The sequence below is a fragment of the Monodelphis domestica genome, chromosome 3, assembly GCF_027887165.1.
Source record: "Monodelphis domestica isolate mMonDom1 chromosome 3, mMonDom1.pri, whole genome shotgun sequence".
NCBI lineage: Eukaryota > Metazoa > Chordata > Mammalia > Didelphimorphia > Didelphidae > Monodelphis > Monodelphis domestica.
Window position 1 is genome coordinate 80,103,650 of NC_077229.1, and position 71,663 is coordinate 80,175,312.

Genomic DNA, 71,663 nt, shown 5'->3' on the forward strand with positions numbered 1-71,663 from the left:
AGAACCAGGCTACGGGGAGCCCCGGGAAAGAGGAGCGAGGATGCATTCTGTCAAGGCAAAGGGCGTCTAGACCCTGCCAGAAACGGCAAGACCTAAAGCCTAAACGTGTGCCTCCATGCCATCACAGTCTAGATCTGTATGCCCTCCGTCCCTCCCTTCCTTCCTTCCTTCTCGCCCTATTTTCCTTTTTCTCCTTTCCTTCTCGTCTTCCTTTTCTTCCTTCCTTTTTCTTTTTTTCTCTCCTTTCCTTTCCTTTTTCTTTCTCTTTCTTTCCTTCCTTCCTTTCCTTCTTTCTTCCTTTCTTTTTTCTCCTTCTTTCCTTTCCGTCTTCCTTTCTTTCTCCCTTCCTTTTCTTCCCTCCTTCCTTTTCTTGCTCTTTCCTTTTTCTTTTTCTTTCTCTTCTTCCTTTCCTTCTAGCCGTTCCATTCCTTTCCTTTTCTTTCCCTTTCTCCCCTCCCTCCCTTCCTTCCTTCCTCCTTCCTTCCTCCCTCTCTCCTCCATTCCTTCCCTTCTTTCTTCCTTTTTTCCTCTCCTTCCTTCCCTTTCCTTTCCTTCTTTCCCTTTTTTCTTTTTCTCCTTCCTTCCTTCCTTCCTTTCTTTTTTCTTCTTCCTTTCTTCCTTCCTTCTTTCTTTCCTTCTTTCTTTCTTTCCTTCCTTCTTTCTTTCCTTCTTTCCTTCTTTCTTTCTTTCTTTCTTTCTTTCTTTCTTTCTTTCTTTCTTTCTTTCTTTCTTTCTTTCTTTCTTTCTTTCTTTCTTTCTTTCTTTCTTTCTTTCTTTCTTTCTTTCTTTCTTTCTTTCTTTCTTTCTTTCTTTCTTTCTTTCTTTCTTTCTTTCTTTCTTTCTTTCTTTCTTTCTTTCTTTCTTTCTTTCTCCCTCTCTCTCTGTCCATCTTAAAAAACAAAAACAACACTCTTCTGCCTTGGAGCCAATACACAGTACTGACTCCAAGACAGAAGGTAAGGGTTAAAAAAAAAAAAGCCTTACAGAGGTCAGCTTGATGGCTCTGTGGATTGACAGGCTTAGAGATGGAAGGTCCTGGGTTCAAAATAGGTCTCAGACAAGCCCTTCTGTTTTAGAATCAATACTGCATATTGGTCCAAGGCAGAAGAGCAGCAAAGGCTAGGTAGTGGAGGTTAAATGACTTGCCCAGGGTCACACAGCTATGCTTATTCTTTTTTAAAATTTAATTTGTGGTTATTCTTTCCATGAATATTGTGTTTGCATATATTTATGGGACAATAAGGCTTTGATTTGCACAGAAAATGTTTTTTGCTCTACCCTCTGAGAATATGTCTCTGCCAAGAGCCAATTGTTAAAGGCTGACAATTAACAGGAAGTACACCATCAGAGACTTTTAAGTTATAAGTGCTAGAAATACAGTCTCACAGGATTACCCCTAAAACCCCAAATAGCATTAATCTCCTTCTGGAATCCTAATTCATAAGTGAAAGTTATGGGAAGTGTCCTACAGGGAGCCTTAAGTAAGTAATTATAAAGTGCCACAATGTAATTTCAAGAGGAGAAGAGTGTGATAGCAAAGAAATGAAAACCAAATAGATTGGGAAATGGCCAGCCATATTGTGTCATAGAGTGACCCTGTAAGAAACAGAAGGTGAAGACACCAGAGAAGTCTGGAAGTAAGCAGTAGAAAGAAAATGCTATCTTCGGGAGTGTAGCAAGGAAAATGGAAACAACAACCCAAACTCCAACAAGCTCAAATAGTGGGTGATGACCATGGCTCAGCTAGGTCTCCTCTCTCTGGTAGTGAGGGACTTTGGGTGGAGAACATGGCATTTCCTGAAAGACTTGGTGATGTGCTGCTTAGCTGTTAACTGCTTTTCTCTTTCCAGGGTCTTGTCCTCAAGGAAGGACATAGATAACCTGAAGGGAGTGAAGACAAGGGCAAACACTACCGTATTATATGAGTAATTATATGAGTTAAAAGAAATGGGCATATTTTGCCTGGGGACAGGGGAAAGAAGACTTAGGGTGGCACATGCCCATCATCTATTTGTTTTTTTAACACTTGCCTTCTGTCTTAGTACATTTATAATAAGTAGGGAATAGATTAGGAATAAGTTAAGTTAAGCATAACATAGACAGTTAATTATACTTAGAAACAGACTTAAGCTGCATTTGCAGATAGTAAAGTTTTAATTGTTTATTGTAAAGCTGATGCTGAAATTGTGTTTAATGGAAATAGGTATATAGATAAAATAGTTTGCAAATAATTATAGATAGATAAAATAGGAAAAATGTTTGCATTAGTTTAACTTAGCAAGAGTAAGTAGTATTAGCACTAAGATTCAAATTTCTTTGAAATGGTTTTGTTCAAACATTTATTGTACTGAATTTATTGTAAAAACCTAAAACTACCCTTATCCAAACTTTCCTGCATAGAATTCCTCAGAGTAGATAAAGTTAGCATAGAATAGTGATAGAGTGATTGAGGGAAGTTTATTATTTTGGGGAGAGTAGTTAGAAATTAGATTTAGTAGCTTGGTAAGTATAATAAATATAAGTGACATTGGGAAGGTCAAAACAAAAAAGGGACAATTGTGGAAAGGGAAACTGAAACAAGTTTTGGACTTTCTGCCACTCAGGTGGAACAAACAGCAGTTGGAATGTTAGAGCAAAGATATTGACAAGAATGATAGTTGGTGGGGGGGAGGGGACTGGGAGAGTGACAGTTGGTCTCATGAAGCTCTCTTTCCTGGCCCCTGGCCTGGAAGTAGCCTCTCTCCCTGTTGTGACAAGGAAATCACTTTAAAAGACTGATATATATTAATTTAAGGTCGCCAAGGAATTCAGCTATGTAATTCCTAAATGAAAAAGTCAGCAGTCAACCTTTTATGGAGTTTAATTACAAACAGGAGGAAGAAAGGTATTAGAGATAGAGAGAGAGAGGGAGAGAGAAAGGGGAGAGAAGGGAATAGGGCTTAAATACCCCTTCTGTTTAGGCTGGGCCAAAAGGCCCAAGCCCTTAGATAGCTGAGGCAAAGAAAGGAGATCAGTCCCTATTACTCACGTGACCAAAATGGAGAAACAGTCTCAGGGGCCTCCACCTCCAGCTTCCTTCAGAGCAAGCTTCTCAGAGCACCTCTCCAACCACTCAGAGCCAAAACTCTCCAACCACCCACCCCTCAGTCCTCAGACCCCTCTCCCTTTAAGCAAACCATACAAGTTGCCTCCCCTCAGTTCTCACATCTACCAATCACTGTCCATGTCTTCCCTGTGCCAATGGTGGCTCTAGCTTAACCCAGGATCGCCCAGAGGTCTGTGGCTTTGCACATGTCTGTTGAAGGTCATATTCTCAAATAATTAAATCTTGATCCTTTGCTACAGCCCTTCCTAAATCCTGTTACCCTGAGTATGGTAGAGATTGGAATAATTAAATTTTGATCTATGCTGCAGCCCTTCCTAAATCCTGTTAGGACTGAGTAGGGTGTAGATTGTAATTTCCAAGACCTGGTTCTGTCATTCCAAGTATCTCTATTGTATCAATTCTAAAATCAATCATGACTCAAAGAACTTCCTGTTCTATGCTTAAGCATAGGTCAAAGCCCTTTCCATTGTTCAGCAAAAGGTTTCTGTCCTAAAGTAATCTTAAGAAGGGAGGAGAAGGAACCTCCCATGCCAATGGGATTCACATTTCAATAGAGTTCCCACTATCAATAGGAAATTTTTCAAGTATGAAATTTCCCAATGGTGAAATTTCCAACATTTATAAGTCTAAGAAATTTTAAGATTTACACTGTCTCAGGATAGAAGTACCTCTATTTCTGATTTTCCCAACTGTGTGCTCTACCTGGATTCCTGTGATCATGTCATCGAACAAAAGGATTTTAGGGGAGCGGTTTGAACTGTAAGGCCCGTCTCGAAGAGACAGGCCCAACCAGCTCTGAACATCAGAACTTTTTCTTCCTCTTGCTGTCTACTGCTAAAGACTGTGAACTTAAGAAAACTAGCACAGATCTGTATAGACAGGAATAAAAGAAACTCTCCACCAGCCTGCAAGGCCTGGCCTCAGCTCAAAAGCTGAGAGAGACTCAAACCCCATCTAGGGAAATCCTGATTCCCTCTTCCCTGATACCTCCCCAATCCAAACTTGTTATTAAAATTCATCTTTATTTAAATAACTGCAGTCAGATAAGAGGAACTATCATTTCAGGGGACGTAGAGGGAGCTGAACCTAAGGGCAGCCATTCAACCATAAATGGTCCTTATCAGACCCCTGCCATTCGACCTTATTCTGGGGGGAGGTTTGTCCCTGGGGGGGAGGGTCCATACTTACCTGCTCTGGGGTATCTTCAACAGCAATCAATAGAGAAGACATCCCCTCAGGCTATCACAGTTGGCCCATTTCTTGGGAATCCCATTTTTCAAAGGCAGCCTCTCAGCAGGGGTATCTCTCTCCTTTTACCTCACCAGCATCCATCCATATTCCCTCTATCCCTTCAACTCCTCCATTCCCTGTTACAAAACCTTCCTTATCCCCTGTAACTCTTCAATCCCTACAATCCCTTTAACTATTACAGTACCAATTCTAAGACAGAAGAGCAGCTAGGGCTGGGCAATTGGGGTTAAGTGACTTGCTCAGGGTCACACAAATAGGAAATATCAGAGGATAGATTTGATTTCAAGTCTGGCTCTCTATCCACTGGGCTACCATCATTATCCAGAATCAGAAGGACCAGTAGCATATGGAAAAGGGTGAAATTGTGTTTTATGAAGGCCCAGAGGGCAGACTAAGCCATGAAGAGAAGTTGAAAGGCAGGCTCTGGTTCAATACAAATTAAAGACTAACAGTCAGTGAAGTTTCCCATTAATAGAAGTATTCAAGGCATAAATAGGAGCACAGTGGAATCAGGAAGACCCAAGTCAAATCCTTCTTCAGACACTCACTAGCACTGTAATTCTGGGAAATCCAGTTGGCTTCTTTGCCTCAGTTTTCTCCTCTCTAAATTGGGGATAATGGGGGCAGCTGGGTGGCTCAGTGGATTGAGAGTCAGACCCAGAGATGGGAGGTCCTGGGTTTAAATTTGGCCTCAGACACTTCCTACCTGTGTGACCCTGGTCAAGTCACTTAACCTCCATTGCCTAGCTCTTCTGCCTTAGAACCAATATATAGTAAATAAATAAATTGGCGATAATAATAGTGCATCTACTCTGAAGGGTTGTTGTATCAAATGAGATATCTGTAAAGAAAGTTTAAGTTGTATAAAGTGCTAGCTCTTATTCTTTTTACTGAACAAAACAATGAAATGAAGAATCCTTCCTTTCTATGTTTGGCCTTTCTCTTCCCCTCTCCATCTAGCAGCTAAAAGAGAGGAAGAATCATCGCAGCAAAATGAACAAATGCATCTCGTGAGCACATGCAATGGTCCATACTGCTTGTGACCTGTCTTAGTAATGGTAGTAATAGTACTAGCCCGCATTTCCATGGCACTTTAGAGTTTGCAAAGTACCTTACAGGCATCATCTATCGCATTCAAACTTCAAAAAGACCCTATAAATAGGGGTAACTGATAGCATTATCATCAACAGTGAGGAAAGTCAGGAACGGAGAGGCAGAGCACCTGCTCAGGGTCACACAGCTAACTGGGAGGCAGAGGCAGATTTCCTAGCATGGGCCTGGCTCAGATTCTCATTTGCATTTTGATTAGCCAGATAAGTACCTTTTATATCTCTCTCCTATTTTTTTACCTCTTTTTCCTCCTCCTACTTTTTTTTCTTTTTTAAACTCTTACCTTCCATCTTGGAATCAATACTGTATATTGGTTCTAGGCAGAAAAGTGGTAAGGGCTAGGCAATGGGAGTCAAGTGACTTGCCCAGGGTCACATAGCTGGGAAGTATCTGAGGCTGGATTTGAACCCAGGACCTTCCGTCTCTGGGCCTGGCTCTCAATCCACTGAGCTACCCAATTGCCCCCCTCCTCCTTCTTTTGATTTAATAAAATTACTAATGCTGAGGACCAGTCTCTTAAATTTAATTTGTACACTGCTCCGTTTCCAACCTATCCTGCTCCCAGGCCAAATTCATTTTCCTTTTGATGTATCTGCACACGTTGAATTATGTCGCTTCTCTGCTCCTTGTCCCCCACTTGCACTAGGTTGTGAGTCCCACGAGGGCAGGCATCATGCCAGGCCTTTTGGGGATTTCTCTTAGCAATCAGATCAATCCTGATGTGAAAGTGGGACAGACTAGAAGGAACTCGAGACTTTGAATCAGAATGTCTGAACTTATCCTGACTTTTATGACTTTGAACAAGTCACCTGACCTATGTGAGCCCCCTTTTCCTATGTGCAAAGTAAGGGCAGTTGGTCCTGCCTCCCCAGGTTCTTGTGGCTTCTTTGTATAATAGAAAAATTTCAAAATATTTTTTTAAAAGTTTGTGCATCTAGGACCCTAGATCTAGGCCAAAAGGGCCCTTTTGATCGCATCTGGGCTAAGCGCTCTCCATTTTACAGATGAGGAAACTGAGGCCCCAAAAGATCAAGATCAAACAAGCAGGGGCACATCCAAGATTCAAACTCCTCAGGCAGGCCCCGTGACTGCAGAGTTCCTGCTTTTTAGTCATTATTACAACAACAACAACAACAATCAACACTGTGTATCAGTTCCCGAGTTTCCTCCTCTATAACATACTGTGTCTCAATAAGGGCTGGGCAAAGGGGGTTAGATGACTTGCCAAGATCACCCAGCGAGGACCTAGAATTGTGGAATTCTCATTTCTCCCGAGTCTGGGTCTCCAGTTTGTCTGTTGCCTCCAACATCTCAGGCCTTAGTCACAAGCTGTTGTTGTCGAGTCGTTTTTCAGTCGTGACCCCATTTGGGGTTTTCTTGGCAAAGATACTGGAACGCTTTACCATTTCCTTTTCTAACACATTTTACAGGGGAGTTTCCTCTCTGCCCTGGAATGGCCACTTTTGAGGTCAAATTTGAACCCAGGACCTCCCGTCTCTAGGCCTGGCTCTCCACCCACTGAACCACCGGGCTTCTCTCTAGTCATTGACAGAATCTCAGGGCTAGAAAGGAGCGCAGAGGCCATCTAGGCCAATTCCTGAATGAATGAGAAGCCTGGCCCTGTCATTTAGAGGGTCCCCCATCTCTCTTTGGGACAGCTCTGACTGTTGGGAAGTTTTTATTTGCCTCAAGCGGCCTCTTGGCAACTTCTGTCCCCCTCTTCGCCCTCCCCGACCATGACTGGTAGCTGTGCCCCATGGGGCCCAGCAGAACAAGGCTAGTTCTTCTTCCCGGTGACAGCCTTTCAAATACTTGAAGACAGCTCTCCTGCTTCCCTGGAGCCTCCTCTTCTCTGAGCTAATGGAGAGATGCTCGGGGAGGGGGGGGAACAGAAGGGGGCTGCGGCGGATTCCCAAACATGACTAGGACAAGAGAAGCAGAGAAAAGAGACCTTCCAGAGAACATTAGTCTAATGGGCGAATGTTTGCTGAGCTCAAGGAGAGCCTGGAGAGGTCAGGGAGGGGCACTTTACTGGCTTAGATCTAGGAAGCACCCCCAGTGATGAGGGACCCGAATGTCTGGCTCTGATTTCTACCCACGTTCTCAGCCCTCCTCCTGGGGCATCACAGCCTCAGGCAGCTCAGCATGAGGCAGGGAAAAAAGAGCTGGAAGCCACGTCAGGATCACCCTGAAGCTCACGGTTCCAGAGAGCCTGTTACTAGGTGTCTTTGGAAATGAGGGAAGCTTTCATCCTCCTTTTCTGTCCCAGGCTAGGTGGAGGCAGGGAGCTTCTCTCTCCACTGTCCAAGGTGTACCCTTCACAGTGACATTCATTGCCACCACTTGGAGTGAATCCTGTCCCAGGCCCCATCCTCCTCCATCTAAGATTCCCAAGCTTTTCCCCCTTTGTAGGGGATGGTTATGGGGGACGTGAAGATTAGTGGATTTGGAAACCAGAAAGCTGGATCTGGGCTTTGAACCCTGCCTAAGGATCATCCCCCAACAAAATCAAATGTGATGGACTTCTCTACTAGCAGCAATGCAATGACCTAGAACTATTCGGAGGGACTTATGAGAAAGCACACTATCCACATTCAGAGGAAGAACTGTGGGAGCGGAAACACAGAAGAAAAACATCTGCTTGATCACATGGTCCAATGGGGATATGATTGAGGATGTAGACTCATCCTAGTGTAATTATCAATAATATGGAAATAGGTCTTGATCAATGACGCATGTAAAACCCAGTGGAATTGCATGTTGGCTATAGGGGGGGTGGGGGAGGGAAAGAACATAAATCTTGTAACCATGGAAAAATATTCTAAATCATCTAATTAAATAAAACTTAAAAAAAAAAGAATAATCCCCACAAGATAGAGTCTGTTATTCCCATTTTGCAACATCTAGAGGGTTCTCTAGAGATCCTGCCATGCTCCAGATGCTCCTATTTAAGGATGACATTGGGCTGATGGCACCAAGTTCCATACAAATTTCCGGGCTCCTAAATATATCCCACAAATGCTCAGGAGTTGGCTGGCTTTATTATCCACACGAGGAAAACTAAGTGGATGGATAAAGTCTATTGTCCAGAGTATGATGAACAGTTGGTTGGTACACCCAGAGCTGGTCTACCAGCCCTTTACGTGTGTGTGTGTGTGTGTGTGTGTGTGTGTGTGTGTGTGAACCCTTAGCACTGAGCCCTGTATCTTGAAGGTTACTTTTTGGGGATAAATTTTATTTAATTATTTAATTTAGAATATTTTTCCATGGTTACATGAATCATGTTCTTTTCCTCCCCTTCTCCCACTCCCCTCCCATAGCCAATGAGCATTTCCACTGGGTTTTACATGTGTCATTGATCAAGACCTATTTCCATATTATTGATATTTGTACTGGGGTTATTGCTTAGTCTACATCCCCAGTCATATCCCCATCAAACCATGTGATCAAGCAGTTGTTTTTCTTCTTTTGCCTTGCTGCTAGTAGAGAAGTCCATTACATTCAGTTGTGCCACAGTGTATCAGTCTCTGTGTACAATGTTCTCCTGGTTCTGCTCCTTTTACTCTGCATCACTTCCAGGAGGTCCTTCCAGTTCACATGGAATCCCTCCAGTTTATTAACTCCCTCAACATTCCCCTCCAAACAACTTTGAAATAAAACCTTAAACCAAATTTTGTAACAGCAGAGCCAGTAAAAAAAGTGAGCATGACTGCTGGGTCTGTACCCCAAAGAGATAATGGACACAAAGACTTGTACAAAAATATTCATAGCTGCGCTCTTTGTGGTGGCCCAAAACTGGAAAACGAGGGGATGCCCATCAATTGGGGAATGGCTGAACAAACTGTGGTATATGTTGGTGATGGAGTACTATTGTGCTAAAAGGAATAATAAAGTGGAGGAGTTCCATGGAGACTGGAAAGACCTCCAGGAAGTGATGCAGAGCGAGAGGAGCAGAACCAGGAGAACATTGTACACAGAGACTAATACACTGTGGTATAATCGAACGTAATGGACTTCTCCATTAGGGGCGGTGTAATGTCCCTGAACAACTTGCAGGGATCCAGGAGAAAAAAACACCATTCATAAGCAAAGGATAAACTATGGGAGTGGAAACACTGAGAAAAAGCAACTGCCTGAATACAGAGGTTGAGGGGACATGACAGAGGATAGACTCTAAATGAACACTCTAATGCAAATACTATCAACAAAGCAATGGGTTCAAATCAAGAAAACATCTAATGCCAAGTGGACTTACGCGTCGGCTATGGGGGGTGGGGGGGAGGAAAAGAAAATGATCTATGTCTTTAACGAATAATGCTTGGAAATGATCAAATAAAATATATTTTTAAAAAAAATAAAAAAATAAAAAAAAGTGAGCATGAGCCATTTCTATGGCCCGAGAAAACTTAGGAGGTGGGCAGGAGAGGTCTGTGACATCAGGGTTAGTCCAGAGCACAGTGTGAGTAGGAGCAAGTCCAGCAGCAGAGGGTCTTGGAAGCGGTTATGACAGTGGAGTCAGCAGCTTCAGGAGCTCTCAGCCCAGAGATAATAAGGGGGGAGGACAACTGCTCAGAAAGAGATTAGAGGGGACCATGTGCTGGCCCTGGTGACAGTTCTGAGTTGCCATTCCAGGGCAGAGAGGAAACTCCCCTGTAAAAGGGGTTGGAAAAGGAAATGGTAAAGCATTCTAGTATCTTTGCCAAGAAAACCCCAACAACAGCGTGTGGCTAAGGGCTGAGATGGGTTGGTTGTTGTAGGAAACAAACGTACTGGAGACCCAGACTCACTAGAAATGAGAATTCATAATCCCACTAGAAGGAGTTTATATCAGACCTTAGGAACAGAGAGACAAAAATGATAGTGTCTGATCTCAAATAACTTGTATTATGTTAGGGGAAGACAACACATACACACATTTAAGTAGAAGCAAAATGTATACCAAAAGGGGCAGTTAGGATAAAATAGAAAAGGAAAGAATCCACCAATCACTTCCTTAAAGAGATCCCCAAAGGAAAACCCTCAGGAATATCATAATTGAATTCCAGAGCTCCAAGGTCAAGGTGAAAAAATTGAAGTCTCCAAAAAGAAACAATTCAAATATCACAGAACCACAGCTGGGATCCTATAAGATTTAGCAACTTCCACATTAAAGGAGTGGAAGGCTTTGCCAACTCAAGAATAGCCCACCCAACAAACTGAGTATAATCCTTTAGGAGAGAAAATGGATATTTAATGAAATAGAGGACTTTCAAACATTCCTAATGAAAAGACTGAGTTAAATAGGAAATATGACATTTAAACACAAGACTCAAGAGAAACTTAAAAAGATAAACATGAAAGAATAGTCATAAGGAACACAATATAAACTGTTTATATTTTTATTTGGGGAGATAAAATATGCAACTCCTAAGAATTTTAATCATTATTGGGGCAGTTAAAAAGTTTACATAGACAAAGGGCATGGGGGTGGTTGAGTCAATTATGTTAGAATGATGTCCAAAAAATCAAGGGAGGAGAAAGTGAGATGCACTGGGAGAAGGTGAAGGGAAAAGGGGGAAAGAAGTTGAGTGGGGAAAATTTTCTCACATAAAAGAAGTATGCAAGGAAGAGCTTTAATAGTGGAAGGAAAAAGGGGGTGAGGAGGCAGACAATACTTGAACCGCTCATCAGAACTGGTTCAAAGAAGAAAAGGTATATATACAACTTCAGTCAGGTATAGAAATCTCTTTTACCCAATGGGGAAATAGGAGGGGAAGGAGATAAGAGATATGGAATTAAGGAGATAAAAGGGGAGGATAGACTAAGGGAGGACATGGTTAGAAACTGTTAGATTTATATTAGTTTTGAGCGTTAAATAGTTGTAGATAAGAGAGTGGGAGCCATAAACTGTGATAATTAAAATGTTTGGGAGCAAGGGAAATACATATATATCAATTTTGACCGCTGAAATATGTTTTCTACTGTGTCTTGGGTTTATATAAATATAAGATGGTCACCAGGGAATATATTCCCAATTTATGAATATGCCCAAGCCAACTGGGTTTTATAGAGAAATTTAATTTATAATACACTGATTAATCAATAGAAAAAGAGAGAAAGTAAGAAAGGAATAAGAATGAAGGGCCTCAAGCCAATAAGGCCTAGACCTCAGTCCTAAGAGATAAATCAGTCAGTTGGTTTTATCACTCACCCAAGATCTCTCTAGGTAAGGCTTCTCATGCCAACCTCAGGCTCCACCTTCAAGAGAGCCTCCTTTCAAGAAATATTTCCAGAGAATTCTCCTCCTGACTCCTCCTGGGTTCTCCTTCCACTGCCTCCTTCAAGACCTCTCCAGCAGCTCTTTCTCCAGGACCTCTCCTCTCAGACCTCCTCCAGAGCATCCTCCTCCTCTTCTCCTCAGACCCCGCTATCTTTAAGCAAACAATCTAAGTTCCCTCCCCTCAGTTCTCACATCTACCAATCACTGTCGATGTCTTCCCTGTGCCAATGGTGGCTCTAGTTTAACCCAGGACCGCCTAGAGGTCTGCCCCCCTTTGCACATGTCTGTTGAAGGTCATATTCTCAAATAATTAAATTTTGATTTTTGCTGCAGCCCTTCCTAAATCCTGTTACTCTGAGTAGGGTGGAGATTGTAGTTTCCAAGACCTGGTTCTGTCATTCCAAGTATCTCTATTGTATCAATTCTAAAATCAATCATGACTCAAAGAACTTCCTGTTCTATGCTTAAACATAGGTCAAAGCCCTTTCCATTGTTTAGCAAAAGGTTTCTGTCCTAAAGTAGTCTTAAGTAGGGAGGAGAAGGATCCTCCCATGCCAAGGAGTTTCATATTCCAATAGAGTTCTTACTATCAGTAGGAAATTTTTTTCAAGTATGAAATTTCCCAATGGTGAAATTTCCAACATTCATAAGTCTAAGAAATTTTAAGGTTTACAAAACAAAACAGACTTTTGAGGAAAGATAGGATAAAAAGAGAGAAAAGAAAATGGAGAGGAAACTATACAATTAGTGATCATAACTGTGAATGTGAAAGAAAAAGTCCAGAGATGTGAGATGAAGGGTTGCTTGTGGAATAGAAAGGAGACTACTATTAATGGATCCCAAAAGATGTAGGGGAGAATAAAAGGTAAGAACATTGGAACAGGAAAAGGGGGTCAGTTTGTAAAGGGTCTTGTTAGATTTAAAATGGTTGAAGGCCTTAAACTGTAACAAAATGGGAGTTCAAAACACTGTACCAAATGGAGTCTATAGATTGATGTTTTCTAAATCTCAATTGGGCTTTCACTGCTGCAAGGCAATCCTTCCATTGCCCCCAAATGACTTCCTTTTACATTCTCCTCTATAGTTTATTCAGAATCATCTCTTCCCTGTGGGATTTAAAATTGGAAGCCCATAAACTGTAGTGAGTTAAAATGGTGGAAGATATAAATTGTGATAGATATAAGAGAGGGTGAGTAAATTTGACCGCAGAAAATATGTTTCACTACAGTGTCTTGGTTTTTAAATCAAATATAAGGTGGTCGCCAGGGAAATATTCCCAATTATTCAAATGGTTTTATAGAGATTTTAATACAAATGTGGAATTAAAGAAAAGAGAGAAAGAGAGAAAAAGGAAATAAGTATGAAGGGCCTTAAGCCAACATGGCCTAGACCTGAGTCTTAAGAGAGAGAGATCAGTCAGTCAGTCTTTTAACACTCACCACAAGGTCTGTCTAAGCAAGGATTCTAGTGACACCAGGCCAGCTCCATCTCAGCTGACTTCACCAGAGAGAGTTCCAGTCAGAGTCCTCCTTAAAGAGCCTTCCAGCCAGAGACTGTTCCAAAGGGCCTCTCTCCAGAGCCTCCAGAGGGACAGAGTCCCCTCAGAGGAGCTCCAGTGAGACCTCCTTAGAGATTGTCCTCCAAGAGCTTCCCTTCTCCAGAGCCTCTCTCAAGAAATTCTTCCCAAACGATCCTCATCAGAAATCCTCCAAAAGGATTTTTTTCTCAAGAGATTCTGCTTTTTCTTATATAGGGGTTTTTCTCCTATGTCACCTCCCCTAAGTCCTTACATCTACCAATCACTGTAGACATTTTCCAAAGGACTGCCCATCTGAATTCCTGCTAAGTCGACAAATCTCCTCAGTAAGTCTGAACCAGAAAAAATGCTGCTGTGTCAACTAATCTCCTCAGTAAGTCTAAACCAGTGAAAACACAGCTGAGTCAATTAATCTCATTAAGAGAAAACTTGCCCGACCCTTTTAGGTACCTAGCATCTCATTGTATCAATTCTAAAAAACAGGCATGGCTCAAAGAACTCCTTGCCTTATTATAAGCATGGGTCCAAGTACTTTCATTGTTTAGCAAGGAGTTTTCTCCCCTAAAGCAGTCTTAAGTATGGGTGGAGTAGAGGTCCTCCCATAGCAAGGATTTTTCTCCCCTAAAGCAGTCTTATGTACGGGTAGAGTAGAGGTACTCCTATTTCTGATCCTGGTGAGTTCTCACATCAAAATGGGGAATGTTTCCCAGTAGGGAATTTGTTCCAATGGAGGATTCCTCAATGTGGAAATTTTTAACATTCACAAGTCTGATAAATTTCAAGATTTACAGTCTTGAATATCAAATAGAGGATTTTTTTATTGGAGCCTAGAAGTAATAGGGAGTCACTGGAATTTATTGAACAGGGGCTGACCTGGTCAGATTTGTGATCTAGGCAAATTAATTTGCAGCAGTAGAAGATGGGTTGCAGAGAGAAGAGATTTGTGACAGGGAGTCCCACCAGAAGAAATCTCAGAATAGTCCAAATGTAAATCCATTAGACTGTGAGCTCTATGGTGACAGGAACTGTCTTTTGCCTCTTCTTGCTTCCCCAGTGCTTAGCATAGTGCCTGGCACATATTAGATGCTTTATATTTATTGATTGATTGAATGATGAGGGCCTGTACCAAGGCAGTGGCAGAAGAGGGCATGTTAGAAAGATATAATTGACAGGACTTACTTGGCAAGAGATTGGCTAAGGGGGTGGTGGGGAGGCAGTAAGCAGTGAGGAGCTGAGCTGATGACGTTTAAAATGCCAGCCCGAGTGCCTGGGAGATTGGTCGTGCCCTCAACAGTATAAAGGAGGTTTAGAAGGGAAAAGGGGTTGGAGAAAAGATAAAGAGCTCACTTTTGGATACACAGAGTTTAAGACATCTACCAGAAATTGAATTTGAGATATCTGAGAGGAAGTTTGAGATTTGAGCCTGGAGATGAGGAAGACAAAGTTCCCAGAAAATCATCCTTCTCTTATGGACAAGAATCCCAGGGGATGAGATGTGATCTGCCCCAACTAGAGGCACATCTCTTTGGATAAGCTCATAGTTTCACTGAAGGATCAATATTTGCAGGTCAGGAAGTGGAGTCCGAGAAGGGATTTATTTCAAAGCTATGACCATAAATGTTAGAGGGAGGATTCTTATCAAGGTCTCCCATTTCCAAGCCCAGTACTCTAGGCATCTTGAAGACTTGAAATTGGGAAGCTCAAATCTGGTTTCAGATACTTTAACCATGTGCCCTTGGACAAGTCACTTAACCCTGTTTGCCTCAGTTTTCTCATTTGTAAAATGGGAAAACATTACTCAGGATTGTTGTGAAGATAAAATATTTGTAACACATTTTGCAAACCTCAAATTGCTATATAAATGCTGTTACTATTGTTGTGATTAACTGCTACACTATGCTTGCATCTTAATCTGAAAGAGAATTTCAGGAAAATGGGCATTCCTGAACGAATTGGCATCACATGTGCTCAGTCAGCAGGCATTTAAGTGCCTACTGTGTGACTTAAGTTGTGAGGTAGCACAGTGGATAGTGCTGGGCCTGGAGTCATGGAGGACTCAGCTACAAGAGTTCAAATCTGGCTTCATATTTACTTACTAGCTGTGTGACCTGGGCGAGTCATTAAATCCTCTTTGCCTCCATTTCCTCATTTGTAAAATGAGCCAGAGAAGGAAATGGCAAACTACTCCAGTATCTTTGCCAGGAAAAATCCAAATGGGGTCATGACTGAAAAAAAATGCCTCAACAACTGTGTGACATGGGGCTGAGACAGGTTGATTGCAGGATGAGAAATATACTGGAGACCCAGACTCACTAGAAATGAGAATTCCATAATCCCACTAGAAGGATGTAAGAAGTTTATATCAGGAGTGGGAAACAGGCAAGAAAATACAGTGCCTGACCTCAAATACCTTTAATTATGTCTAGGGAAGACAACCAGGTATACACATTTAAGTAGATACAAGATTTATACCAAAGGGGGCAGCTGGGTAGCTCAGTGCATTGAGCCAGGCCTAGAGATGGGGATGTCCTGGGTTCAAATCTGACCTCAGACACATCCTAGCTGTGTGACCCTGGGCAAGTCACTTGACCCCCATTGCCTAGCTCTTGCCACTCTTCTACCTTGGAACCAATACACAGTATGGATTCTAAGTTGGAAGATAAGGGTTTAAAAACAATTAAATTAAATTAAAACCTAGTGGAATTATGTGTAGGGCTATGGGAGGAGGCTTGGGGGAGAGGAGGGAAAGAACATGAATCTTGTAACTATGGAAAAATATTCTAAATTAACTAATTAAATAAAAATGTCAAAAAATAAAATAAAAACAATTATACAATGATACATGTAAAAGCCAGTGGAATTGTGCATCAGCTATCGGAAGGGGGTAAAGGGAAGGGAGAGAAAGAACATGAATCTTGTAATCATGGATTACAATTAACTTATTAAATAAAAATTTCCAAATAAATTAAAAAAAAAACAATTATACCCAAAACAATAATTTTGTAAAGAATTTTAGAGATGAGGCCAGGCTGGCTTGGCCATATTGTAGTGTGTGAAGGGGGTGACAGGTACTAAGCCTGAGAAGGGAGGCTGGAGCCTGCTCATGAAAGGCTTTGACTGTCAAACAGATGAGTTTGGATTTGACTCTGGGGCTGAGGCACAGAACTTTATTCAACAGGGGCTGGAATGGTGTGATCTGTGCGTTAGGAATAGTACTTCGGCGGTTGGGGGAGAGGTGATAGATCGGAGCTATTACAGGCAAATCATCTAGCGGAGAGGAAGGGTAGTCATGTGAGAGAAGGGGAGAGATGAGAGCCAGAATTAACAAGACGTGGCAATTGATTGGAGATAGGAGTGAGGGAGAGTGACGGGTGTGAGGCTGCCAACTTAGGAGCCCAGAAAGATGGCAGCGGGCTTGACATGCAAATTGGGAAGAGATGGGTCTGGGGGGAGGAGGAGGACTCCTGTTTTGAACACGCTGAGTTTGAGATGCCTAGAGATTATTCAGTTTGAAATGTTCAGCAGGCAGGCAGTGATGTGGGACTGAAGCTCCGGAGATTGGGGATAGACATATCAATCTAGGAGTTATTTGAGTAAGGATAATTGAAACTTATTGAAGCTGACGAAATCACCGAGAGTAGAGAGGAAGCCTGGAGATAGAGCCTTGGAATACTCTGGATGGTTATGGGGCAGCATAAACATGAGGCTCCAGCAAGAGGCTGAAAAGTTGGAGGCTATAGATAAGGGGAATGAGGCAAGGATAAGGAACAGGGAAAAAGTAGAGCTACTCAAACTTATATTGCTCATTTTTCTAATAATCAGAAATTTGCCCCTGACCAGTCTTTGAACTGAAGAGGAAAGGCTGATAGGGGGAATAAGGGGGCAGTTAGGTGGTACAGAGGATAGAATACCTGCCTGGAGTCAGGAAGCTCAGATACCCTCAAGACACTTTGGGTTATGTTACCCTGGGCAAATCACTTACCCCCTATTTGCCTCAGTTCTTCATCTGTAAAATGAGGGCACACTGGAGGAAATGACTCTGGTATTCTTGATAAGAAAACTCCAGGTAAAGCGGGACATGACTGAAATATTATCCCAATTTTTAAAATTGAGGGGTGGGGTAGAGAATGGAGCCTAGAAACTATGGACCAGTGAGCTTGACTTCAATTCCTGGCAAAAATCTTATGTGAAATATTAAAAGGGTGGTTAGTGGAAAAAAGCCAGAATTTTATATAGGTCAAATAGGTTGTGCCAGCCTAACCTTAATTCTTTTTCTGGGATAGGGTTATGGGGCTTAATAGATCATGGGAGTGCAGCAAAAGACAAAAGAATACCTGGATTTTAGTAAAGCACTTAACATAATCTCTCTTGCTATGCTGGAGGAAAAGATGGAGGAGCAGGTTAGGAACTTAGCTTAGTTGGATCTGGAACAGGCTAGATGGCCAGACCTGAAGGGTTAATGATTTAATGTCAACTTCAATGATCTGTAGTAGAAAGGTGCAAGGATTTTTTTTTTTTAAATCAATGACTTGGGAAGTCATAGAAGACAAACATGGCATGTCCAATTTAAGGATGATTTCAATAGACTAGAACATTTGGCTAGATATAATAGTATGTACGAAATTTGATAGGATAAAGGATTCACCGTACTTGTATTAAATAAAAATAAAATCTTCACAAGTATAAAATGAGAGTAGCATGACCAGAATGTTGCTCACATGAAAAACCTGGTCTTTCATGGATTTTTGGTTCAATATGTCACAATGTAAAGATGGCAGACAAAAAGCTAATGCTACCTTGGGCTTTATGGAAAACCAAAAAAGCAGGAACTAGGTCAGGATGACTAGAGCTTTGTTTTAGGGTATAAAAACCTAGAGATGTCCCAAATGAGGAAGGATATTGATTAAGGTGGAGGAGACATCTAAGATGGTGAAGGACCTGAAGCTCAGACCACATGAAGAGTTGGAAGGAATTGCGAATTTCTATTTAGGTTGGAGAAGATTCAAAGAGAAATGAGAACAGTCTTCAAGATTAATCAGGTGTAAGAAGAATTTCAATTTGATCTGCTTGGTCTTAGAGGGATGACCAAGGCACAATAGGGGAAAAGTAGCAAATTTAGGATCAATAAAAGCAGTAATGAATTACCTAACAAGCAGAGATCACTCAAGAAATATTGGATTCCTCCCTACTACTGGGTGCTTCCATGCAAAAGCAAGGATGACTGCTTGTTGTCATGGGGGATTCCCATTCAATTAGGGACTGGCTTAGATGGAATGAGAATCTGGGAGAACTAGGGTCAGTCTCTTGCTCTAGGTTTCATTTCTTTAACAAATTGGAACTTATTCAGATGGGTATGATCAAGATTGGAAGGTTTGAAATTGTGTTTTGGGAAGTTTATTTGAAAGGACTTGGGAATTTAAGGTTAAAGAGATATCTCCACAGTATTCAAACTCATTTGAACAGATTTAGGAGGAAGAAAATAAGCATGTATTAAGTGCCTACTAGGTGCCAGGCACTGTATTAAGTGTTTTATAAATTTTGTCTAATTGGGTTACTTGGTGTGGGACTGGAAGGGACCTCAGAGGCCATCTAGTTCAACTCCCTTATTTTACATGTAAGAAAAACAAATCACAAAACGATTAACATGGGAAAATATTTATATCATCATACCTATAAAACCTATGAGGTTGCTTATTATCTCCATGGGGCAGTGAGAGAATTGAAAACTCAAAATTCTTTTTAAAATGTTGGAAATGGTTTTTACATATAACTGGAAGAAAATTAAATTGTTAAAAAAACCTAAGTCTTAGTTAGGGTAAATAAGTGTATATGGTACAGTGGACTGAGCACTGGACTTGGGGAAGGAAGATTCAAGTTTAAATCCTGCCTCAGAGACTTTGGGCAAGTCACCCACTGTCTCTACCCAAGTTCCAGTTGCAGAATGGGAATAACAACAATGTACTTCATAGAATCATTGAGATTATTTACGAATGCTACCTTCAGAGCTTTGTAAGCCATAAAGTGCTACAGGAAATGGTGTTATTAAATATTGATTTAAGAGGATATTCCTGCTGAAATTTCTAGGCTTAGAAGACCGCCTTTGCAAACTGCTGTGGTTAAAAAGAAAATCACTTCATGGGCCATTCATTCCCTCATTTATCATTCTAGTGATGAGCCTAAGGACTCAGATGGAGTCTGACTGATGGATGAGATACACAGACCAGAGACCCAACATCCACTGGGATTAAGAATCCCCTCCAGTAAGAAGGGATCTCAGGGGTCCCCACTTGAACCAAATGTCCTCTATAATGTTGGATAAATGGTTATCCAAGCTCTGCTAAAGACTCCAGTGAAGGGGAAGTCACTGGCTCTCAGGATAGCCCAACCCACCTTAGGGCAGTCTGAATGACATGTGAAGAAGTGTTTACCCAGCACTCTTCACCTGGGGCTCTCAGGGACTTCCACATCTCTCTTCTAGTTCTGCCCTCAGGGAGAGGTAGAGAAGGTCTAAGCCCTGTTCCATGTGGCTGCTCTTGTAGCATCCCAGACTGTCAGTGACCTTAGGACACTTCTGAATGCTTCTTGATGTAGCCTAAACAGGACTGAGGACAGTGGGCTCATTTCCCGTAGAATGGCCATTTAACCCTCTCCTCAGTGCTATGAAAAATGAACACATTGAAGGCTGATCCATTCAACATGTTTGCCAACTAAAATCCTAGCTTGTCTTTGTCTTTCGAGGCTATTATATATAAAGGAAGCACTTTATAAACTTTGGAGAGCTACAGAAATGACTAAATATTGAGATAGCAAAATTATGTGAATTTTTGATCCTCTTTAACTCTGGCACAGCAATTCTAGGCAGTGAGCTGGAGCCAGGGAGGAGAGAGATGGGGACGACAGGATGAGGGAAGGGCAGAATGCAAGGAAGAAAAATTCCTTGAATCTGTCCAAATTTGCCAAGGATTACCAATGGTTTATAAAGGAGGGGGGTGGAAAACTTTGTATTTAGTTAGGTGAAATCAACTCATGAAATGGCTATATGTTCATTTAGACCAACTGTGAAGGTTTAGGAAATTGGGAGAGAAAATGTCTACACACAGAGACTAGAAAGGAAAAAACACACCAGTTTTTGACCTTTTTTTTTTGTTTTAAAAAACAAACAGAACAATAAAAAACCCAACTCTCTCTATATATGTATAGAAAGATGTTTCCTGAGACAAAGAACAAGAAGTCTCCAGGGTAAACAAAACAAAACAAGCTGGGCCTGGCAGAGACCTAGATAAACTACATCAGTATCAGCCAGGGCTCCAAAAGGTCCACGATACAGAACCTCTGACTTGGTCAAGCTGGGGATCCTGGAGCCAACTAGTGAGCATGGAGCCTCCAACCGTGCTTATAGTCTATTGCTTTTCCCCAGTATTTAAGAAGGGGGAGAACTTGTGGAGAACAAATGTAGGGAGAGGCTAATAGTTACTTCATATGGAATGTTCCCTCTCCACTACAGGGTAACAAGTATAGTGACTTGGGGAATGGGGGTGTTAGTGATGAGAGCTTGGGCCTTCACCTGAGAGAAGGAAAGAGAGAAAAGGAAGGAGAAAAAAAGCTCTTTGATCAAAATCCAGGATCTTGTGGACTAAAACGTGTAAATTGCCCCTCGGCCAGGTGGTAACGTGTGCTAGCTGTGCCAGACGTGGCCCCAGGAGCCCCTGCTTGGGGCACTGGGCCCCTCTCTCAGCCCTCCCCCCACCGGCAGTCCCGACACCGACAGGGTCAGTGTCTGAGCAGACAGAGCCTGTGCCTCAGCTCTCACCACGAGTGCAGATTCTATGGCTATTGACCACTGTGCGCTCGCCTGCCTGGCCCAGCCATTGCATGAAGGCCATGCGTTCAGTCTTGCCCCCCGAGGGGGAGGGTCCCAGCACGTGCGGGGTGAACCGTGTCCTGCCGCCAGAGCTCACAGACGTCAGCAGGCCCAGGGGCTGGCGGCAGTGGCAGTCACTTGGGTAGCTTGGTGATGATATGGCTGGAGAAATCAAAAAGGTCTTTGTTGATTTTCCGCAGGGTGTTCACTTCTTCCTCCAGCTCTGTTACTCGGATTTTCAGCTGTTCCTGGTCCCCTAGGGAGTTCTGGAGGGAGAAGAGGAAAAAAGGTGAGAAAAGGACCTCTAGGACAGTGACTCTAACCCTGATGCTGCACACGAGCACTTGCCCCAGAAAGGGGAGAGAGGAAGCATTCCCACTGGGCGACTGGGCAGAGGGGCAGGTGATGCGACAAATGCCCTCAGGTGCGATGGAGTGGGGGAGGGAAGCAGCCCCCCAGCAAAGGTGCCAGGGGTTTGCCAAACGGCTCGAGGCTGTCTTGCTTAGGAAAGCTCAAACCCTGACAGAGCTTCCTGGGTTTTCTAGGGGTTAAGGTTGCCAAGCCCAACGTCCTCTCTGGTTTGTGAGGCTATGATGGCAGAGCACTCCCTACGAGAGGCATTTCCAAGTTGGGAAGGTTCTGAAGATGACCCCACAACAAACTCTGGGTCTGCTGCACAAGGACTTGCTCTGCTAAGCAAGGCTGCCCCGGGGCCTGAATCCCCAGAAGAAGCGGCTGCTGAGGTGTCACTCTGCCTCAGGGGGAGGCGTGCTCACAAGGATGACCCCACAGTCACTGAAGGATACTAAATGGCTTTAGAGAACACGCCCACAGATGGTGCCACCTAACTTTGGTGCCAGACAGACCTGGCATGGACAAGAAATGGCCCGGACAAAGAGCAGAAGTTCTAGAGAGGGCAATGTTGAGAGGACACAAGGAAAAACGTGAGTTGTTCAATGATGAGCTAATAGGCTGGTGTTCACGATCCCTCACTGGGTTCAAGTGGAGGGAGAAGGGATTCCTCCTTTGGGTGGGGCTTAGAGCTCTGAAGCACCCCAACACTGAACATGTAGGAGGCCAGGAGCTCCCTGGGGATTTCTGAAGTGACCTGCACAGCTTTCCCCAGCAGAGAATCGTGGCTCTGGGACAGGGAGAGCCAGTGATGTCAGCTCCCTGGGAATAGGGTTCAAGCTCCATCACACAGAAGGCTGGGGAGGCTCAGGCCCTCCAGGTGGACACTCACCTTATCCAATGTTGTACACATCACCGAATGCAGCTTCTCAGCTCTCTCCAAATAGCTCTTCTCAGATCCCTAGGAAAGGTAAAAAGTTGGCGTTTTCTCTCCAATTCATTTATCCCACCCTTAATTATTGCCATTTCACTATAATCCGGGGTCAACATCAACCCCACACCTAACCGCCTAATAAGGGACAGTAAAAACTTACTGAAAAAGTTTCCAAAATTTTCAGCCATAGCTTTTCCTCTTCTCAGAGGTCAAGCTCTTTCTTCCACACGGGGAAGTTTTAGGAAAGAGGGAGGGTTGGGAAGCAGGTCTCCTGGGACCTACCCCTAGGCCTAGTCTGAGGCACCTGGATTCCTATGTCTTTGATCCTGTGTCTTCAGTTATAAACTTGATTTATGCAGGCTACACAAAAGAACACAGGACTGAGCCAAGGCTCTGGGACCATGATCTGACTTTACAAGTCACAAGATGGCCAAGTTCAGTTCTTTTCAGGCTATTTCCTCATCCAAAAGATGAGAATTGTTCCTTCCAACTCACACAGTCTCTCGAGGTCCTCTCAGCTCTGATATCCCATTGTTCCAGGGCCCTCCCAGCTCTGATATGGGTGTTCTAAGGGTATTCCCAGTTTTGATAACCTGTCATTCTATGTAAAAAGGGGTTGGAGGAGGATTAGACACTGGCTCTGGTTCAAGAGACTTCAATAAGCTGCAGCTAAATCTTGAGATTCTTTAGCATTATCCAGCTAGACAGAATGTGGCCTAGTGAGAAGTGAGCTGTGTTCTACAATAGGGAAGGGGATCCCTAGGGTAGGAGATGCTGTGTGGAGGATGAGGGAGCACAAATCCCTCCAGGGAAGGCCTCTGCCACCATCTAGGCAGCCATTCTAGACAGTAGGTAATCCCAGGAAGAGATAGATGGGCTAGGCTCTTTGATGCCTGCAGGAAAAGATTTGTTTCTTGGCTCAGGGCTGTCTGAAAGTTCTGCCTTTCATTAAGCTTGGGAAGGCCACTCTCTGCAGAGGCGTCCTCTAGGCAGAGTTAATCCATCAGTCCTGACAGCTCTGACTGCTCTCTGGAAAGCCAGGGAGCACCTGACAAGAATGGCAAACTGGGCACCCAGTGTCAGGGCAACCCCTGTCGAGTTTGGCACTAGAGGGGATCTACAAAGGGACCCTGGGAGGAACTGAGGCCCAGAAAGAAGGGACTTACCCAAAGTATTAGCAGGTTTCCTGTGCTCTTTTTACTAGATCACACTGAATGACAGACACAATAGGGTCCAAGGGCTTCTAGTCCCTACAAGGCTTCGGCTCCCTTAACATGCTACGTGTTATCATTAAAGGCAGCCAGTCAGACAAGGGCTATTTCATTACTGCTCACTGCATGTCAGGCACTTTGCCAAGCACTGGGCAGATACAAAGAAAGGCACAAAACAGGGCTTTTCACCTCAAGGAGCTCACAATATTCAAAGAGCTACGTGCACACACACAATACGTATGGGGCAAACAGGGGGTCATCTCAGGAGGTCAGTGGCACTAAGAGAGGCGCACATGGTGGAATCTGAGGGAAGGCTCTGCCAGAGCAGTCTGGAGGAAGAGCATTCCAGTAAGGGAGGAATTGGGGGAGGGGGAAGGAGAATATCAAAAGGCCCAGAGTGGGAAGATGGGGGATAGGCAAGGGAGTAAAAGAAGGGAGCACAAGTGATGGCCTGTCACTCCCATGATGGTTAAATCCCCTTCCCTTCTAAGCAACAATGGGCTGTCGATTAAAGAACACACGATGGCCTGGTTAATAAGGAGCCCAAAGGCTAAAATCCACCTGTGTGTCACTGGGCTAGTCGATTCCTCACTTTTAGCCTCACAGAACCATAAATTTAGAAGGAGCCCTAGAGACCATTAAGTTCAACCCTGTCATTTTAAAGATAAGGAAACTAGAGGCAACTAGGTGGATCTGTGGATAGAGTGCCAGGCCTAGTAATGGGAGGTCCTGGGTTCAAATCCACTGCCTGGGCATTATTGCTCTTTTGCTTTGGAACAGATACCTAGTACCAATTCTAAGACAGAAGGATAAGGGATTAAAGAAAAAAGATTTGCCCATGGTTGTATAAGCACAGACTAGGACAGACTCCAGCATTGCCTAAGCAAGGCTTGTCCTTCTCTAGGATGCCACACTTCTTTCCAACTGACATTTATTTAGCACTTTAAAGTCTATAAATTTGCAAAGCACTTTCATTCTATTCTCACCTGAGCCAACCACCCCTGTACCTTGTGCTTGGTCCCATGGCCACAAGTGTCAGAGGTGCAGTCTGGTCCCAGGTCTTCCTGACTCTAGGTCCAACCTCCCTAACTTTTCCCCACAGCTTCTCTCAGGACAGGAAGGGAGGAGGAAGAAGAGCCCAGAGTTTTAAGTCTGGGAGATGGATAAAACAACCCTGACGAGGATGCCTTCACAATCAGAGCCAGAGATGTCTGCGGGGAGAGTGTGTCTGGGGTAGACTAGGTGACAGTTGTTCACTCGCTGACTCCCCTCCCCCTGGGCAGCAGGCCCCTCATAGGCCAAGTTGAGGAGTGGTCTCTGGCCTGCCCCAGGTCTATAGCAGCACCAACTGGCAATGACTCCACTTTCTAAGTCCCCTGGACAAGCTGGGCAAGGTCACTGAGCCAGGAGCAGAAGAATCACCAGAGTGGCGACTCAATGATCCCAAAGACCCCTCCTCCCCACTGGTCAGCAGGGACCACAGGGTCAGTGCCTGCTCTCCTCTGCAGCCAGAACACCCAATTACATGTAAAATACATCTCCCTTAGAAACAACCAGTTAATTTAGAAACTTTTTTAAAATTCTGTGAAAAGCTTTGAAGCTGTCCCTAGATAGCTGGGAGAGCATATGGAAGAGCTACACAGAAGAGAAAGTGACTCGGGGTACAGGGCGGTCTAAAGAGCCTTATCAGATGAATTCAGCTACCCTGTGGGCCCAGGTTGGGGGCTGAGTATGGGTGAGGCCTCTGGAGCTGGGCACCCTTCTACCACCAATTCCCTCAGGAATCTGTGTGACACGGTAGAGACGAGAGGCAGAAGACCTAGATGCTAGTCTCAGCTGTGCCACTGGCTGGTTATGTGACCTGGGGGAGGCTTTCCTCTGAGCCTTGGTCTGCTCATCTCTAAAATGGAGACAATATCATTTGCCCCATTGACCTTACAAGATGATGTGTAGACGTCCTGCTAACTATGAAAGGTAAAGTATTCCAAAGAGGGTCTCTGGGGCCAGATGCTAAATCACAAGTCTTCCCTAGGATTAAGGGAAAATGGAGAGGAACAACTTTAGTCTCTGAGCTCCAGATACAAGATTACCCTAACTTTGGCTCTATCTACAAAGAAGTCCTGCCTCCCGAGAAAGAAACATTTCCTCTCCAACAGGGGACAGGGCTAGCATGGGAAAAGACTTCAGGAAGAAATGTCTTTTATCACTGGAGGGGTGAACTCCATGTGGCTGCCACCGCACACCCTACACCAACTCCTCCTCCAGGGCTTGCCTGCCGCATGGAGGGGATCCTGGGTTCTCTAAGGCAATGCCTAAGTTTGGGCAGGCTGTAGGGTCCGAGGCAAGGCTGGGGCTGGGTAGCATGTCTGCTGCCTGTCTGAAGCCTGGCTTGGTCAAGTATGTGGAGGCCAGCCTGCCACACAGAGGGAGGGGTTTCCTTCCCTGACCATACAGCAATTCACAAAACCAGCCAGAATCTTAAAAGGAGCGTGCCCTCTCTGAAGGGAAAGAAGGGAAGCGGGGATCCGGCCTTCTTACCAGACTGGTGACCCTGGCCAATCACTCCCCTCTCGGCGCCTCAGTGACCAGATGACCCGAGGGCCCCATCAACTCTAAAACTATGATCCTATGACCAGGGAGATCACAGGCCCCGATCGGTGTCCTGGGTTTCTGCTTCCCCACCTAAACAACAAAAGGGCTGGATGAGGTCCTCCCTAAGGTCCCTTCTAAAGCCATCTGAGATCCACATAAATCTGTGAAGGGAGCTCCTAGTGTGGGCATTTCCTTCATGAGGGCGGGCGGTGACTGGTCAATTACTATTGGTCATTACTAGGGAACTACAGGAGACACAAAGGCGTTAGGGGACTCACTCCAGGTCTTCCTGACCCCCAGCCTAGTACTCTATGCGCTGTTCCAGTGTCTACACATCACCCCCACAGGGTATTCTAAATCTGCTCCGAGCCTTGCTGAATTCTGCCAGGGGCCCAGGAAGGAGGGTGGGATAAATATGAAACATCACCAGAACTGACTGCTATCAGCCAGGCTTTGCTCTGGAAATTGGCAATGGCCAACACAAAATTTTCAAATACAAAGAACAAGGGGGCCAGGTGGAGGCCAGGGAGAATATGGAAGGGGCATTTTTGGGGGGCAATTTAGTGACTGGCCCCAGGATAATAAGGGAGCAGCGGTGCTTAGCCCTGAAAGAAGAAAGGAAGGTCTTTGTGGATTCCCAAGAGATGCTCATAGCCCTGTGCAGCTAGTCATTTTTGGTAATGACTTGGAGCAAGGCATAGGTGGCACACTTATTAAATTCACAAATGTCACAAATGTGCTACATTTAGCTAACAGAGTCAAGATTCAAAAAGACCTTGACAAGGATAGGCTGAATCTCTAAGACTATAAATGTAAAGTCCTCCTCCTACATTGAATAAAGCAACCACAGTTACCAAAAGGGGAGAGGCCAGATAAAAGCTATTATGAAAAAGAGCAGGGGGTCTTAGTGGAATACAAGCTCAGTATGTCAGAGTGTAGCATGATAGTAAAAAAAAAAAAGCTAAACAAGATCTTAGACATCTTTAATATCCTATCTGGAGTAATGGGCTTTGGGTTTTAGGAAGGCCAGTGACAAGCTAGAATTCCTCCAGTTATAAAGGGGATCAGACTATACAAGAAGTGGTTGAAGGAAGGAAGGATATTTACCCTGAATCGAAGAATGAGGAAGGACACTAGCATGGTCTTCAAATAGTTGAAGACCCATCAAATGGAACAGAGATTAGGTCTGGGGGCCACAGGGTCCAACCAAGAATCCCAGGTAGAAGTTAGAGGAAAACAGACTGTTGCTCAGTCTAGAAGCTGGAGGTCACTTGCTGGGGAGCAATTAATCAATGAGCATTTACTAAGCAACTACTATGTGCCAAGGCATGGGAGAGGGGATTCCTATTCTGACAGGGGTCAGCCTAGACGCTCTCTGAGATCCTCTTAGGGTTTAAGCTTTTGGTAATGGGAGGCCAGACAAATAAATCTTGGGAGGAGATTCCAGTGATCTGTAACAGAATACCTGTGCCCTCTGCAAACTTGTCAGACCTCTCCCACCCTACCCCACCACCCCCAATTCCTTGCTTTGAGGCACTAAGGAGAACAAGAACAAGTTTTCAGGTCAAATAGAGACTGAGGTAGCAGCACTGGTAGGAAGCACCCAAGGGGACACCATATCCTGGAAGGCCCAGGCTACTGGCTGACAGAGAATTTGACTCTCCTTGATGTAGCCCTTCAAGGCTTCTAAGGCACTTTTTTACTACCACCACCATCACCACCACCATTTTGCCCACTTCACAGATGAGGACAGGCAATGCGACTCCTTGGTCACAGAAAACCTCAGGCAGGCTAGCTTCCCTCCTCAGGCCCCATCCTGTCAGACACACACATACCTGCCGGTGCACCCCTAGACGTAGCATCACGGCCTCAGTCCCTGATCCTTCACTGCTCTCAGTTCCAAGAAGGTTCTTGCTGAACTTGGGCAGGGGCAGGGCTGGCTTGCAGTCTGGGTTGAACATGCTGGCTGGGGCTAACACGATGAAGGCATTGGTGACAGGACCTACAGAAGGAAATGGGGACACCTTCTCAGATACATCCTCCCAAACACTAAGTTTAGACTCAGCAACCAAGGCGGAAAACTCCAGCTGTTTTAAGCACTCTGTGTGTGTGTGTGTGCGCGTGTGCAGAGAAGCAGTTAACTTCTTAATTTCACCCACTGCCACCTGTGCCATACCATGACCTAGAACAGCATTGATAAAGATTTTCAAGTTTATGTGCTCAGAGGGCAACTTCAAGCTGTCTGTGAGCCCTCTAGAATTATCCAAGAGAGCAAGGGGAGGAAGTACTCCCTTTGGGTGACTGGATGGAGGAGTGGGTATGCAAAAAATGTCCTCAGGAACTGAGAAGAGGGGGAACAGAGCGGCACGCCTGTGCCAGGGCTGGCATGCATGCCAATACTTTGCCAATGTTGAACTGGGGCTACTCCATCCTCTCCCCTGTCCAAATCTGAACATACTCCTGAACAAAGATAGAAATGAGGGATCCCTGGGGAACAGTATCCCACAGCACCCACCTATCAAACTTTTTTTTTTTGGAAGTGGAGGGTGGAGGAGGGGGAAGAAAAGAGACAGTGAAGAGAATGGGTCTCCCTTCCTTGCCCAGGCTGGAAATGCAGTGACCACTCATGGGCCTGGCTCCTCTGGCCAGAAGCTGTGACCTGCTCAATTTCCCCAAACTTGACTAGTTCACTGCATCCCTAGGCTGCCATCTTAGCAATCTCAAAGGAAGTCACAGACTCAGAAAATGTCAGAACTCAAAGAGGCCTTAGAAATCACCTAGCTTGGTCTCCTTGTTAGTTAAAAATGAGAATACTAACTAGGTCCTCGAGAAATCAAATGTACATTGTCATACGGTGAATTCAAAGCTAGATTCAGAGGAAGCTTTGCTGTGAAAAGAAAAGGAAAAAACCTAGTGAGAAGAGAAGCCAAAGGGAGAAAACAAGCTTCAGGACTCCCATTCTAAAACTGGAGAACAGCAGGCTGGAGCTGGGAAGGACCCCCAAGCTCTGGAGCAGGGCTTCTTTTACAGGAGGGTGGCAGGCAGGCGTGAGGCCTAGGGATCTTGTTTCAGAATCAAATTTTAAATGCACAAAATAAAAAGCAGAGCATTAACAAGGGAAGCCAGATCTACCAAAATATTTATCAACCAATTCCTAGACTCCTGAAAACTCTCCAGTTAGGGACATCTGTAAGTCCACAGGACATTCTGGGTGGAGCTTCATTAGCCATCTCTTTCAAGGTACCCAAGTTCCAACTTGCCATGGCACCATGGGCTTCTGCACCTTGTACTCAACCAAGGATGTCCAGCCAGCTTTGGCAGCTTCTTTCTGAAGCGAGAAGGGCTTCCTGTCTTGGCCCAATGACAGAGGACAGTTTGTCCACTGCTGGAGAGACAGTCTGGATATGTCTCAAGAAGTTCTCCCCAACCACTACTGGAGGTCTGGGGCCTCAAGAACTCTTAAGACAGTCATCAATCTTGAGACCAGGGGATCCTATACTGAGCTCTATGAACTTCTCAAAACAAACAAACAAACAAACAAACAAATAACACACACACAGAGTAATTAAGAACAAATGTATTATGACAATTGGAGTTCCATAAATTGGTTTCTCCCATAATCCTCTGTACTTTGTTTTTTTGGACTTACAAATGTGATACTGAGAAGAACTATCTCCACCCCCACTCCCCAGCTTCACCAGCCAACCCTGTCAGGCACTGATGAAACCAAGGGTCTCTGAGGCAGCGGAGGAAAGTGAGTTTTAATGGCTTCTGCCTGTCTGTCCATGAAGGCTGTGAGTCCTCTCTTGTCCCTGGGGTAGTCATCCCAGAGAGTGGTACTGCTTAGCTCGCTCCCTACTGGCAGGGAAAGATGGACTGAATCATCTCTGAAGTCTTTTCTTGCTCTAATGCTCTCTGACTACAGGACTCTTGTAGTAAACTTTCTCCTCTGGCCTCCAGAAGAGCCACCAAGGAGACAAGGCCGGAGGGTCATACATACCAGGGGCTTAATGTCCCTCTTATGAGATGTCTCCTCAGAAGATCCAGAGGGCTGGAGAAACTGTAGAATGAAACTTTCCCATTCCAATTGGCCAGAGTGGCAAAAGCAAAGGGTGGGCTAAAGACAATGCAAGGGAAGGGAAGAGGAACCAGCTTCTCCAAGACAAATATCTGTAGAACTTCAGGCTCCAGAAGAGAGAGTTATGCACCCTACAAGCAATCCTGTTGCCATGTCTGGGTGCTGAAGGAGAAAAGGAACTTCCCATTCTTTTCTTTCTTTTCGTGCTGCTGTTGAGGATTTATTATCAAAGCCCCTATTCATACTTTCCTTTGGAGTCCATTCACAGGTCATGTATCATTTCAAAAAGGCAATTAGCAAAGAGCTCTTTGGGGTCTTAGGAGAGAAAACAGGCCTGATAAATCCCATAAATAAATGGCTCCCAGAGGCAACTGGAAGGTATTTAGTCTATTTTGACTCTGGGGTGGGTGGTAGACCCTGTGTTAAGGAACCTGGAGGCAATCTGTGATCTTAAGTAGGGTGGAATAAACCTAGGATCAGACTCAGAGGTCTCTGAACACTCCTTCCAGTTTTAAATCCCCTATTCTGGCAACTGTACAAATGCCTACTAGTGCCAAGAAGCAACTAACTTAAGGGATAAGGGCAAATTAAAGTTATATCTCTGACTCCAGACCTACTCAAAGCCACTAGGGATTGAGAGTAGGAAAGGAAATATCTCTAATGGGTGTCACGTACATTGCAGGTATCCTTGGAGGACTGCTCTGTCCTGGCTTAAGCCCTAAACTTCCATTTTCTTTCCTGTCCAGGAGCTTAGATGAGTTATCTGACATCCTGCTTGAGCTTAATAAATGTCTCCTGAATTGCTGAAGGCAGTCTAGTCAGTGGGGAGGCTGAGCCAGATAGCAACCAGGCCCAGAGAAGAATGACAGACCAAACACCCTCACAATCTCTTAGGGCATGACAGACTTGATCTGCCTTTCTTCCTTAGATCCAGCAGATCGATGGGAACAAGAGAGCTGAGGCAGCCTGTCCTTCTCTGAGCTTTCTGTGGTTGGTCTAAAAGGCAGGCTAAGATTTCTTAAATGGATTCATGTATGATCCTCTGCCTAAAAGGGGGCATGAAGAAGTGCTAGGATTGAGCTGCTGGACAAGACTTGCTCTGCTAAAGGGCACTGATGACCCCCTATTAATTTCACTCTTTCCATTACCCTACACCAAGAGGATGCTTCACGGAGAAATGAAGGTTCAAAAAAAGTCTCTTAACAAGGTAACTTCTTGGAGCAAAGGCAGGTCAACTCCTGGAGGAACAAGAACTGATGCAAAAAGCACAGGTCTCCAGTCCCCAAAGAGAATTTATTGATGATGTGGCAGCTGTATGAATCCCAGAGGGAAAAACAGAAAGGAATCTAAAGACTTGTCTAGTGGAGGAAGGAAAAGGGAGCTACTGACAGATGAGGTTACAGGCTCTTTGGGAGTAGGGGTTCTCCCCTCTCTTCCACAATTCAAGTAGGATCCATATCTGAGATTGGATAGTTTTGGACTACACACCACTTCTCTCCTGTGCTCAATGGGAATGGGAACAGCACATGCTCCCTGCAGAGACAGACTAAGATGCACAACTTCCTCAAACTGGGCCCCATTGGTCAGCTCTCACTTTCCAGGGCCTTAGAGTGCTTAATTCTTTCTTTATAAACCAAACAAAAAAATGTTTTTACATCACCTTCTTTTCCAAACATCCCCTGTCCTCATCCAGCAAGCCATTTCTTGCAACAAAAACAAGCAAACAATTTGGCAAGACTAACCACCATATCAACCGTCAAGGGAGGAAAATACACCCAAATATTAATAGCACTTTTTGTGAGAACAAAGTGTTGCCCATGGATTGAGGAATATCTAAATAAAGTATGGCATGTGAATGGAATACGACTGTGCTGTAAGAAATGATGGATGTTATGAATACAGAGAAGCAAGGGAAAGATTAACATGAACTCAACAGTCAAGATAACAATATACACAGTGACAACAATGATGCCACACACAAAATAAAGTTACAAAATTACAAAGATCAAGCGGGCCTTGAATGAAGAGAAATGAGAAGACATTCCCCAAGGTGGGAGGCCACAGAGGTTACATTGCCCATGTTTTGGAACCTTTCTAATATATCAATCAATGGGGGAGGGTTTCTTGGGATAACTATGATGACAAACAAAAGATGTTCTTAAAAACTTAATGTCTGGTCCTCCTTTCTTGGCTAGGGACTCAAGACTACCAGTTTCATAAGCAGAGACAGAAACATTTGTTTGAGAATACTGAGCAGCTCAATTTCTTAGATCACAAAGAACCTGGTTCCCCATCTCAAGCTGCCTTCTTCCTCTCCTGTCCATGTCCCTAGAAGATGGGCAGTGTGTCAATGCCCAGTGGCACTACAAGCATTCTCAGAGAAAAAGAAGTAAGTCCTGTGGTTTAAGGACTCTTTCCTACCTTTGTGGCTCACAGTCCGAAGGCATTGCTTGCTCTGGATATCCCACAACCTCACCGTTTCATCGTGGGAGCCTGACAGTAATAGGCTGCCATCTGCTGACACTGAGAGACAAGTCACCTGGTTCCTAGGGACAGAGGGACAGAGAAGAGTATCTGAGTTCTGAGGAAACAGAATAAATGATAGCCTAGGCAACATGACTTTATTCATGAGCACAGAGAAGCCCACTTCCCCTGTGTCAGCCCCCTCACCGGTGTCCTTTGAATAGCTTGCCATTCTCCTGTTCAGTGCGGAAAGTCTTCTCTCTCTGCCCAGGCTACAGGGGTCAAGCAAGAAGGAAAGAGAATAGGATGAGGTAAAGGAGGGGCCAAGATCACAGCAGATGCGCAGATAACAGGCATTTAGAGAACTCCTTAGAGCTTGCAAAGCATACTCCATCCGTGGTCAGTCCCTCTGAGCCTCACGACAGCCCTAGGATGCAGGTGCTGAAGGTATCATTATTATCCCCATTGAACATATATGTAAACTGAAGCTAGAGATATTATATGACTTCCTGGTGCTCACAAAGCTAAAAGTCAGGGTCAGATTTTGAACTTAGGTCTTGACTCTAAGCCCAGCACACTTTGCACTGCCTAATATACCAGGGAAGATGGGCACTTGGGAGGTTCCAAATTGTAGTTACTTGGGCTTGGTCAGGAGGGAAACTGGGTCAGTGAAAGACTTAATGTTCTTGACTTGGCTGCCTGCCAAGTAGGGGGATGTGAAGGTAGTCAGAAAAAAATCCCTAGGAAAACCAGCCCAGAACCTCAGATAAATCTTAAGCACACACAATCCTAAAATCAGGAGGGAATAAGGGACTGCTGGCTTCTCTTCCAGTGACCAACCCCAAGCTTTCCCCAATACTCACCCAAGAGAAAAGGTCAACTTGGAACACAGAGCCATCAGTGCCCCCACAGAAGAGGTGGTACTCAGCCAAATCCATCGTCACAGACATGATGGCCATATCGAAAAGAACAGAGAGAAGCAGCTCCCCAGAAGAGATCTCCCACAGCTAGGGGAGGAGAACAATCAGGTTACACTAAGAACCCAAGGAGGACCAGACTATAGAGGAGCATACCTGGTCTGAAGCAGAATCTAAGGCATCTGGGGTCCTAACATCTAGAAGCAGAAGGAGCCTTGGACATTATCCAATCACCTCTTTATTTTATGAGTGAGGAGAGACTTGTCCAAAGTCACCAAGGTGGTAAAGCTGCAGAATCAGGAATCAAACCCAGGTTCTTACTCAAGCAACAAAGGCACCCACCAGACATTGAGTGCAGAGACAATTTTCTAGTTCTAGTTCCTCTCTTCAGCTTTGCAGGCTTCCCATTTTCACTTCCCATTCCATGGCTACAAATGACAGGCAGGCAAAGCCTTCTGTCAAGCTCTTGGGAAGGGGTTGGGGATGGAGGACTGAAATGCCAATATGTCTGTTGCTCTAGGAATTTTCATAGCTTAAGAAGTATTTCTTTCCTTAAATAATACATTATTTGGATTATGAGAGCCTGGTTAAATTTCTGGGCCTCAGTTTATTCATCTGTAAATTGGCGAAATGACAGATTTGGACAAGAGAATCATTAAAATGCCTCCTATTTCTGAATCCATGACACTAAGAATATCTACCCTAAATAAAACAAAACATTGCTGATGATGCAAGAGATCTAGGTTGAGAGAGAGCAGAGAAGATTAATAACAACCAACCAATGAGAATGGAGGGGGTAGGGAACCAGGGAATCATGTCCCCTTGCATCTGACTACATGTATCTCAGGTTGAGCCACCTAAGACCCATTCTCTGAAATGGTCTGATTCCCCCTTTCCCTTTAAGTCATTTGCTAAACTCTGCCCAGGCTGTCTAGATTCTCCCAATGGATCTTGTCAGGCTCATTTTAGCCAGGGAAGCAAACATTTTTACCCCTGGTGACTTTCATCTTCTTACCTATCACCTTGTACAAACTAATGGTGGGGACGTGCCCCTCAAATCTCCTGGAAATTTTTCTGGAAAGGGGGCCAGATTATCTCTGCTAGATGAATGGGAATTACCAAGCAGGCAGAAGTCTAGATGTGTTAATCATGCAACTTCCCTCTGAACAAGGAGAAGCTATAAACCTACAAGGGGATTAGAAACTATTTGAACACCTCAGAGCTCTTAAGAGACAGGAAAAATAAAAGCTGGCTGGTATTGGCAAGACTCCATCACTTAAAAACAAAAGCCCAAACCTGAATTGACTGCAAAAGACATGTCCTGGGACTGAACCAGGAAGACATTAACTATTCAGAGACTTCAGCCTGACCACATTATGGTCACTGACAAGTCAGTCAGGGCTTTTAAAGAACAAGGATTCTAGGAAGTAGAAGCAGGCCAGGTCTTTCTCACCTTCACTGTCTGGTCCAAGGAGGCAGTGGCAGCTCGGGCCAAAGGCCCCCCAAAACCACAGTGTAGGTCTGTGATGGGAAGTGTATGTTGAGACCACACATGTCGGGGATCAGGAACTTTGGACTGTTCTACTTGCAACACACTGGGGGGATGGAAAGAAAAAGAGAGAGGCAGTAAATCCTGAGGAATAAATTAAAAACTCCCACATGGCTAAGGAAGGCCCATAGATGGCCAAGACAATAGAGATGGAGGGCCAAGGCCTCATTACCTATGAAGGCTCCACACCAAGGCTAGGCAGTCTTTGCCACCTGAGAGGAAATGACTGCTATCATCAGTGAAGGCCAGACAGGAAAGGTCTTGGTAGTGTCGGTTCAAGATGGCCAGAAGGTTCCCTGTAGACACCTGAGAAGAAAGAAATGAGTGAGATTCTGGGTCTATAGACAGGAATGGAATGTGCCAGGCAGCATAGTCAGTGGATAATCAGGGCAGAGGGGACAGAGCCAGGAGAACTGGATCATCACCCCCAATGTTCCGAATTCTGTGGCTGGCAACATCACTTTATTAATGCTGTTTCCCCTTCCATAAGTGGGGATGATTACTCCAGCACTCTCTCTCCTGGGGTTCTTGTGAAGCACATGGTTAGCTTCAATGGACCACAGACATTGTGGAGTTCCCCAGTAGAATGCCAGCTTCTTGAGTACAGAGACTGGTTTCCTGCCTTTCTTGGTATCTTTAGTGTTGGGCCCAGTGCCTGGTGTTTAGCTGACTGGAATAGAACTGAGCTGGCCATGTAGGGGGACAGGACAAACCCAGGCTGGGCATAGGAGGACGTGGGTTCTCTGACCTTGGGAAAGTCATGTCATGGATCTGGGTTTCAGTTTCCTCATATCAAGAGAAAGATGGTAAAAGCCTAAAACTGCTACAGACATGGGAGTTATTAGAGCAAGCCCAAGTACACGTCCTGTCTGGTCTCTCTCCTCTCTGCCATCTACTGTCCTTGAAGTCAGCACCTTGGCATGCAATCATCCCCAAGACTCTCCCAGCTCCCAATTTCACTGCCTCACTCCAAATTTACCAGCAAGCTTTTGGAGAGCGCAGACTGGGAGAGTCTGCTTTCTTATATCCCTAGCTCATAATAAAATGGCACAGGCTGGAAGGAAAACAATCCTTTCTAAAGGATCTAAAGGACAGTCAGGTACTCTGATGGCATTCCAGAAGGGAAGATACCCCAGGAAGATGGGAATTTAGTCTTGTTTAAAAAAAAAAACAAAACACTCCCTAACAGATGCCCATCAGCTGGGGAATGACTGAATAAGCTGTGGTGGAACTATTATGCTATAAAAAATGAGAAGCAGGATTTCATGAAAACCTGGACTTACATGAACTGATGTAAGTGAGAAGAACCAGGAGAACATCATGTACAATAATAGCAATACTGTATGATGACTAACCAGAAAGACTTAAGCTACTCTGATCAATGCAATGATCTAAGATAATTCCAAAGGCCCCAGGATGAAAAATGCTGTCCACCTCCAGAGAAGATTACTTGCCATCTTCATGGAAGGGAGGGGAAAGAATTTAGAGCAGAAAAGAATGTTAAAAAATAATAAATTGAAAACAAAAAACAAAGAACTTCCTAACAGTGAGATCCAGCCAAAGGTAGCCAGTTGAGCTGGCTTGGTGAAGGCTGGATGGCTTCTTATAGGATGAGCTATAGAGGGGCCTCCTGTTCAGGTGCCAGTGGGACCAAGGGGCCCCAGAGCCCTCTTCAAGCCCCATCCTTCCTGCAAGGCTGGCCATCTGATCACATCACATGGATCCCAAGTCCCTGGTGCTATGCTTACACTGTGACTTTTGGGAACTGCATTCTCATCAATTTGTTTCTTTCTTTAGCCAAAAGGGAAAAACACACACACAAAAATAAAAACCATCCCCCCAAACAAAACCTCATACACAACCCACCAGCAGAAGCAACAACAACAAAGTGGCTCAGCAAAGGTCGTTGCACACAAGCTCTAGCCAGGATGGCCTACTTGCTGCTGCCCTTATAGAACAGCCCTTTCCGGCTTCCATGTGTGTGCACAGGCTGGTTCCCATGCCTGGAATGCTCTCCCATTCCCTTAGAATCCCTAGCTCTCTGTAAAGCCCACCTCAAGTGCTGAAGGTGGCCTGCTCTCGTCCACCCAGAAGTCCCTCAAATTATCTTACATTTATGGCACACACACATTGGCATTTCCTTGTGACCACTTCAGAGAAGAGCATCCTGGAGGGTAGGAATGGTCTCTCTTTTTTTTTTTTGCTAAAATGAGGCCCACAGCCTCAGATTCTACTAGAGGGCAGAGCCTGCCCTCTGGTGGTCACAGACAATATCTACACCAACGCTGAGAAAGGATTCAGTCTCAACTGATGGGGGTCCAGGGGAACTCTGAATTGGAGATGTCCTTAGCTTGGAGCTAGAAAAGATCTCTGAGGCTGCCCAATCCTCTCATTTTAAAGGCAAGGAAACAAGGAAAGGTAGAAATGACCTGCCCTTAGTCAGTCAGATGGTAAATTATCATGGCAGGGACTCAAACGCACACCCAGGACCCATGCTGCTACCCCATGGGCTACTTGAGGTTCAATTTAAAATCCCATCTCCCAAAGAGGTCAGGGGAGGGGGCAGCACTCAAGGGCCTCCCCCTGTACAGTACTCCCTCCCTGTCTTGCCCCTCCAGCTGGGCCTGCTCAAGCACTGCCCTCAAAGCTTCCTCAAGTGGACCAAAACTCTTCAACAAGGGCCGCAATGAGAATCAGAACCAAGTCCCCAGTCTCAACAGCAAGCTCAGGCAATAGGCAAAAAGCCTTTCAGGGAAAACCAAGCATTTATCCAAATCCATAAATGGAGCCTGATCATAATGTGGTTTTATGGGATTTAAAATTCACTTAATTTGGCAAATAGTTTAAATGCCTCCGGCCACACAAGGCCCCAGGCTCCCCTGAAGCCAGGTGGCCAACAAAGTGGATTGAGCCTCGAGTCAGGAAAACCCAAGCTTGAATCTGGCCTCAGACACTAGCTGTGTGGCTGTGGGCTCTCTGCCTCGGTTTCCTCATCTGTAAAATGAGGATAATGATAGTCCCTCACAAGATAGTTGTGACATGCCTATAAAAGTGAGTTATCATCACTCTTATTATGAATGCCGGGGAGCCGAGCTAGATGCAGGCCAGACCCTGTTCTACAGATGCTGACTAGGTAATCACATCACAGGGAGGGGAAGGTTTGGCCTCTGACAGCGCTGCAGGACACGTCCTGGCATCCCGCATGTGCTCTAAGAAGGAGGATATGAATAACAGCTACTGCCATGGGGTGTTCAGACTCTCCTCAGTGAGATCCGGGACCATGCAACGCAGCGATCCTGAAAAAGATAGCCATGAAGGAGCAAAGGAAGGGCAGAGCACACTAGTCTGCTGATGGCCAGCCGGCCCATGGCTTTGGTCCTCAGGACACAGGCCTTGAGCGGACTGACTGAATGGATGAGACGGGCCCAGATTTCAACAGGAGGAAACCTGCAGGGCTCTGAATGACTCCAGCTCCTCCCTGAAACAAGGGCCCATCTGTTTGAACAGCGATAGCCCCCGGATGGGCAGTGGGGTGCCTCGTGGGCCCCGGCAAGTCAACGCCTCCCCAAAAAGCGAGGGCCAAGAGGAGCCGGCAGAGATGTGTGATCACACAACAGGGCCGTCGAGCAGGCAGAGCACACCAGGCCAAGAGATCAAGGACGGTCACCAGAATGGGAGCCTCACATGGAGGAGAGATGGGCTCAGTGGGGCTGCAACCTGCTTTACTGCCCTGTTCCTGGCACACAGCTAGGTGACTGCCTGATGTTGTGAGATGATACATGCACAATAGAAGATGCTGGTCCCTGAGGCTCATTTTATATTGAATCAAAAGGTAGCAGGATTTCTGTCAAGGTAGATAATTTCTAAGACAGGCTCCCCATCCAAAATGTCCCAAGGAACAAGACCTCATCCCAGCCACCCCATGCTACATCCCAAGAACTTAGCCAACGATGTAGCATCCAGTCAGGTCTGCAGCTGTGCCCTATGGGTGGCCACTAGAATCTGTTGCAGCCCCAAGGGAGCGGGGTATAAAGAAGAAAATCAATATGGGCAATATGGCTAGAGAGCAGCTACTCTGAAAAAGGTCTGGGGGTGTCAGAAGACCACAAGCTCAGAGTGAAGCACGTGATAATGACATCCAAGAAACACAACAGAGCTCAAGGTTGCTTTGTGGGGAGATGTGCTGGGATGTGGGAATGATGGTGCTACTGGCTTGTCTGCATGCTGCCTTCCTGGGACAGGCTGTGTGCTCAAGGGCAATGACTCTTGCTTTTCTCTGTATCCTTGGCACTTATCACAGCGGGAGTAGGGAACTCAAGAAATGCGTACTGTTGTTCCTGTATCTGGAGCTCCGTGTCCAGGTCTCAGATATTGGCTGGCACTGCCAGGGGACAGAGCCCAGGCCAGTGAAGGGCCTCAGTCATCACAAGGGAAGTCTCTGAAGGGACTGAGGAAGACAGCAGGGCAGCTGGCTTGGGGCTGTCCTGTGGAAGATGGATATGATTTTTTCTACTTGGCCAGAGAACTACGAACAATAGGCAGAAGCTGCAAAAGTGCAGATGTTGGCTTAAGGAAAAAATCCTAACAATCAGATGAGATGATCCCTGAGGGAGTTCCTCCTTCTGGAGTATATGGCATGCTAAATCTAGAGCTCCAACGGATCTTGGATGCCATCTAGTCTAACTCCCCCATTTTATAGAGGGGGAAACGGAAGCCCAGTGTGGTTAAGTGACTTGCTAGACTCACATGGCTAGTGTCTAAGGCAAGACTTGAACCCATCTCATGCCCATTGTCGTATGCATTATGCCATCCATGGTGCCTAATTTTTTTTTAAATTAATTCTATTTTCAAAATTTGAACTTAAAACACCAAAAAGCCCACAAACATTTCCATTGCAAAAAGTTGGATATGAAACCTAAATGTTCATCTTTGGTTTAAAAAAAACAAAAGGCAATAAGGGTTTGTTGTGCTCTGGGTGAGGTGGTTCATCTTGCTTGGTCTTGCCCTGGGTCACTTGGACTTCTGAACTGAACTCCATTCCTGAGGCTGGGCCCCCTTGGTTCTTTGGGGTTGAGAGGAGTTCTTCAGGGACCCTCCATGGCATCTGAGAACCTCTGGGTGCCTGGGCTGTGTTTGTGCTGCTCCCCAGGGGTTTCAAGCCCCCTCTCCATGGGATTCTGATCATTCTGGCCCATCTCAGTTCGTGCCTATTGACTTTGCTGATAACCCCCTTTCCTATTGCCTGTGGGCTGACTTTCTGGGAAGGTCTAGGGTAGAAGTAGTCATTTACAATCATCCCTCACTATACTGCAGTTCACTTATTGAGGCTTCATTGTTTCTCAGGTTTAAAAAAAAAATCTAATTCTGTATTGTAGTTATACTTATTGTGGCACACTATTGGCTAATGGAACGAAAGGCAACCAATCACAGCACTGTGTTCTGTATCCTGGGTGCCGATTGGCTCAGTGACTGTAGGTTAATAAGAGTGTAGAAAAGGTTTATAGAAGAATGGGATAATGTGTGGGGGTGGCAGGTATTGATAGCCTTCTGGGGTTCCTTCCCAACTCAAAGATTCTATGACTCTAGGCAACCAATGATGAAATTCTTATTACACAACTCTCTATTTCTGTCCCATTCTGTTAAGCTTCAGACAACTTCCCTTTCCCCAAAGGGTTATAAAAATTATAAATGTTTTGAGTTTCCAGGATGAAAGCAATCACTGAATAAGAGAAGGACCCTTAGTAGTCCTCTAATACAATCCCTGTCAGAAGCAGGCATGCCCTTTACATACAGCATCTGTGACAAGAGGTCACCCAGTCTCTGGAGCTAGGGACAAGTTTTAATGTCATTTTTGATCCTACCACAATCCCTGTAACCATGGCAAGAGAATGATGCTGGAACCAACTATGGTGTTCTGCTGAGATACTACAGAGGCAAGTGTACTGCATTTGGAGGTGGAGGAATTGAGCTCTCTTGCTTCCTCTCAAAATTCGACCCTAGTCATCAGAGGGCCCCTCTCTTGGTGTCCTCCTCTGTAAAATGTCATCACAAACACTTATTCCATGATTTACTCCACCTGGGTCAATGTGAACCTCACAAGACAACAGAAAAATATACATTATGCTCCTGCCTCATGTCCTAATCCTATTCTCTTGGTTTTTTCCACCAGGAGAATGGGATAACAAATAGCCTTTGCCCTATCTATAGTCAGAAGGCAGGGAACCTTACATTTGATCAGGGGGATGAACAAGCAGTTAACAAATCCCCTCTGGAGAATCATTAAGAAGTATAACTGGGGAAAAGAGGGTTCAAAAACAATGCCCCATAATGTTGTAATGGGGGGTGGAGGGGGGAGAAAGGAGAGGAGGATCACAAATCTCTTTGTTATGTAACATGCACTGTGAAACATACTTCCCTTAAACAAAGGAGATGCCCATTGGTTAGAGGATGGCAAAGTCAGGTGTGGTACATGAGGGGAACAGAATATTCCTGTGTAGTAAGAAATGCCAAGAGAAGCCTGGGTTGACTAAGATGAAGTGAAGCAGAGTGGAGCTTCTTTCTACCTTAGTTTCCTCAACAAAGACAATAATAATAGCACCTACTTCATATAATATTTGTAAAAAGCATTGAGCACAGGGCCTGGCACACCAAAGGCACTACATAAACACACCCCACCCCTTCCCCAAAAGAACAACATAAACAACCAGATTTTTGGACAATGCTAGAAAAGACAGGAGGGATTCTTGATTATGGTCTAAGAAGACAGGGACTCAAAAGTATGAGTGCCAACAGACAAGGCCAGATAATTCTGTCATTAAAACAGTACTGATCCAGCCAGTGCTGTCCACCCTTCAATCTCCTTACCTCCCATAAGTATATGCTCTCTGCGATGCCCGCCAGGACATAGAGGCCATTTGGAGCTGCAGTCAGACATGTCACCAGCCCGGGGCATACAATCTTCTGTTGAAGCTGATCCTATGGGGAATACAACACAGATGGAATGGGCATGGAGTTAATGGAGAGACTCATTCTTTATCTTTCCCTGAATAACAAGACTACAATTTGAACAGCAGACCCCCCCCCCCCCCCACCCCCCTTTCTGGAATGGAGGATGGAAGGTGAGAGGCCCGTCCCTGGGTCAGGCCAGGCTTGTCAAGAATGTGGACAGGGACACCTTAATTTGAGTAAGACAACGGACCCTCCAGTGCCCTCCATCCCAAAGGCTACAATTCCCAGGCAGTCAAGAAAAGACAAGTGGGATCTGGGTTGGATTGCTATTGTCAGACAATCACTTCTCAGAGGATGGCTTCTGTGTCCATATTTCTTGCTACATAGAGGCAGAAAGATGTGTAAATGGTTACACCTGGGAGTCAGCAGAGACCTGGGGAACATCTGGTCTCCAACAACAACTAGTTGGCAGCTTTGAGCAAGTCACTTAAACCTGAGTCTTAGCTTCTTCATAGATAAAACAGGAGAAGCAGCACATGAATTAATGAATGGAAAAAAAGCATTCATTAAATACTTACCACTGCCCAGAGGACACAAACAGGTGAATGGGAGAGGGCCTTACATTCTAGTAGGAGGGAGACAGCACAGAAGGGAGAGCTAGAAAAGGGGGTGATAGGGAGGCACGGCCTAGCTCTGGGAAAGATGGGGTGAAAGCTGCATCTCAGAGCCCAGAGGCAAACAGCCTGGTTTAGAGATGACTAAGAAGTTTTTGGGCAAACCTCATTTTATTGTGCTTTGCAAGTATTGCTTTTTAAAAAAACAAGTTGAAGACTTGTGGCAATCTTGCATCAAGCAAATTTATTAGCGCCATTTTCCCAACAACATGTGCTCACAGGTCTCTGTTATATTTTGATAATTCTCACATTATTTCAAACGTTTTCATTATTATTGTATGTTATGGTGATCTATGATCAACAATCTTTGCTATTACTAATTTGTAATTTGGGGTGTCAGGAACTGTGCCCATATAAGATAGTGAACTTAAAAGAATAAATGTTGTGCATGTTCTGAATGCTTCACCAACAGGCATCTCTTTTCAGGCCTCCTTATTTGAGAAACAATAATGTTGAAATCAAGCCAGTTACTAACTCAACAGTGACCTCTAAGAGTTCAAGTGAAAGAATCAATTAGTGTGGCAAATTTGACTGTGGTCTTATTTTAAGAAATTGCCACAGCCACCCCATCTTCAGCAACCACCACCCCATATGGCCAATATCCAACAACATCAAGGCAAGGCAAAAAGATTACAACTCACCAAAGGCTCAGAAGATAGTGAGCATTTTTTAAGGAACATTTTTAGGAACAAAAACATTGCTTTAGGAACAAAACTATTTTTAAGTTCCGGTATTTTGCTTTTTTGACCTACTGCACACTTAAGAGACTATAGAGTAAAATATAACTTTTATATGCACTGGGAAACCAAAAAATTTGTGTGATTCTCTTTATTGTGATATTCACCTTAGCAACATCAGAGGTGTTCACAAGTCTAGTCTCTTGAAAACTGAAGGCACTCTCTAAATCTGATATTATGCAAAGACATTTAAGAGTCTTAGATAATGGGAAAGGAATTCAAACACTTATTTAATACCTTCTATGTACAAGGTATTAGGAATACAAATAGGAAACATTAAAAAAACTGTTATTTCTCTAGTCTCAAGTCCTTTCCTGACTGCTTATAAGGATAAAAACAAAAGCTAAGGCCCAAACTGTGACTAGGAAATGCGTTTTGTCTAATTAAGATCTGAGTCTTCCCTAACCCCAGAAAAGATGAAGGTTACAACCATTTAAGCAAAACCTCTGTTCCCATTCGGAAGGGATAAAGGGGATTAAACACAGGGAGAACACTCAGAACCCAAGTCAGAAGCAGCAAAGGAGGAAAGGAGTGGTTTTAAGAGCCAATTAAGTGACTACTATTCTATTAAATAGAGTAGAAGGTTAACCCCAAACTGCATTGAACATGTGACCTTTTCTTTGTTCAAGATTCCTATAAATAAGGTCTCAGACTGCCTAGAGAGAGAGAGATGTCCAAAGACTTGAGGCGATTCTGCTAGTCTGGGCATTTTTCTCCCAAAAATAATAATACCTGAATTTAGGATAATGTTAATTAACAACTTTCTGGCACATTTGTGATTAAAATACAGAGTACATACAGTATTCATATTTTTACTTCAAATATAATATAATCTATCCCCTAGGAGTTTATATCCCCTTGGGGTTGGGGGGAATGACACTAGGGCACAAACACAAGAAAATGGTTCATGATGGGGGCAAAGAAGCAATTTTTTTTTTAATGCCCTAAGAGAAATTTAGAGAGAAAAGTTAAGAAGGGGAGTTAAGAGGAAAAAGGGCTATAATTCGGATACAATGGATGGCTTTGTATATGAAAAGCGTCAAGGTAAGCAGTATAAACTAAGGCTAAAAGAGCAGGGAGCAGCCATGCAGGATAAAGACAGGCTATGGTATATGTATGTTATCTTATAGTGTGGGTAGTCTGTGAAGGTCAGACTTGTGCAAAAGAAAGATTATTTTGAGGGAAGAAGACTGGGAGAAACCAGAAGCAGTGAGATGAACATGAGGTTTTATTATAATATAAAAAGACACTATATGCCAGTAGAATGTGTGGACAGTTCATTTCAGGGTTTTATTTTGGTCTTCGTTTGCCTAGCAATTAGCACAGGGGCTCAAACGAAATACTAAACTAAAATGATGCCCATGGGAGTAGAGAGAAGAGATATTGTCCAAGGAGCTACTCCCAGCTATGGTAAGAAGCATGAGGAGCTGTTTTGCCTCTGGATGTAGAAAGGAGAAGAGACAGAGTATGCTCTAGTCTCTGGTAAGGGGGAGGAGGTAGGATCTCCAGAAGCCTTCAAAGCTCAGGTAATCATGGAAGAGTCCTCCTCCAGGAGACCTTTCCCAGACTGTTCACTTTCCCTTTGTATGTTTTTATTGGCACATGCACACATCCCCATCCACATGTCAACACTGACAATTCCCTCAGTTACTGGTGCTTCAACCACAACATTTTACTTTGGGTATATTGTGTAGAAGAGAGGGACCCTGGAGTAGAGATTTATGTATCTTATTTGTACATAGATGTTTTCATGTTGTTTCCCTTGTAGCATTGTGATCTCCTTGAAAAGAGGGATCATATTTTTGCTTATCTTTCTATCCTAGCACATGGAAGGAGCTTAATAAATGCTGACTTATTTGACTCTGATAGAGATGAACTTGGAGCCAGTAAGACTAGGATTTAAGTCCTGCTTCTAACAAGAATAGACAAGGTAATCTGGCCTCAGACACTTCTTAGCTATAGGACCCTGGACAAGTCACTTAACCTTCCACTGCCTAGCCCTTACTGCTCTTCAGTCTTGGAACCAATAAACAGTAGTGATTCTAAGACAGAAAGATAGTTCCTGAAAGATAAAAATTGCAGGGAAGATGATGATAGCATTGATAGGAGTTTTCTTATCTAGGAGCTCTCCCTACCAATAATTCTAGTACCTGCCTTCTATTCATCATCTCATTTATATTCTGAACCTAGCCCTTCCCATCTCCCAGTTAGGTGTAGTGGTGAATAGTGCTGGGCCTGTAGCCAGGAAGATTTAAATTTAAATTATTTGAATTTAATTCTAGCCTCAGGCACTGGGTGACTCGGGGCAAGTCACCTTCTTTTACCTCTATTTTGTTCAACTGTAAAACAGGGATAAAAACAGCACCTACCTCACCAGGTTGTAAGGATAAACTGATATTTGCAAAATACATAGCACAATGCCAGGTATGTGGTTAATAAATGCTTGTTCCAATATGAGCTCCTCAAGTGTTTGGTTTTTTGCTTTTCTTTGTAAACTCAACACAGCTCAGTGCCTGAGACATTAGAGAAGCTTAATAACTGTTGTTACTTATTAATCAGTTTCTCTGTACCCAGTCCCAGTATTTTCTGCTTGAGTTGTCTCCTCCAGCAGAATGTAAGTTCTTTGAGGGCATAAACTTTTCTCATTTTGCCTTTTGTATCTCCAGAGCCTTGAGCATACTAAGTGCTCAATAGTTATTAATTACAGTCAAAATTCTCTACCTCTAGCCCCAATATTTTCTTTATACCGTGGGGAAGGGGGCCCTCCAGCTTAAGGTAAGCTTATTGGGTGCAGTCGTTAGCATAGTTGGAGCTTAAATAAATGAATATTTGATAGACTAGAAACCCAGAAGGGGCCTCTGAGATCAAATGGTGCACGCCCTCCGCAGAGTTTAGAAACTGAGGGCCAGAGGTGGGGAAATGACTTATCCAAGGTCTCCCAGCTGGTGAGAGGAGGCAGTCAAAGCTGGCCACCAAGCTTTCCACAGCTCCTTCAAAAGGAAAAGAAAGGAGGGAGTTTGGGAAAGAGGAAGAGGGGGTGATTGGGCTGAGGGAGAGAAGAGATGAGACTTTCGGATGGAGAAAAGGATAGTGAAACATTAGGGGGAGGAGCACGTTCGGAGGGAGCGAGGCACGCACGGGGGAGGAGAGGATTAACGCAACCAATGGGAGCCTCGAATCGGCTCAGCCCCTCCTCTCCTCTTTCCCTCTCCCCTCCCCCGCCGAATGTCCACGCGCTCTTCCCCACCCTCTTAGGAGCCCATCAGCAGAGCTTTCACCTCTCCTCCCCAATCTCTCTCTCACTCCACCGTTTCCGAGCAGTAGCGCGAGTGCGGCCGCCGAAACCGAACTTTCGCAGCTCAACGCAGGCCTCTCCTTTCCCCTCTCCTCCCCACGGCGGCTCTCGCGCCTTCCCTCTCCGCGCGCCTGCGCCAACCTTCCGCTGCAGCTCCCAGGCGCAGATGTAGTTCTTGCCAAGCTGTCCTGCCAGTAGGTGCTCGCCGTTGAGCAACGCGAGGCTACGGGGCCCTGTCTGCCCGCCCCGGTACGTGTGGAGGCTGGTCCCGGAGTGCAGCTCCCACACAGCGCAGTTCCACAGCTGGCCCGCCGAGTCCGTACATACCGCCACTTCTACGGGCGCCGCCATCTTTGCTTCCAGGACGCTAGCTCCGCCCTCCTGCCCGCGCGGCGCGGCGATTAGCCGAAAACTAACTCCGCCTCTCTGCTTAGCGGGAGGGTTAGGACACTGCGCCCTCTGCAGGGCCGGAGGACCGGGCGACTCTGACTCCCTCGCGCCTGACCTACCCTACTCTGTGAGTGTGTGCACGTGGGAGGAAGGCTCTGGCTTTTCTAGCTGTAGGTACAAGGACTGCTGACGCGTCCACTCACGTCCCTGGGCCTTAGTTTCCCTATCTGTAGAATGAGGCGTTTAGACTACGTAGCTCCCAAGATCCCTTGCGGCTCCAATTCCTGGTTATATGTCGGATCGTTGTTTAGAAAACCAGAGCCCCTCTACCCCTTTGACAAAACTTCTGGCTTTACAACTTTATGTAGCAAATTTCCAATGTGCAATTCTAAGGTTCTGTGTTTCAAAGTTCCCCACAGCCCAGATGTTTGTTGTTTCTTTTTTTAAAAAAACCTTTACCTTCTGTCTTAGAATCCGTACTGTGTATTGGGTTCTAGGCAGAATAGTAATGGGAGTTAAGGAACTTGCCCAGGGTCACACAGCTAGGAAATGTCTGAGTCCATATTTGAACCCAGGACCTCCCCACTCCAGGCCTGGCTCTCTAACCACCTAGCCATCCAGCTGCCCCTACCACATTGTTTCTTAAACAGTAGAAAGCTAGTTTAACAGTCCTGTCTCCTGCACCGTTTTAAAATTTAATCTGCATTTTAAACATTTTCTCCATTACTTTGTTCATTGTCAATCCTTTAGACAATTGACAAAACAACGACAAAAAGCCCCTAACGGGCTCTTCCAGCTCTGATATTCTCTGTGTTCCCAGGGTCCTCCACATCTGACTTTATAAATGCAATCATGGATTTAAGCAGTTGGAAATTGTGTCTTCTTCTCCCATTACAATTTTAATTTTTTTGAGGGCAGGAATTGTCTTCACTTTTGTGGTTGTGTCTCTAGGGCTTAGAACAGGGCCCAACAGCTAGTAAATACTCTTTCCCTTCATACAATCAGACAAGTAAATCTCTACAGAAATGTGAGTTACAGGGTAAGAATTTAAAGGCTGAAAACTGTAAAGCAGTGGCTAGAGCTCCTGGACCTGGAGTCAGGAAGACCAAGATTCAAATCTAATCTCTGAGGTTTAGTTAGCTATGAGACTGGGGGAATCACTTAACCTCAGCTTCAGTTTCCTTATCTATAAAATGAAAATAACACCTGTCTCCCAGAATTGTGAGGATAAAAGAATAGGGCATTTAAAGAATTTAAAGCACTATATAAATGCTAGCTGTGATTATTACTGCTTGCAGTTTTAACTAGTATCACATAAATGATGGTGATGGAATACTATTATACGATAAGGAATGATGAACTGCCTGATTTCTATATGACCTGGAGAGATCTCCATGAACTGATGTGGAGTGAAATGAACAGAAACAGGAGAACATTGTACACAGTAGCTGAAACATTGTGGGGTGATCAAATGTAATCAACTTGGCTACTAATAGCAATACAATCCCAAGGAACTTATGAGAAAGAAAGCTATCCACATAGAGAGAAAGAATTGTGGGAGTAGAAATGCAGAAGAAAAGATTATGATTTATCACTTGTATATATGATATATGATTTGGGGTTTTGGTTTTAAAAGATTACTCTATGACAAAAATTAATAATATGGAAATAGGTATCAAGTGATAACATATGTATAACCCAGTACAATTGCTTGTCAGCTCCGGGAGGGGAAAGGAAGACAACATAAATCATGTAACCATGGAAAAATATTTAAAAATAAAATCAATAAATAAACTAGTACCACAACTCTGAACTGATAATCTGATCTCTTTGAGCTCTCTGAGGCTGTACTGATTTATACAAAGACCTGTTCTCTATGTCCACATCACACCATCACAAGTTAAAGTAAAAGAAAAAGGAAATAAGGAATAATAGAGATAGCTTCCTTTATTCTAACATTTTTTTCTTTATTCGAATACTCTGTAGTTCACAAAGTCCTTTCCTTACCTCTCCTTTGAATTAGGGCAAATATTTTATGGCACATATTTGACTCTCACTATCATCTGAAAGTCTGAGATTTGGAGAAAGTGGAGTGGGTTATTGTTAGAGATGAGAACTAGAACCCAGATCTACTGATTTCCAGCTGAGGGCTTTCTCTATTACAGTATTCATAGAATTCTTAAATAAGAAAGGAGGGACAGCAGGGTGCTCACATCATTGTAACCTCAGCAGGGAGGGGGAAATGAGCCTTTCTTGAATTGATCTCTGCATCCCCTTCCCACATGCCTGCTGTTGTAAAATACTATGGGCCTCATGCACGTTCAATAAATATTGATGACCACAATGGGAGAGTGATAGTGTCCAGTACTGCTGTGTAATCCATTGGCGTGATCTTCAGAGGTGATTCATTGATGCCTTCCTGAGAATACAAGGTCAGATGAGGCAGAAAAAAGGGCATGAACCATGAGAAGGAAGGAAGGAAGGGAAGAAGGGAGGGTGGGAGGGAGGAACAAAGAAAGGAAGGGAAGAAGGGAGGAAGGAAAGGGATAAATAAAGGGAGGGAAGGAAGCAAACAGGCATTTATTAAGCACTTACTATGTGTCAGGCACTGCCCTAAGTGCTTTCCAAATATCTCATTTGATCCTTATAACCACCCTGGGAGATTAGGTGCTCTTCTTATCCCCATTTATAATTGAGGAAACTGAGGCAGATGTTATGTAACTTGCCTAGCATCACATGTCTAGTAAGTTTCTGAGGCCATGTGTGAGCTCAGAGGTTCCTGACTCTAGTACTCTATCCACTGAGCCACCTAGATGGTAGGAATGAGAGTGGGAAGGCAAACATGGGAATTGAACAGAAATCATCAACTCTTGGACTATCAGGGCAGACAAGGACCTTAAAATATAGGATAGGATAATCTATTCCAGCCCTCAGAATGTACAGATGAGTAAAAGGGGGATCCTGCTTCAAAGATGTTTAGAAGAATAAAGTTGGTGGCATTCTCTCATTTCAGAAGTTCTCTCAGTTTTAGCCTGTGATATTATGCTCCCTTGTGTGAACTAGGGTGTTAAAAATAAGCAATAACCAACATTCATAGTCAGAGGCAGTTAGGAGGAGTAGTGAATAAAGTGCTAGACTTCAAGTCAGCGTAGATAACATGAGTTCAAATCCCACCTTGGACACCTGCTAGCTATGTGGCACTGGGGAAGTCACTTAGTCATCCTAAATCTCAGTTTCCTCAACTGTAAAAATAAGCTGGGTGGCAGCTAGGTGGCTTAGTGGATTGAGAGCCAAGCCTGGAGTTGGGTGGTCCTGGGTTCAAATCTGTCCTCAGATACTAGCTATATGACCATGGGCAAGTCACTGCACTCCTGTTGTCTAGACCTTACCATTCTGTTTTGGAACTGAAATTGGTATTGATTCTAACAGAAGCTAAGGGTTTTTTAAAAAAATAAACTGGAGGGACAATTCTATGGGATTTAGGAGAAAGAATGTTATTTGTATGTAGAGAAAGAACTGTGGGAGTAGAAATCCAGAAGAAACATAATTTATCACTTGGTTCTATGGGCATATGATTGATGGTTTTGGTTTGATCTGATTACTCTTTTACAAAAAATGAATAATATGGAAATTGGTTCTAGTAAATATATGTGTGTGTGTGTGTGTGTGTGTGTGTGTGTGTGTGTGTGTGCAATCCAGTGGAATTTCTTGTAAACTCTAGGGGGTAGAGCGATAAGGAGAGGGAGAAAACATAAATCGTGTAACCATGGGAAAAATTCAAAAATAAAAAGGTGGAAAAATAAAAATGAGCTAGAAAAAGAAATAGTAAACCACTTCAGGATCTTTGCCAAGAAAAAAAGGATCATGACAAGTTGGACACTGCTGAAAAACAACTAAACAATGAACAATATACAGGTGTGATGGATGAAATCTAAAATAATGGAGAAACAAAGGTTTGAGTTTCCAAGCAGATCAATTTATTAAGCAATGCATGCCAGTTGCAGAACAAATTGGGAACAAGCCTCAGCTTGACAATGGACTCTGAATTCAAGAGAGGACAGATTTTTATGCATTAAGAGAAACAATGAACAGGATATAAAGTAGACTACTAGATGAGAATCTGATTTCCAATTGGAGGAAAGATTAGGAATTTTCCAAGTTGGGAAGGGGATGAGCAAGTTTTAAGAGTTGGGAGCAGGGAGAATGAGCAGATGGACTCTTCTGGAAGCAAAATAGGATGTCATTCAATTTCAACAATTAGCAAGCAGGTAGAATTAACAGGTAAATGAAACTTAAGTCTCAAAATGGAATCAGTTTTACAAGATGGAGTAAGTTCACATCATTTTCTCAATTTCCGTCTTTGTTTCATGAGAAAGGCTCCTCCCATGGATCTCTCAATTATGTCAAATTTATAAGGTTTTTAATGTGGTTGTGCTCACTCTCAAAATTAGGTACCAAAAAGACCACTGGGAGGCATCCTTTTCCATAGCTTAGTAAAACAGCTAACACAGGGTTTAAGACAAGAATGATTATATGCCCTAAGGAGACACATTTCGTTAAATAGACTAAAGGACATCTAGGTAGCAAGAGTGATAGAGATCCAGGTGGAAAGTCACGAGGACCTGGGTTCAAATTTGATCTTAGATACTTCCTAGCTGTGTGACCCTGGGCAAATCACTTAATCCCCATTGCCTAGCCTTACCATTCTTCTGCCTTGGAGCCAATACACAGTATTGATTCTAAGATGGAAGGTGAGGGTTTAAATTAAAAAAAAAAAAGAATTGATACTAAGACAGAAGGTAAGGGTTTTAAATAAATAAATAAATATACTCTATAGGTAAACAAAGTCAGGCTACAGATCAAACTACTTAGAAGATTCACAATGTACTAATTTTGAGAGGGGAGATTTACATGTCCCCACAGTAACCAAGAAAACTCAGCAAACATAAACACCATGAGCAAAAAGTCAAAGCAATACAATGAAAATCATCAATATTAAATAACATCAAGTCTCCTTGTATCCTAGTAACCCACACCCAATATTGATTGAATTAGCACATTTTGTCTTGAATCCTAGATTTCCCATGCCCTGTCCCTAGAAATATCTTGGCCATTTTGGAATAGGCCTCATTCTCAGGACAGCACTAAATGGGGTTCTGCTTCTCTGGTTCCAAGTCACCTGCAGATATTCCTAGGTAATTTTATTAAAATCTACCAGTACCAAAGTTTAATATAATTTATTATAGTTCTTAAATTTATTTTTCCAAATTTGAAAATTTCAGTTTTTATATGTTACTTAAAAAATTTTAATTATTTTTTTTTAATTTTTAAAATCTTTTTCCAATGTTACATGATTGATGTTCATTCCCTCCCCTCTTACCTTTCCCTTCCCAGAACTGACAAGCATTTCCACTGGGTTATCACTTGATACCTATTTATATATTATTCATTTTTGTAATAGAGTACTCTTTTAAAACCCAAACCCCAAATCACGTACCCATATAAACTTTGTTACTTGCAACTTCTTCCTTTATCTAAATCTTGTACCTGATGTAAGAATTTTTTAAAAATTCATGAATTTCTGACTTGTAAAATGAACTCTTCCGTCTTTTAAAAAAATGGGAAAATAATTTCACTTTCTTTATAATTACCAATGCAAAATGTAAAATCCTTAATATAATTTTGAGAACATCTTCAAAGCCTGAATTTCCCATTAGAAACATTTGGAAGCCAATCATATGCATATGTACAGAAAATTTTTATATTGCATCTTTGTCTTATTATTTATTACCCCCCCACCCAGGATGTCATTCCTGTATTATAATTTGGTCACAAATATGGATGAAAATTGTAAGATTTTTCATATTTGCATTCTAATAACCTAAAGATTTTCTAGTACCACTCTATTAATTAACAAAGATAGTATTTTAACAATAAAACTTCTATAGTTCACAGCTATTTATAGAAATGTGCTATGAAAGGAAAAAGGAGGAACATAGTTGTGACAGTATCAATACTGTTCCCTCAAGGGCACAGATTGACCTAACATATATCATAACAGAGGAAAAACTCCCCTAGCATTTGATTCCAGGCATAAGGCAGTTATGTAACAAAACTCCATATTATTCACAGGATCATATATCAAAAAGAGCATGGCTTTTAACCAGGTAAGAAATTTCCTACTCAGAAAGGAAATAGCACAATGGGGAAATCGAGTCAAGAGGACCCTACCTTGGACCAGACCAAAGTCATTCTGTCAATTTTTCCCATGGACAGAGACAGTCACCTTTAGCAGTTCTCAGGCTATGGCACATACCATTCATTTTCTCTTTGAATTGTGGACTATCGGTATAATGAACATTTCAGACCTTTTCTAAAACCAAACTCTATAAAATTAAACAATACTAAATTACAGCCCAAAGACATTTTATCTCCAATAGAAAAATTTCACTAAGGGCTCAAATATTATTAATTTTTCATCTTTTTCTAACAATTACATTCTATTTATCTTTCATTTATAAATGTAAAATAATCACATTCTAGATTTCTCCAAATTATACATACAGTGACTACATTATAGTTGACTCATTAATGCATTGAAGTTGTAGTTTGAATTCACCTAATACCCATGTTGGTGAACCTATGGCATATGTGCCAGATGAGGCCACACCCTTCCCCCTCTTCACAGAGCCTGAGGACATTTTTTCACATTACTTGCTCCCCTGACCAGCAGCTCAATGGGAGTGCTTCCTCCCTCCCCTGTCTGGGGTAAGGAGGCAGCTCACATGTGGTGTGAGGATGCAGTTTGGGCATTTGGTTTCTAAAAGGTTCGCTATCATAGGTCTATACATTTTCATATTTTTTATAAGTGACAACCAAATAATTTCATATGAAAAATACTTTTTATTATAGTAAACTTATAAATTCTTCCCATTTGATGAGTAGTGGGAAAGCAGTTCTTATTTTCTCAGTGCTAGGTTTTTAAACTCCAGTACTTTAGAATTTCACAACATGTGGTCAGCAGAACTGATAAGATGTTATAATCCACTCTAAAAATAAAGTCTCAAGGGACCTTGTAGATAAGGATATCTTAAAAGTTTCTACAACTTCCCCCACCACCGCTAAGCACTAAATTATTAGGCTAAAGTGGGAGTCAGTCCTACTTACTGGGACAAAGAATTTAGCATCGGATTACAGAAAGATGGGAGAACTGCTTCAGGTATGAAGCTTCATTAGTTTCCCCCATTTGGCTGCAGCCTTTTAGCAGTCTTTCTGGCTGACTGCATTTTCCCTTTAGAAGCCTTCCAAAGGAGCAGCATCTACGAACAACACAAGACAAAGATTTTGCTGAGCCTTTTGCAAAGACCCAAAAACACAAACAGAAAAGTTAGTGTGCACAATTTTCCAAAACTTACAGAAATTCTAAGTCTCCTCTTCAGGGCAAATTTGGGACTCATTTCGATTTGTGTATGTTGCAGACCTACCTTAATTGTTTTTACTAATCAAAAGGGACAAATTGAGGCCACAATATTTTGTTGAGTCCATACAGTAGTTTTGAAACCAAATTTTGTATAACAATAATTTCCACTACTTGATTTGCTAGTCACTTGCCAAACATTTGTTATTTGTAACATCCTACACTCTTCTCCAGCTTAAGTGGAGACTTAACTATTCCATCAAAGGGACTGCCTGGGAAACACCTTCCTCAACAATGTGGGGGCTTACAGCAACACCTGCCCCAACAATGTGAGGGTTTACCTAAGCCTGGAAGAATTTGAAATCAGGGGAGAGTCTGACCTCTTTGACCTGGCTAGGCTCACCAAAAATGGGGACAGATGAAATCTGAAATAACTGAGGAAACAAAGGTTCGAGCTTCTATACATATTGGTTAGTTAAGTAATTAATGCATGTCAATTGCATAACAAATCAAGACCAGGCCTCCCCAGCTTGGCACTGGACTCTGAATGCAGAGGGACACAGATTTTTACACATTAAAAGAAGTCGATTAACAGGATATAAACCAGGATACAAGATTAGGTAACCTGATTTCTGTTTGGAAGAAAGATTATGAACTTTCCAAGTTGCCAGGGAAGTGTGCAAGTTTTAGGAGTTGAAGTGGAGCAGAAGGGACTTTCTTGGATACAAAACAAGATGGCACTCGAGTACCAAAACTAGCAAGCAGGTGGCATTTATAGGAAAATTACACTTAAATCTCAGATGGAGGCTGTTTTACAAGATAGAATTAGTTTGATTCACACAATTCTCTCACAGCCAGAAGAGTTAAATTTCCTACTTTTTAGGAACTCCCAGTTTAATGAGGGACACAACGTGCAAAATTATAGAAATGAGATCTATACAAGATCAATTGGGCAGCCTTGGAGGGAAAGCACTAAGGAGGACTGTGAATGACCTCTTGAAGAAAATGGGACTTTAGCTGAGACTTGAAGAAAGTCAGGGAAGGCAGGAAGTGACGAATCGGAAGAGAATTCCAAGCATGGGGGCAGAGGACTAGATTTAGAATCATGTAACCAGGATTTGGATCCTAGCTCTGAGATCTTACCTATGTGGCCTTGAGTAAGCAATCCATTCTCTCTGGGTCTCATTTTCCCCACTCTGTAAAAGAGGGGTCCTGGGCTAAAGGACCTCAAAGATCCTTTCCAGCTCTAAATCTCTGGCCCCATCAAGCACAGTTGTTGAATCTGAGTGAGAGGAGAGATACAACTGTTGACAGAGATGAGGAAGTCAGGGAGATAGGTCAGTTTTTCAGAGGAAGATGTTAAGTTCCAGCTTAGATCTGTTTGAATTTGAGATAACAGTGGGATGTTCGAGTGGAATTGTCAAGAGACGATTGAATGCTCTGGGATGAGGAAGAAGAGCAAAATGATCCAGGTTCTGTAGAGGCATCATTTTAAATCACCTCTATGGAGGTGATAGAATAGAATGGGGGAAAGGGTGAACATATATGAAGAGAAGAACTGAATGTTGGAGATTGGGTCAGGAGAGATCACTATACTTAACTGAAGTTTGCAAAGTATTCTACATATCTTATCATTGGATCCTCATAACAAATCATTTCAGTTTTATAGATATGCAAACGGAGACTCAGCAAGAATAAGTGACTTGCCCAGGGTTACACAGCTAGTAAGGGTCTGGAGCAGGATTTAAACTCAGGTCTTCCTGACTCCAGGTCCAGTGCTCTACCCACTGTATCTCCTGACTGATTCAGTGGAAAGAGCTTTGGCTTTCAGGTCAAAAAACCTGGATTTAGGGGGCAGCTGGGTGGCTCAGTGGATTGAGAGTCAGGCCTAGAGAGGGGAGGTCCTAGGTTCAAATTTGACCTCAGACACTTCCCAGCTGTGTGACCCTGGGCAAGTCACTTGACACCCCCATTGCCTAGCCCTTACCACTCTTCTGTCTTGGAGCCAATACACAGTATTGACTCACTCCAAGATGGAAGGTAAGGGTTTAAAAAAGAGAGAGAAAAAAAGAGGGGGGAAAAAAGAGTCAAGAGGAGGAAAGGGAAGCAGAGAAGAGTTAGTCAGACTTAGGAGATCAACCCTGCAGAAGAGAATCACCAAAACTCCAGATCAGAAAGGTCCTCAGAAGCCATCTAGGACAACCTATCCCTTACACTCCTTTTTAACAGACCTACAAGTGGGCAGTGTTTACCAAAATACCCCCAGTGAGGAAGAGCCAGCCCATTCCACTTGGTTCAAATAACTGGGAAGTTTTCCCTCATATTAAACTGAAATGTTGGGCAGAGACAAATCTGATCTTTCTTCCATGGGATAATTTTTTCTTTTTCTTCTTCCTTTCTCTCTCCCTCCCTCCTTCCTTCCTTCCTTCCTTCCTTCCTTCCTTCCTTCCTTCCTTCCTTCCTTCCTTCCTTCCTTCCTTCCTTCCTTCCTTCCTTCCTTCCTTCCTTCCTTCCTTCCTTCCTTCCTTCCTTCCTTCCTTCCTTCCTTCCTTCCTTCCTTCCTTTCTTCCTTCCTTCCTTTCTTTCTTTCTTTCTTTCTTTCTTTCTTTCTTTCTTTCTTTCTTTCTTTCTTTCTTTCTTTCTTTCTTTCTTTCTTTCTTTCTTTCTTTCTTTCTTTCTTCTTCTTTCTTTCTTTCTTTCTTTCTTTCTCTCTCTTCTTTCTTTCTCTCTCTTCTTTCTTTCTCTTTCTTTCTTTCTCTCTCTCTTTCTTCTTTCTTTCTTTCTCTTCTTTCTTTCTTTCTTCTTTCCTTCTCTTTCTTTCTCTCTCTTCTTTCTTTCTTTCTCTCTCTTCTTTTCTTTCTCTCTCTTTCTTTCTTCTTTCCTCTCTCTTTTCTTCTTTCTTTCTCTTCTTTCTCTCTCTCTCTTCTCTTCTTTCTTTCTCTTTCTTTCTTTATCTCTCTCTCTCTTTCTATCTCTCTTCTTTCTCTCTCTCTTCTTTCTTTCTTTCTATCTCTCTTTCTTTCTCTTCTTTCTTCTTTCTTTTCTTTCTCTCTCTCTCTTTCTTTCTTTCTATCTCTCTTTCTCTTTCTTTCTCTCTCTTCTTTCTTTCTCTTTCTTTCTTCTTTCTTTCTTTCTATCTCTCTTTCTCTCTCTCTTCTTTCGCTCTCTCTTTCTTTCTCTTTCTTTCTTTCTTTCTTTCCTTTCTTTCTTTCTTTCTTTCTTTCTTTCTTTCTTTCTTTCTTTCTCTTTCTTCCTTTCTTTTCTTTCTTTCTTTCTTTCTTTCTTTCTTTCTTTCTTTCTTTCTTTCTTTCTTTCTTTCTTTCTTTCTTTCTTTCTTTCTTTCTTTCTTTCTTTCTTTCTTTCTTTCTTTCTTTCTTCTTTCTTTCTTTCTTTCTTTCTTTCTTTCTTTCTTTCTTTCTTTCTTTCTTCTTTCTTTCTTTCTTTCTTTCTTCTCTCCCCCCCCCTCCCCTTCCCTTTCTTTCCATCTTAATAACAATTCTAAGACAGAAGGGCAAGTGTCTGAGGCCAGATCCAACATACAAATTGTTTTTAACCCTTTCCTTCCATTTTCTTAAAAAAAAAAACCTTTTACCTTATGTCTTAGTATCAATTCTAAGGTAGAAGAGCAGTAAAGGCTAGTTATTTGAGGTAAAATTACTTGCTCAGGGTCACACAACTAGGAAGTGTCTGGGGTCACATTTGATCCCAAGACCTGCCATCTCTTGGTCTGGCTCTCTATCCATCAAGCCACCCAACTGACCCAAAAAATTCTTTAAATACTTGAAGACCATTATCCAACTTTCTTCTTCAGGCTAACTATCTCAAGTTCTTTCCTCATAGGGCAGGATCTTGTTGGCTTTCCTCTGACAGCCTCCAGTAAAATCAGTGTTCTTCCTCTAATGTGAGCACTCAGAAGAGAACACAATACTCCAGATGTGGTCTGACCAGGAGAGAATCTATTATAGGGAGACGCATGGTGCCTCTTTCCCTTGTTAAATATAAAGACTTAGTGATATCTTTTGTTTCTACTTTGTCAATAAATCTCTCCCCCCCTTGTTCTCTCTCAATCTGTGTGTGTGTGTGTGTGTGTGTGTGTGAAATGTGCAGGGAGGACCAGGGCTTGCTGATCCTCCTTCCATGTCCACCTGCCACCCATTCTCACCTGTGGCTCCAAGAAGCTGCAGCATGCCCAGCGGCTGCACCTCATAAAACCATCTCTGTAGCCAGGCCATGCTAGGCAATGTTAGAGCTAACACTTACTGGTTTATAATAATAATAAATGCATATAGGCATAGTAATGTGATATAATAATAATACAATAATAAGGGCACAATAATGGTTGGTGTCTTGAAGGTTCGGTTTACTTTTTCGTAAAATGAGGATGGTAATATCGGTATTATTTTGCACATTATCATCTATCTACCTCTGCTGGTTGTTGTGAGGTTTAAATGAAATAACATAGACTGAATAGGGCTTTGTTACTTTTTACAAACTTTCCCCTTCAGCCTTAGAATCGAGACTAAGAACTGATTCCAAGGTGGAAGAGTGGTAAGGGTTGGGGAATCGAGTGTAAGTGACTTACCCAGGGTCACACAGCTACAGAGCGGCTGAGGTCAAATTGGAACCCAGACTTGGACCAAATTGGAACTCCTGACTCCAGGCCTGGTGCTCTAGCCACTGTGTTACCTAGCTACCCTGAATGAGTAGAGTTTTGCAAACCTCAAAGAGTTTCATTAAAACCTGAGATTATTCTGATAGATTTTTATTTCCTGGAGGAAACCAGGTTTGACTCTCTTCTCAGTTCCATCAGGGCTATGGGCTGCCTCTGACAAGGTCAATAGAAGAACCTCACCGAGCAGTCCAATGAATTGTAATCAATCCATTAATAAACCTTTATTAATAAGAAACATTATTATAAACTTTTATTGATAATAAACATTAATAAACACATTGCTGTAAAATGTATTCATGATAAACATAGTATTATTATAATAAACATTTATTAACAATAATGTTATAAATGTTTATAATGTATTTATTATTAATCAGTGTTTATTATAAGTTTATTGTTAATAAATGTTTATTATAATAATACTATGTTTATCATGAATACATTTTACAGCAATGTGTTTATTAATGTTTATTATAATGTGTTTATTATCAATAAATGTTTATACACATTTACACACAATACACATGTTATTATAATGTTTATTAATAATAAACACATTATTATAAATGTTAATAACAAACACATTTTTAAAGGCTTCAATAAGGTCTAATTGTTTATATTCTATATGGAAAGATGATACCCATGATTCTTTTTAAATTTGTATTTATTTATTTCATTTTTACTTAAGAATCTTTTCCATGGTTCCATGATTCAGGTTCTTTCCCTCCCCCCTCCCATAGCCAATGAGCAGTTCCACGGGTTTTACATGTGTCATTGATCAAGACCTATTTCCATATTATTAATACTTGCCCTATGGTGACTGCTTAGAGTCTACGTCCCCAGTCATATCCCCATCAACCCATGTGGATATCTGTAACTCGTAAAAACCCTCACCTTCCATCTTAGAGTCAATACTGTGTATTGCTTCCAAGGCAGAAAATCGGTAAGGGCTGGGCAATGGGGGTGAAGTGACTTGTCCAGGGTCATACAGAGAGGAAGTGTCTGAGGCCAGATTTGAACCCAGGCTCCACTGAGCCACCTAGCTGCCCCTTTGATATTTATCCCCAATTTCATCTTATCAGACTTGGCCCGATGTAGCAGTCAGTATTTATTGGGACATAAATGGTCAAATTGCTGAGGGAATGGGGCCACTTTAAGGCATATGCCCCAACAAGTATAATACAAGCTAGAGCGTGACGGAGTCTCTGACCACTAGAGTTCCCAAAAGTAGCAGGAGCTGTCTGGATAGGTAGTGAGACCCCCGTTTCTCAGCTATCCAAGTCATCGGAACGCGAAGAGTCCGGATACTTTAGCACTAGGTGGCAATGGCGAGTCATAAATGAAGAGGTCACAGCGCAGGGGTGGAGCCTCAGCTTCCAACCTTTCAGCCACCCAAAGGGAAGAGCCTTCAGAGAGGGCTCGGGAAAAGGAGGCCTGGAGAGGGAGTTTCCCTTCCCCTGTGGTCAGGTTTGGGACCTGGCCCCAGACCCAGGCCACAGGGCTGGGATGCCTCAGGCCGGAGGCCTGCAGGCCCGGGCTTATTTATGGCAGGAAGCCAAAGCATGTCTGAGATTCCCCCAGGGCCAGAGGGCAGGGAAGGGGCTGGCCCTCTGGGGGCTTAATGAAGGGGGTCTCTGAGGTTGCCGAGGCCACGGCCAGACCCTTCTCTTCAGGGTCTCCAGCTTTTCCCTTTCTCCACATCACGGGATCACAGGATTTAGGCCTGGGAGGGACCAGAGACACAGCAGTTTGTCCAGCCCCCCTCGTTTGACCCTGGCAGGGCCGCAGATCCAGGGTTAAGACTAGATAACCTTTGAGGCAAAGAAAGAAAGGCAGAGAAATACATCTTAATAAAAACCAACATTGCAATGACGCTTCAAGGTTTATTTTTTTAAATGTTTTAAAATTATATTTATTGATTTAAAATGTTTTTTATTGACATCTTTGATTTTTGAAATCTGTCCCTTCTTCCCTTGTTAAGGAACCTACTATCTTATAATAAAGAAAAAGAGGGGGGAAAGCCCAGAAAAGCTGGCCAAACAATCATGTCCGAATCCACCCAAACTGTTTACTTTAAGGATGACAAAGCACTTTATTCACAATGGCTCTGGGGTGCAGAAAATTGGACCAATCGTCCCATTTTACACATGTGGAAATTGAGGTTCAGAGAGAAAGTGACTTGGTTATAGAGCCAGAAAAACCTGGAAAGTGAGGAGGTGTCCCTTGATTGGGGAAGGACTGAAGAAATTGTGGTATGTGCTGGTGATAGATACTATAGTGCTATAAGGATAAACTGGAGGGATTCCACGTGAACTGGAAGAACCTCCAGGAAGTGATGCAGACTGAAAGGAGCAGAACCAGGAGAACATTGTACACAGAGACGGATACACTGTGGCACTATCTAGTGTGATGGACTTTCCTAATATAAGATTAAATACAGAGCCAGGACAAATCTTGAGACTGCTCACTTTGGGCTCTTGAGGCTTCATTGAGTTGCCAAGCTATTTATCGATCTGGATGATATATACATATAGTTCACAGACGCATCAGATATCCCCCAAATTGTACTTTGTAGGGGCTCGGTAACTTCCGAGTGAATGAATGAAAACATGGCTAATCAGGCTGGTCAGTTTAAATGAACACTGAGTCACAGCCAGTCTTTTCTAACACATCATTTTGAAAAAGAACAAAAAATAAAATAAACACTGTTTTGATGGTCACTCTCCTACTTAAGAAACTTCAGTAGCTCCCTGTTGCCTCTGGGGTCAAATACCAACTCCTGGGTTTGACATCAAAAGTCATTGGTAGGCAGTAGTCTAGTTCCAGGCTTATTCTCTTTCATGAAGTCTACCTTTCAGGGCAAAATGGCTCATTTACTGCTCCCCATCATCTAGTCTCTGTACTCTTGCACAGAACGTGCCCATTTCTGGAAACATTCCTTTATCACCCTTGCCTCTTGGGATCGCCAAAGCTCAGCTCAATGTGCCATCTGATCACCCTAGTTACTGAGACTCTCTTCCCCCTCCTCAAATTATCATCTGTTTCTTCATTTCCATTCCATATCCCCTTTCTACATTCCCCCTTTCCCCAGAATGTAACCTCCCCGAGGTCAGGAGATATTGTCTTTTTTGTCTCTGAATCCTCAGAACCTAGGACAGTGGCTGGCACATAGTAGCCTGGACTGCATCTCCTTGGCATCGCTCCTTCCGTAACTAAGCCTGCAGGGAGATCTGCGGGAAGGCAGATGCAAAGGCAATTTGTTCAGAATTTATTGGGTGTTTTTTTGGCTCCCCAAAGCCCTGGCCAAAGGGGGCAGAGCCACTGAGGCTCCTGGCAGAAGCCCGGGGGAGACACGGAGAAGCTGGGGTACAAAGGAGAGGAAAGAGGGCAGTTTATGGGAGCAGTTAACAGAGGGACGGGTCTGGGCACGATGGCAGAGACCAGGAAGCCCTATGATCTCAGACAGGAGAGGAAGACGGATCATTTTGACTCAATGACAGGGGAGGAGTTCATTGGGAAACGGTTGTAAGAGAATTTTTAATCTTGGGTTTGTGAGCAGCTGTCTGATGTCAGGCTGTCTGCATAGCTTCCCCACCATGCTCCTGGGCCTTCAGCTGCTTGAGTCCAAACTGGAAATATTAGGCTAATCTCCCCCTAGCAACCTCCCTTCCTCCCCCATCCCAGGGGATGGACAAGCCAAGGGCTGTTTCCCTGTTGTGAAGGTCAGAGGTCACTCCCTCCCCCATCCCATGGCTCCATCACAAGTTCCCTGGAATGAAGACAGACCAGTTGTGGCAGGGACAGCCCTCCTGGGGCCCGAAAGGACAAAAGCCACAACATGGGTGATGTTTCTCTCAAGCCCCTGACCACCCAGCCTCAGGGGCTTCTCTGTTGCCGGCTGTGAGTGTCGAGCACCCAGCCCCTTACTAGCACCTCCTCCGTACCCCACACCCCACATACACACCTACCTAGGTACCAGCCGTCCCAGAACAGATCTGATGTGTTGTTAAGGAAGCTCGTGGACAGGACCAGGGGGAGGAGTGGGAATCTCCTCAGATTCAGGAGAGATACGGATGGGTTCCAGTCCTCTCTCAGACCCTTTCTGGCTGTGTGACTCTAGGCAAGTCCCTTAACTTCTTCTCATCACCTCCATTTCCTCACCTCCAAAATGCAAATAATAATCACCCTGCTCTATAGGTTGTTGAGAAGTGATAAGCAAATATTCCTAGATGTCCCTGATATGTAAATAAATCCCTTTGCAAGCCTCTGAGGGCTAGAGAAATGGCAGCTCTTAAAAAAAAACATGAAATTCTGCCTCTCCTATCAAGCCAGCTTGGGACATTTCAAAGATCTTCATACAAATGGAGCTGGACTTCGATCCCTGGCAGGTGGGAAAAGGAAGGTAGCTTCCTTCATTCAGAAACAGTTGGAAAAAATAGAGGAACTGGGAAGGTGGAAGGGGAGAAAGGTCTCCCTGATCTGCCCTGGGGAAGCCCACTTCTGGAGCCTCAGTTTCTTCATCTGCAAATGGATTTGACAGTCTCCACGATTCCTTCCAGCATCCAGGCTCTGGACTAAGGGAAGGAGGGTAGGGAGGGCAATGGTTAGGGAGGCTTTTCTCATTTCTGAGGTGAGAACCAGAGGTGGAGTAGAAAGAAAAATGGGTCCAGGCTGGCACATGTGCAGGACGTTTGCCCATTCAAGATGAAAAGTGTTTATTGAATCGAATCTCTATTCCATCGCCTAGCTCTGAGGACCCAGTCAAATTCCAAGATCTCTGTTTCCTTGTCTATAAAATGAAGGATTATAGAATCAAAGGATCATACGTTCAGAGGCAAGACAGGTCACTGGATCTGGGGTCAGGAAAGCCCGAGTTCAAATCCAGCCTCAAACACTTAATCTGCTGTGTGACCCTTGGCAAAGTCATTTAACTTCTGCCTGCCTCAGTTTCTTCATCTGACAAATGAGGATAACAATAGCATCTACCTCTTAGACTTGTAAGATGAAATGAGATAACATTTATAAAGTGCATCATGAAGCTTAAGCTATTGTTGTTCAGAGCCAGGAGATACTGCAGAGGCCAGTCCAATCCCTTCATTTTTCAGAGGAGGAAACTGAGCTCCAGAGAAGGAAATGATTTGCCAGAGATCACACAGGGTCTAGGGGATGTCTAAGGTCCCTCTGATCCAGGCTCTGCTGGGTTCAGAAAGGGCTCAGAGTCCCAGCCCAGAGGCTTGCTGAGGCTGCTTCCCCCTCTCCCCTCCTCCCCCTCCCTCCCACCCCAATCCAGCCAAAGCTCTGTGAATGGCCCCAGAACAGTGGAGGAAGGGTTGGGGCTTATAATCAGGTTGCAAGGACAAAGATCTCAGATTCAATACTGTTGTTATCTCTGCTAATGGAGGAGGGGAAGAAGAGCTGATTGAAAATTGAAATCCAATGATAATCACCAAGTCATTACTAAGTCATTAGTTTCAACCACCTCTCCAGCAAAACCCTTTATGTCCCCCCATCCCCATTCTTTTTTTTAAACCCAAGTCTGGCATGGAGGGCCACCCACAATCAGGAAATTCCCAGCCTTACCAGTTTTGCTGTTTACTACTCTCCATCCTATATACCCTATACTAGACCACTCCCCAACCCCCCATGGGGCTTATAGACACCCTTTATTTTCCCACCTCTAGGCCTTTGGCCACACAGCTCCGTGTGCCTGAGAATTAAACTTCCTTCCCTCCCTGCCTTCCTCCGTAGAAATCCTCATCATCCTTTAAAAACCCAACTGACATTCTATGCCATTCAGGAGAGCTTCTCTGTGGCCCGTATCCTCAGTTAAAGATGGGCTTTTTTTTTTCTTCCTTCTTCCTTCAGTGGTTTGGCTCTTACTGCCCTTCTCACCCTCTCTTTGGTCTCCTTTGTTCCTGGGTCACTTCACCCCTGCTAGGCTGGGTCGCTTCACCCCTGCTAGGCTGTGCCTTCCTGTCTCAGTTGCTTCAGGTTTGAAGCATCCTTGTTCGGGTGAGATGGGAAGGGGGCGTATTTCTGCCACCACCCCCCCCCCCCCATGATCTGGAGTAAGGAGGACCAGCTATTTGAATCCTATCTCTCAGGCTTCCTACCTGTCTGGCTCTGGGCCAGAAGTGGGGAGAATTATACTTGATGGCCCTGACTTTCTGGATTTAAAATCATCCTCAGCACCTAAGGCCTTCTTGCCATGGCATCTTAGCATCCTTCAGCCCACCCACCACACAGACTATGGTAATTTGTGCCCTCTGCCCAGGCTGCCCCCTTCTCCCACTGAGGAGGTTCTCCTGTTGACAGAACCTTGGATCAGTTTTGACCCATTGAGGCAAGAAACCAGAAGTTAGCCTCAGATAAGAGCCTGTAGTTCTGTGTATAATTAAGATTTTGTCCTGGCAACAATCTTGCCAGCAGAGCACAGATGACTCTCTCTGAGATTTCCCTTCTGGTTTCTTGCCTCAGTGGATCAAAACTGATCTAAGGTTCTGTCATCCTGTGACCATTCTGTGGAGGGGCCCAGACTTCAAGACTGTGTCCCCTTGGGGTACCTTTCTTTATCTTCCCCTTCTCTGCTCAGTCCCTTCTGGTGGAGGGCCTTCCCCGTTAGAATGTAAGCTCTTGGAGGACAGGGGCTATTGTACTTTTTACCTTGGTATCCCCAGCGTTTAGCCCAGAACCTGGTGTACAGGAAGCATTTAATGCTTGTTTTCTTCCATCCCTAGGAAGGTTATAAATGCATGAATAAATGGAATGTGCTGCAGGAGCATTTGTAAAGCGCCTACTGTGTGCTGGGCCCTCTGCTAAGCATTGGAGATACAAAGGGAAACAGCCTTGGCCTCAGGGAGCTTCCATTCTAATAACTGGAGAAGCAAATATGTTTGTGGGCATTTATAGAAGAAACTCAGCAGGCAGCCCCAAGGTAACGACTGCGGGCTAGCAGCCTGGGGAGCCAGGAAGGCTTCCTGCAGAAGAGGGCCTCTGAACAGGGTCTTGAAGAAAATCAGACTCCAAGAGGTAGTGATGGGAAGGAAACAGAGGGGATGCAGAGAGAGGCAGAGTCCTGTGCTAGGAACCCATGGAGGCTCAGAAGATAAGAAGATAGAAAGAGGCCAGTTTAGGGAGCAATTTTTTTTAAACCCTTACTTCCATCTTAGGATGAGTACAATAGACTGGTTCCTAGAGGTAAGGGCTAGACAGTGGAGGTTAAATGACTTGCCCAGAGTCCCACAGCTACGAAGTGTCTGAGGCAGCATTCAAACTCAGGTCTCTGGTTCAGGGTTCTTTATATTCAAGGGGTACAGCCTCTGGGAAGCCAGGGTCACCCACACACTAGGGGAAGAGCCGGCTTGACATGTAACAGAAACTTAATCCAATTTAAATCTGGATTTACTTTTGCTGCTAACAGACTCCGAATTGGACCTTCTCTCCCTCCTCACCCGGTGACTTGTGAACATCACCAGGAACAACATTCGGCACCCTCCCTCCTACCTCCAGTCATGTCCCTGATGGCTCCTTCCCAGGAGCCAGCGGGGGAGCTGGGATTGAGCGGCTGCTTTTCTGGGCTGAGGTTGGAAAAGGGGAGCGGGGGTGTCCTTGGTGCCAGACTCCCTGGGAAGCTGCCTTCGGAGCTGTGAATAAATAGCTGCGTGACACAGAACTAAGGTGACCTTGGCTGACTCCTCTGAAAGGGAAATGGGAAACAAGTCATCTCATAGGGGGCCTGGCGAGCAGCCCTTGTGCCAGTTCCACAGCTGACTCGAGGCACTGGCACAATCCAGAAGGAGCAGGAATTAGGAGGTGGGAGTTAGCTAACTGGAAGCCAGGGAGCTGGGTTATCACCCAGGCTTTCCCACCACCTGGCTGAGTGACCGCGGACAGGGCACTTGTGTTCTCTAGAAGGAACACAATACCTTACCTGTGCGATGCAGGATATGGTCTAGGGGATGTCTAAAGGCCCTCCCAGCTCAGACATCTTGTGTTCTAAAGGGGCTTTCCAGGCTTGACATTGCTCGAATGTCCCTCCCAGCCCTGGCATTCTCTATTCTAAGGTCTCTCCCATAGTTCTAAGCTCCCTCTCAGCTCTGATATACTCTGTTCTAAGGGCTCTCCCAGCTCTGACATTCTCTGTTCTAAGGACTCTCTCAGCTCTGACATTCTCTGTTCTAAGGGTTCTCCCAGCTCTGACATTCTCTGTTCTAAGCTCCCTCCCAGCTCTGACATTCTCTGTTCTAAGGACTCTCTCAGCTCTGACATTCTCTGTTCTAAGCTCCCTCCCAGCTCTGACATTCTCTGTTCTAAGGGTTCTCCCAGCTCTGACATTCTCTGTTCTAAGGACTCTCCCAGCTCTGACATTCTCTGTTCTAAGCTCCCTCCCAGCTCTGACATTCTCTGTTCTAAGCTCTCTCCCAGCTCTGACATTCTCTGTTCTAAGCTCTCTCCCAGCTCTGACATTCTCTGTTCTAAGCTCCCTCCCAGCTCTGACATTCTCTGTTCTAAGCTCTCTCCCAGCTCTGACATTCTCTGTTCTAAGGTCTCTCCCAGCTCTGACATTCTCTGTTCTAAGCTCCCTCCCAGCTCTGACATTCTCTGTTCTAAGGTCTCTCCCAGCTCTGACATTCCCTGTTCTAAGGTCTCTCCCAGCTCTGCCAGTCTCTGTTCTAAGGTCTCTCCCAGCTCTGACATTCTCTGTTCTAAGGTCTCTCCCAGCTCTGACATTCTCTGTTCTAAGGTCTCTCCCAGCTCTGACATTCCCTGTTCTAAGGTCTCTCCCAGCTCTGACATTCTCTGTTCTAAGCTCCCTCCCAGCTCTGACATTCTCTGTTCTAAGGTCTCTCCCAGCTCTGACATTCTCTGTTCTAAGGTCTCTCTCAGCTCTGACATTCTCTGTTCTAAGCTCCCTCCCAGCTCTGACATTCTCTGTTCTAAGGTCTCTCCCAGCTCTGACATTCCCTGTTCTAAGCTCCCTCCCAGCTCTGACATTCTCTGTTCTAAGGTCTCTCCCAGCTCTGACATTCCCTGTTCTAAGGTCTCTCCCAGCTCTGACATTCTCTGTTCTAAGGTCTCTCCCAGCTCTGACATTCTCTGTTCTAAGCTCCCTCCCAGCTCTGACATTCTCTGTTCTAAGGTCTCTCCCAGCTCTGACATTCCCTGTTCTAAGGTCTCTCCCAGCTCTGCCAGTCTCTGTTCTAAGGTCTCTCCCAGCTCTGACATTCTCTGTTCTAAGGTCTCTCCCAGCTCTGACATTCTCTGTTCTAAGGACCATCCCAGCTCTGACATTCTCTGTTCTAAGCTCCTTCCCAGTTCTGGCACTATGTATTGTTCTACCCAACCCCTCTTAATTCCTGTGCCCTCTGTTATTTCCAGCATCCAGCCTGCTTTGTATTTGCAAGCACTAGGTCTCCCCCAGTGGAGTGCAAGTACTTCGAGGGCAGGGACTGTTTTTTGCCTTTTTGTATCTGTAGCATTGCAGGCACTTGCCAACCTCAGCTCTTTTTCCCTGTGAGATTACCTTCCATCTACTCTGTATATCTTATCTGTTCAGAGTTTTTGCTTGTTGTCTCCCCTACCCCTTCTATTAGAAGGTACACTCCTTGGGGCAGCTAGGTGGCTCGCTGATAGAGCTCCAGGTCTGAAGTTGGGATGTCCTGGGTTCAAGTCTAACCCCAGCCACTTCCTAGCTCCTAAGCAAGTCACTTAACCCAAATTACCTAGTCTTTGCTGCTGCAATTCTGTCTACTACGACAGAAAAGTGGGAAAAAAAAGAACTCAACAACCTACTTTGGAGACAACACATTGATTGGTAACCTCTTTTGGGCAGAGAGGAGGGAAAAGTGTCTTCAGTTCACTCATCTGGAAGCCAACTGGTTCCAGATCGGCGAGCCCGGACCCAAGCAGAAACCACAGGAGGCGGGTGATTTTTCTTTTAAAAGTCAGATGTTTTTTGTTGTTTCATTTAATAGATATCTCATCAGCCTTACATGGTCACAACTGTCTTAAATATTTCTGAAGTTTAAATACAATCTGCATAATAATGTTATTATAAAATGTAAACTTTCAGTGTTCTTTATTTCATAATCACAAGATTTTTTTTTAATACCTGAATGTCCTGCAAAACTGAAATAGTTAAAGCCAGCCCCGGCGGGGCCAGAAGGCCCACAGAGCTGCGGCAGAGGTAGAATGTGGTTTTTGCCTTATTTTTTTTTTCTTTTACCTGAGTTCAGGCATGGTCCCCCGGGTCAGAGCCCAGGCTGGGGATCCATGCTGCCTAACAAATGCTAGTCCACATGCCAAAAAGGAAAATTGAATGTAATATATTCTCCAGAAAAAGAAAATAAGGAGGGGAGTGGGGGCAGGAGAGATTGGAGGAAATTAGAAGACAGGTGAAAAGATGACTGTACAAAATGGACAATTACTAAAATCTAACCCTGAACCCTCGACTCCCTCTTCCCCGAAACCCGCCCCCCTCCCTACCCCAAAGGGTTAGCTGTAAGATAGCCTCTTGTCATCCTAGTCTACTGGACGTACTTTGGCAGATCCTAAAAGCAGCAGGTTAAAACAAAAACCCAACAAAAGCTCGGGACTTTTGGACTTCTTTCTGACCCTAAGCTCAGGGTGTGGTTTCCCAACCTTCCCTGCCATGACCACTGCCAAAGATTTGCTTTGGAAATAAGCCCCACCCCCATCCCCCAGCCAAGGGGACCGGCCCCCCAGTTTGCATAAAAGGGTGCTGAGATGCCCCCCAAAAGCTTCTTGCTTCCTGGGGCAGAAAGTTGCCCAATTCTCCCCCAGCTCTGTAGTCAGTAGGTGGGAAGGAAGGGATTGGAAGCGGGATTGTGGGTGGTCTCTGCTTGAGAGGTGTGGAGGGAGAATCCCCAGGAGCCCCCTCTGTGCTGGGTCTGGGGGGAAGGGTGCTGTTAGGAGAGGAGGCTGTGGGGCGATCCCAGTGGGATCCAACTTCAGTAGTGCCCCTTTGGGGGAGTGCGGCCCCTTCCCCAAGTTTCTGAGGTTGGCCGTGCTCACGCCCATGCAGCCGACTTAGCAACTGAGGGGCCCTCCAGGGCTGCCACGGGGCCCAGATGGTTTTGGGGAGCCCGTGGCCCACTCTCCTCCAGAAGGGTCCTCTCCCCTCTCCCCTGGCTAAAAACACTCGGTTCCCTTCCCTTTTCAGCCCTCCCTGCAAAGTCCAAGCGGCCTTCGGAGGGAGGGACGAGCCGCCGGCCCCCTCGTCCCCACGCTGCCCCAACAGCCCGGACCACCAAAGGGAGGCGGGCTCCTCCCTACCTCCCTGCCTCTCCCAGTACAATCATTGGAGCTGAACAGCAGGTATAATTCCTGAGTAAGGATCCAGAGCCTGCCGACAGAGCCCGGATCCTAACATAAAGACATCTTTTACACAGAGGTTTCAGTACACACATAGACACACAAGCACACGCACACACACTCACGCCCACACACAATATATTTATATATATATATAGATAGAATTTTAATATAGAATTTCTTCTCCCAACCCGCTTTCCCCTTCTACAGTTCTTCCTCCCCTTGGGCAAGCAAACACGCTAGGGTGAAGGACGGCCGGACGGTCTGACTTGGAATGGACAGCTGTCCAGTGAGCTGAGGAGCGGGGGAGCGGGCAGGGGGCAGCTCAGCATTGGGATTGCTTGAGACACTTAAGGCTCTCAAAGGCTTCTGCAGCTTCGCCTGGGTGGCCGAGTGTGAGGGGAAGCCTAGGGGTGCCAGGGCCAAAAAGTAAGGATGAAAATCAATTCCCCACCCAGTGGCCTGCCTTGTGCTGGTGAACCGCTCCATGCTTGGCTGGCAGGACGGGCGAGATCTGCCTCTAGGGCCCATTCAAAGTCTTTAAAGATGGACAGGCACTGCCCTCCCCGGGCACCTCTGCCAAGTCCCAGACTAGCAAGGCTGAAGAGGATGACTGGATGGGATTGGGTGGAGGGAGGTCGGAGGGCCCAGATCTTCAGTCCCTACAGATAACGTTTGACCTGGCTAAGGGAGGGCGGGCTGGGGATGGTGATGAAGAAGATGATGATGATTTTTTTTTTGGCATTAAATATCAGGAATGAGGTAGAAAAGAAAATTTCAAAGCTTTATCATTCCCCCAAAGGGGCACCTGAACCTAGACACTGCCTAGCAGGACCAACAGACCACAATTATTTTTGGTACAGCATGAAGAGCAGCTAGCAACAGGACAGGGAAGAGGATGCCTGCGGGAGGGCAGGACCCAGGAAGAGGATTAGGAGCTCCTGGGACCCTGAGGAGTTCTTGGAAGAAAAGGGCAG

At 44.2% G+C, this 71,663-nt stretch overlaps 1 protein-coding gene across 1 annotated transcript; it reads right to left on the reverse strand.

The window, feature by feature from the left end:
• Positions 1 to 20,389: 20,389 nt before the first annotated feature.
• Positions 20,390 to 47,271, reverse strand: WDR18 (WD repeat domain 18). Its single transcript, XM_007489385.3, has 10 exons — positions 47,015 to 47,271; positions 42,084 to 42,194; positions 35,392 to 35,525; positions 35,124 to 35,265; positions 33,617 to 33,760; positions 32,961 to 33,025; positions 32,712 to 32,836; positions 28,048 to 28,214; positions 22,368 to 22,436; positions 20,390 to 21,390 (listed from the first exon to the last, which is right to left on the reverse strand). The coding sequence occupies exons 1-10, from the start codon at positions 47,222 to 47,224 to the stop codon at positions 21,259 to 21,261; spliced, it is 1,299 nt and encodes a 432-aa protein (XP_007489447.1). The 5' UTR covers positions 47,225 to 47,271; the 3' UTR covers positions 20,390 to 21,258.
• Positions 47,272 to 71,663: the final 24,392 nt, after the last annotated feature.

What these genes read in the sequence shown, in the direction of transcription:
- WDR18 (XM_007489385.3), bottom strand. Translation starts at nt 47,224, where the DNA reads ATGGCGGCGCCCGTAGAAGTGGCGGTATGTACGGACTCGGCGGGCCAG. An exon ending in AAGTTGACCTTTTCTCTTGG is followed by an intron (nt 33,026 to 33,616) that starts GTGAGTATTGGG and finishes TGACCCCTGTAG; the next exon opens with CCTGGGCAGAGAGAGAAGAC. An exon ending in AAGCTATTCAAAGGACACCG is followed by an intron (nt 32,837 to 32,960) that starts GTGAGGGGGCTG and finishes CTCTGTCCCTAG; the next exon opens with GAACCAGGTGACTTGTCTCT.